The 72,089-nt window shown below is 40.8% G+C and overlaps 1 protein-coding gene, 1 non-coding gene and 1 pseudogene across 2 annotated transcripts; 2 read left to right on the top strand and 1 right to left on the bottom strand.

The window, feature by feature from the left end:
- Positions 1-12,961: 12,961 nt before the first annotated feature.
- Positions 12,962-42,082, bottom strand: LOC139155341 (uncharacterized; annotated as a pseudogene).
- An 849-nt stretch (positions 42,083-42,931) lies between these two features.
- COX7C (cytochrome c oxidase subunit 7C) lies at positions 42,932-46,203 on the top strand. The gene is made up of 3 exons (XM_070730479.1): positions 42,932-43,113; positions 44,365-44,495; positions 46,129-46,203. Exons 1-2 carry the CDS (start codon positions 43,039-43,041, stop codon positions 44,479-44,481), a joined length of 192 nt encoding a protein of 63 aa, XP_070586580.1. The 5' UTR covers positions 42,932-43,038; the 3' UTR covers positions 44,482-44,495; positions 46,129-46,203.
- LOC139155345 (small nucleolar RNA Z39) lies at positions 43,838-43,899 on the top strand. The gene has a single exon (XR_011557062.1). It is a non-coding gene; the product is annotated as a small nucleolar RNA Z39 (small nucleolar RNA).
- Positions 46,204-72,089: the final 25,886 nt, after the last annotated feature.

Here is a 72,089-nt window from a genome sequence, read left to right as displayed (position 1 = left end):
TTGTGTTCACTTTCCTATTAAAAACACTTCCCTCCTGGACCTTATTTAACCTTTTGACATATTTAATAGCTAAATCTAGTCTTGATATTTTTCTTCTCTGGTCTTATAATAAATAACCAGCTTCCGTCAAAGCAGCTGGGAATTTTACAGTCCTAAAATATTTGGAAGGAGATAGAGAATGGAGAATATACAGTGGTACCTCAAGATACGAACCCCTCGTCTTACGAACAACTCGTGATACGAACCCGGGGTTCAGAAAAAAATTGCCTCTTCTTAGAAACGTTTTTCGAGGTACGAACGCCAAACCCGAACTTCCGGGTTCGGCGTTCGGAGGCTCCTGGGAAGCCGCCCGGCTGTTTTTAAAGGTGACCGCCAGGCTGGGGGGCTTCCCAGCACCCCCCCCGAACCCGGAAGTTCGGCAAAAGTTTGGGGTTCGGGGGGGTGCTGGGAAGCCCCCCAGCCCGGCGGTCACCTTTTAAAATAGCCATGCGGCTTTCTAGGAGCCTCCCGAAGCCGAACCCCAAACCCCGAACTTCCGCGTTTGGCGTTTGGAGGCTCCTGGGAAGCCGCGCGGCTATTTTAAAAGGTGACAGCACCCCCCCCCCGAATCCCGAACCCGGAAGTTCGGCAAAGGTTCGGGGTTTGAGAGGTTGCTGGGAAGCCCCCCAACCCGGCTGTCACCTTTTTAAATAGCCACGCGTCCGAACGCCGAAGTTCGGGTTTGGCGTTTGGCTGCGGGAGGCTCCTGGAAAGCCGTCCGGCTGTTTTAAAAGATGACAGCCAGGCTGGGGGGCTTCCCAGCAACCTCCCTGCTGCAGCTTATCCTCCTCTTCCTCCTCCTGCAGCCGCTTTCCCCAAAGATCTTCCCATCTGCAGAGGAGGCAGGGAGAACTTTGTGCCACTTCGGAGCCCATTTATCTCCTTGAAGGTTTTCCCGACAAAGCGCTGCGCTGGGCTCCGAAGTGGCACAAAGTTCTCCCTGCCTCCTCTGCGGTTGGGAGGCTCCTTGGGGAAGGTGGCCTCAGAGGAGGCAGGGAGAACTTTGCGCCAGTTTGGAGCCCAGCGCAGCGCTTCGTCGGGAAAACTTTCAAGGAGATAGTGACAGCAGGAAAGAAACGGGCTCCGAAGCGGCGCAAAGTTATCCTGCCTCTCCAGCTCCTCCCCCTGCGGCCGCCTTCCCAAAGGAGCCTTCTTGCTGGCCAGGGGGCGGGGTTACCTTTGTGCTGGCGGGGCGGGGGCTGCTGCAGCTTATCCTCCTATTCCTCCTCCTGCAGCCGCCTTCCCCAAAGATCTTCCCGTCCGCAGAGGAGGCAGGGAGAACTTTGTGCCACTTCGGAGCTCGTTTATCTCCTTGAAGGTTTTCCCGACAAAGCGCTGCGCTGGGCTCCGAAGTGGCGCAAAGTTCTCCCTGCCTCCTCTGCGGTTGGGAGGCTCCTTGGGGAAGGTGGCCGCATAGGAGGCAGGGAGAACTTTGCGCCAGTTTGGAGCCCAGCGCAGCGCTTTGTCGGGAAAACCTTCAAGGAGAGTAGTGGCAGCAGGAAAGAAACGGGCTCCACCTCCTCGCCCGGCCTTTTTTCCTGGGAGGGAAAGTGAAATGCCGCTCGAAGCAGCTGCTAGAGCCGCTGGCATTTCACCTTCCCTCCCAGGCAAAAAGAAGCCATGGAGAGGGGCACGCCTTCCGCTGGGGAAGTCCAGCCCCATCATCCCAGAATGCCGGCCTTTTTGCAAGGGAGGGAAAGTGAAATGCTGCTCGTAGCAGCTGCTAGAGCCGCCGGCATTTCACCTTCCCTCCCAGGCAAAAAGAAGCCGCGCTGCTGCTCCAGTCGCCCGGTCCTCTCCTGCCTCCCGCGCCAATGTTCCCCACTGTGTTGGGGGCCGCCAGCCCTGAAGAGGATGCACCCTCGCCCCTACCACTGCTGCCGCACCCACTGCCCGCCCCATCCTTGCTGGAGGTCTAGCCGGAGCCGGAGACAGGTCCGCTCGACCGCGCCTCCTCGCCCGCCGCCCAGCCGCCCAGGATGCTGACCTGCTACCTCGCAGCGCGCCCGCCGCCGGCCCGATCCTGCGCCTCCTGCTTCCCCCCCAGCCAAAAATACAAAGGCAGTCTGCCGCTCCCGCGGAGCAATGGGAAGCTGAAGCCGCCGGCGGTTTCAGCCTCCCTTTGCTCCACGCTGCTCCGCCCTGCCTGTCATCCTGGCTCAAGCGGGTGTTTTTGGCTGGGGGGGGGAAGCAGGAGGACCTTCCTGACTCCCTCCCCCCAGCACTTCACCCAGGACAACAGGCAGGGCAAAGCAGCGTGGGGCAAAGGGAGGCTCAAGCCTCCTTCGGTGGTGGCGGCCGGCTTCCGGGTTTCTGAGTTTTGGGCTTGCACGCATTAATTGCTTTTCCATTGATTCCTATGGGAAACAATGTTTCGTCTTACGAACTTTTCACCTTACGAACCTCCTCCCGTCACCAATTAAGTTCGTATCTTGAGGTACCACTGTACAGTATTTTAAGGGAGAATAGGAAATTGCTGCTTTAAGAAGCCATATATAGTTTTAGTGAATTACAGCACAAGATGATGCTACTTGCAGGAGTTTGCATCTTTCATCAGAATAACAAAAGCAGCCTTATATCACGACACTGCAAGCGCCTCACAAGTCACATTCAAACAAAATGGGATTTGCCATAAAATAGCATAATGTTTATTTCATCATTCCCCCCACACCACCCAGCAAAGGGCTACCAAAATTTTTACTATCACACTGTGGGCGTGGCTTATGCAGGATGCCCTGCATTTTCTTTCAACATTTTTCCGTGCAAATTGGGAGCTCTGGGGTGGAGTTCCATTTTTGCTACCCCACTGCATTGTCCCCCATCCGGGCGGTAGCCCACCCCTGCCCCACCCTATCCCCACCAGCATTGTTAATACATACTCATTGGCTCCCTTATGGATGCTATTGTTTCTGGGATGGTAAAAGTCTATAGCTCATATCAGGTGTGGGTTCCACTTATCTTCGCCACTGGTTTGCATGATGACGTTTCATATGCTCATGCTCTCTCTGCTCATGCAGGGGTCCCTTCATGCGATTTTACTTCCATGCATGCTCAGACAGTGGATGCAGCCCAAAACACAGCTGAGGAGCTGATCAGCTGTGCTTCAGGTGAAAAAATAAAGGCCAGTATTAACCCGGAGGTGGGACTTTTTTTAAAAGCACAGAACAAGGAGAAACCATCAAAACACAGGAAAATCAGGTGAAAATACAGGAAAAAAGATGGCAATGAGCATGAACTAACAGAACCAGATCCATGATGCCAAAATTACATCACTAGCAGGTCACTAACTGTTCAGGCTATCTGGTCCGAACTAGGAGGAACCCACTCCTGGCTCAGATGAGGCATAGTTACCTGTTTTATAAAGTCTGCAACATTTTGATTTTATAGCTCTGGTTTGATGCAAGGAAATCTGGACATAAGATATGGCATTCCTATTTCATTTATTTTAAAGTCATGCAATTTTTATCATTTGGATAATGACATCATCAAGAATTATAGATTCTCCTATTAAACAAATGGTTGGGATTAACAGACTCCATCTAATCTCAACTGATCTGTTAACTAAGGTTTCACTGGAGTCCCATATTGAATTCAAGGAGACTGTAACAATGGCTGGGGAAATCCATATAGCAATTTTACTATATTTTATAAACTGTCAAGTAAAATAAATATGACTGATTATATGGATATAGTTTAATGTTTCTTATTTTAAATACAACAGTATGCTTGATTTCTTTTTTGAAAGAAATCCAACTTCTACATCTATCCTTTCTCTATTACAATCCTATATTAAATGATTTGATTCAGCTTCTCCTCAGTGAAATAATCACCAAGAAGAGTAAAATCAAACTGTGAAGCAAAGGTAGCATGGGGATGCAAGAATATCTCACTATCAAATATTCTTAACCATTGAGAAGCAGACAACAACAGTTTTCAATGAATTAAGAAAGTCCAGTATCTTTTACCAGTTGACTAGGAATCTTTCCATTAACATTTCTAGCAGAATTGATAAACACTGAAACAATTGCTTCAACAAATGTCTATGGAGGTTCTCAGTCATCCATGTGATGGTTGTCTCAAAGGCACTTTTTCAAGAGGCAACTAGACTTTCTAGTTTTGCTTTGAAGGTGTTTCATGAGGAATGGAAGGATTTATACTCCTTGCATACAGCTGGTTATCTGCATTATTTTAGAGTCATTAGCAAAGTCCACATTTTGGACAAAGAGGACCACTGGTTTTAAATAGGGGTCAAAGAGGCCATCTCTGTCAAAATTGAACAGCCTTCTCTCAACAGAAGGGGAGGGATGCAACATACAGTGATAGGCTCCTACAGGTACAGTCAGGTACACAGAACCGGTAGAAAAATTTTGATTTTTTTTTCTTTTTTTCCCTTCTGGGTCTGGATATGTTTTTCCTATCACAGTAAATGAGGTTGAATGTGTATAATTTTAGAAGAGCTCTCTCTCTCTCTGTGTGTGTACATATAGTTTATGTAGTAGATAATGTATATTTTTGTGTGTCTGTGTGTATTATGTATGTACACATATGGCATATATACATAGAATTAAATAGTATAGTTTGGATGTTCAGCACCGGACCAGATTACCTCAGGGACTGCCTTCTGCTGCACGAATCCCAGCGACCAGTTAGGTCCCACAGAGTGGATCTTCTCCGGGTCCCGTCAACTAAGCAATGTCGCCTGGCGGGACCCAGGGGAAGAGCCTTCTCTGTGGCAGCCGCGGCCCTCTGGAACCAACTCCCCCCAGAGATTAGAACTGCCCCCACCCTCCTTGCCTTTCGTAAAAAACTTAAAACCCACCTCTGCCGCCAGGCATGGGGGAATTGAGATCCTCTTTCCCCCTAGGCCTTTACAATTCTATGCATGGTATGTATATATGTATGTTTGGTTTTTATATTAATGGATTTTTAATCATTTCTAATACCAAATTACTATTGTACACTGTTTTATTGTCGCTGTTAGCCGCCCCGAGTCTCCAGAGAGGGGCGGCATACAAATCCAATAGATAGATAGATAGATAGATAGATAGATAGATAGATAGATAGATAGATAGATAGATAGATAGAGAAATTGTATCTCTTTGAGATGATGAGAGGCCAGGCACCCTAACCCTAATCCAAAACCTTGACGTGAGTGACATCAAGTTGGCCACTTTTAAGTCAGTCACACGACTTTTAAGCCACCTCTGGTCACATGATCATCAAGGCATTCCCTTCTGGTCACATGGCCAGCAAGCCACACCCACAAAATAAGCCATGCCAACAGTGTGGTAGTAAAAAAAAATTGCAGCCCTTCCCTATTAACATCATATATCTCCAATCTACAACACAGTCCTTTCAACAGTTCTAAGTAGGCTCCACACCCATTTGCATCACTCAGGTGACCCTGATGACACAGATAAACCACCACATGACTTAACAACTTTATAAAAGAATGCAAATGACCAGCTGTCTTTAAAGAATATAAATCCTTCCATTCCCCACCATCCAGTCAGAACTGAAGAAGCTTCTTGGATGAGAAGCAAAGCATCTTCAAAGAAGAACCAGAAAGTCCAATTGCCTCTTGAAATATCACCTTGGGGACAATTGCTTCAACAAGATTTTTAACCTTACTTTGCTAATTACCAAATGGGGTAGGCTTTCCACATTGTATTTGGGGATGGGGTGAAAACAGCCAAAGTGGCAGCTATAAGAATACAACTGAAGCTTTTGTTTGTTAAATTTTGTGACAATTTTAAAAAGATATATTAAAAAACATGCAAAAACATGTTTTAATGGAAAAAAGTAATAACCAACAAATTAATTAGCTATGCAATTGAATCACCCAAAATAAAGTAAAACAAACAAAAAAGAACATAAAGAATATTAATATAAATGAATTTCTGTCCTTCTTTACATGCACATACATAACATTGTGTACACATAAAGAAGTTGAGGAAATTGATGTACATGTAAATACACACATAAGGAGAGGAATTTGATTAGATTCTGCTTTTTGCCTTTCCCTTTACAGATTCCTGTGAAGAAGATGTCAAGACGAGCCGGGGTGGTGCAGCAGGTAGAGTGCTGTACTGCAGGCCACTGAAGCTGACTATAGATCTGAAGGTCAGCGGTTCAAATCTCATCACCGGCTCAAGGTTGACTCAGCCTTCCATCCTTCCGAGGTGGGTAAAATGAGGACCCAGATTGTGGGGGCAATATGCTGGCTCTGTTAAAAAGTGCTATTGCTAACATGTTGTAAGCCACCCTGAGTCTAAGGAGAAGGGCGGCATAAAAATCAAATAAATGAATGAATGAATGAATGAATGAATGAATGAATGAATAAGACAAAAGAGCATTGAGGGCACTCTTATTCCGCCTTTCCCTTTCCCACCATATTTATTCTTCTAATAGTCTTTCAGGTGTATGAGGAGGGTAATCTAATGGAAGGGGTGCCCATACCTTCCCTCCTGCCATTTCTGTACACATGAGAACAACCTGTGTTTGTGCAATTTCATGTGGTGCTGCTCTTATTCACACAAGGAACATTTCATTATTTCCCTTTTCTGCTCTCCAATCTTCAGGGGCAGACTGAAGGGAGAGGAAAATAAGAAAAACAATCAAGAGCCTGGAGAGGCCTGTCAAATTTCAGCTTTTTCATTCTTTTCCTGGAAATCCCCAGCAATGTTCCCTGACAGGTCCAAAAAGATTTCCTACTAAGTCTATCAGCAAGAAGAAGAGAAAGAAAGGGAAATAACAGACTATGTAATTTAACAACTCTAAATGAAATCGCCTGCAACCCATGTAAAATGTTATACTGAAAAAAAAATATTTCAGAGTTGTATACATGCAAGTACACACACACAGTATACACACACACACACACACTAAAGAAAATATAGCCAACATTTATGGAAAAATAATATCTGAGAAATGTTTGTCCCCAGTACTCTTTTGAATCAGTGGTGAGTTTATTTATTTTATTTATTTATTAGTCAAATTTGTATGCCGCCCCTCTCCATAGACTTGGGGCAGCTAACAACAATAATAATACCATGTAAACAAATCTAATATTTAAGTTAATTTAAAAAAAACCAATTTAAGAAACCAATCATACATACTGACATACCATGCATAAATTTTATATGCCTAGGATTCTGCCAGTTCAGAATCGGTAGCGGAAATTTGCTGCTGGTCGCTGAACTGACATCCTCCCAAACAGGTCCTCTGGCCACTGCAGCTTGCAAAAAAAATCCTTCTGCACATGCGCAAAAGCTTTCTGTGCATGCGCAGAGGGTTATTTCTGTGAAGTGACACAGGCAAAATGCACACTTCCATTTTGATGTGAACCGGTAGGGAAGGAAAGTGGAACCCACTTCTGTTTTGAATGAATAGTTTTTGAAATTAATCCACATAAGCAAATGTATAGTATTAGTCAAGTCTATTTCTTCCAACAGTATTCATAATATAAAATGGGTTTATTTTGAATCGCACTGAATTGTTCCCTGACTTGAAAAAGAGTTTACCAAAAAATGAGCAGTTTTGATCATTTGTTTATTTGTTTGTTTATTTGTTTGTTTGTTTATTTATTTATTGATTGATTGATTGATTGATTGATTGACTGACTGACTGACTGACTGACTGACTGACTTACTTACTTACTTACTTACTTACTTACTTACTTACTTACTTACTTACTTATTGGATTTGTATGCCACCCCTCTCCGCAGACTCTCATACTATCACAGTTGCCATCTTGACTTTTATCTTCCTGGTTTTGTGCAAACTAAATCTTTGTCCATTGTATCCTATATAAGAATTAGTCTCCAACAGTTAATGTTTCTTATATCTCTTGGGAAAGAGTTGATCTTCTTGAATATGACTAGATCTGAAAAACATAAAATTAAAACCAACTCTCTAAAAAGGAATCATTAAGGCACTTTATACATAATTATTTTATTTGTTTGTTTGTTTATTTATTTATTTATTTATTTGATTTGTATGCCGCCCCTCTCCGTAGGCTCGGGGCGGCTAACAACAGTAACAAAAAACAGCATGTAAATCCAATACTAAAACAACTAAAAACCCTTATTGTAAAACCAAACATCCATACGTACAAACATACCATACATGAATTGTAAAGGCCTAGGGGGAAAGAATATCTCAGTTCCCCCATGCCTGACGGCAGAGGTGGGTTTTAATAGGGATTCCAACCAAAGCTTTAAGGATTTATAAAGCTTCACAGCCCAAGCATCTCCAGGTACTCATGCAGGGAAATACAGTTAAGTGAATATTCAGAATAGTAAGAAAGATCAAAGGCTGATCTTTCGTCATAGAGCTCTTTTCTGTAATGAATAAATTCATGGAGGACTGGTATACATCAGTGACTACTTGTTATCCTAATCATCTGCAGATTCTACTTTTATCTTAACCTCAGGGCACTATTAGAAAAAATACCATTGATAGGTTAATAAATCAATGATTTATCAATTTTTTTGGTTTTAAGCCACCCAGAGTCCCTAGGGAATTGGGTGGCATAAAATCAAATAGATTAGATAGATAGATAGATAGATAGATAGATAGATAGATAGATAGATAGGTAGGTAGGTAGGTAGGTAGGTAGGTAGGTAGGTAGGTAGGTAGGTAGGTAGGTAGGTAGGTAGATTAGATAGATAGATAGATAGATAGATAGATAGATAGATAGATAGATAGATAGATAGATAGATAGATAGATAGATAGATAGATAGATAGATAGATAGATAGATGGATGATAGGTAGGTAGGTAGGCAGGCAGGCAGGCAGGCAGGCAGGCAGGCAGGCAAATAAAATTTTAAAAAACAGGAAATACGTGGAAGTTAACATCGTTTTTAATGGTATGTGGTATTACACCACTTCAGATAGGAAAGGACAGATATAAGCAAACTGGATTAAAAGAAAAGTTTCAATTGGCAGTACTAGCTGGATAGGAATAAAATTTTATATGGGCCATTTTGTTTAGATGAAAATGATATCTAAATTTCTTGGATCTTTTATGTTTGGATTGTATGAATTTCCCAATAGCAAGTGTAGGTAATACAACCCAATATTTACTTCAACTGAATCAAGTCTCCAAATCTGTTATTAATTGGTTATACAATTCATACAATTGTTCATCAGATTGTGTCATGCCATGGTACTGAAACTGGTAGGCAACAATAGAAGAATTTTCATAATTTTGTATTATCTCTCATGTATATCAACAATCAGAAAAGGAAGATATACTAAATGGAATTTTAGGCTAGTGGAAATGAGCTAACTCCAAGATGTCTATGGAGATTGTCAGTGGTCCGGGTCATAGTTGTCCTAAAGGTGCTTTTTCCAGAAAAGCTTCCTTGGTTTTTTCTTTCTTTCAAAATGTTACGCTTCTCATCCAAGAAGCTTTTTCAGCTGTGGCAGAAGAGTGAGGAATGGAAGAATTTCTATTCCTTGCAGACAACTGGTCATTTGCATTCTTTTGGAGAGTCTTTGAGGTCACTTCAGGGTTTGTCTGTGTTCTCAGGGTCACCTGAATAATGCCTTCTTGGAACTGCTGAAAGAACTGTGTTGTGAAGTTGTGCTTTCTGCAGGATGCTGTGTCCCTCTAGTTGAACACAGACATAGGCTGTCTATGTTGTATGCATCTCAAACTGAAGTGCAAATAGTCCTTTCACAAACAGAATAGAATAGAAGGGACCTTGGAGGTCTTCTAGTCCAACCCCCTGCTTAGGCAGGAAACCCTACACCCAGTGAAGGGCTACCAAATTTTTTACTACCACACTATAGGCGTGGCTTATACAGAACACCCTGCATTTTCTTTCAACATCTTTCAGTGCAAATTGGGTACTCTGGGGTGGAGCTCCATTTTTGCTACCCCACTGTGTTCCCCCCACATTTGGGCAGCAGCCTACCCCTGCCTACATCTCTTCAGAGAAAACAGATTAAATAAGTTATCACCCATATTCATTTTTCCCACAAGGTATCTGTTGCTTCTTTTTCTGCAGTGTAACACTAGAATTGTTTCTTTCAATTCTAGCACTTCCTTTCTTTCTAATTGGTATCAAAGCCAAGATCCTAACTGAAAGAATATCAACATTTTACATTTAGCCTGGCAGAGTGAAAACCCATGTACTGTCTTCCAAATGAAAAATGTAGAAGGTCCTCACAAGATAAACAGCATCAATCTGCTTTATTAATTCTTCTCATGCTGTTGAAAAAAATATGAATGTGCACTGAAATATTACTACAGTTATTTGAAAATGAAAAACCCTGATATAATTTTGGTTCTATTGTCTGCTGAATCAAACAAATTCTCGTTCCTACTCTTCCCAACATATTCTTTTGTTGTTATCCTAATGAGAACCTTGCTGGAGCCCATTCTGTTAACATAATGCCATTTCTTCTTAAGAAGGAATTTTCACTACCACTTAGAAATGGATAGATTAAATTTCCTCCTCAAAATTTGGAAATATTTGTACCCATTTGGGCCTTATGTCAGTTACTCCCAACTGCTAATTTGGTGTTAGTGACAGTGAATAGTTGGGTTCCTTAATTTATAAAGTGCATTTAACTGGATTTTGGTACAAAGCTGAACAACCATATTTCCTTTTCTTTTTTCAGGAAAAGAAGGAACAAGTCACCAGATGAATAAATAAGTTTATAATTCTAAATTAAATACAGACACGCTGTTTGCCAGGTTAATCTTGTATTGTCAGGAATGATGTACCTAGCAGGTATCTCAATTTCTCCAGTATTCTGAAACCTATAATTAATTTTTGTTTTCAAAGAAAATTATGCATTCCTATTAATAATGAGTGTTATTCACATTGATTGTAGGAAATTAGTTTGACAGGAGAAAAGGCATACTAAATGGAGATGAATAATTGATCTTACAACTGAAGATACGATTGTGATTAAATGAAGATCAAGTTCACCTTACAGGAATTTATAATCCCAGCAGTTATTTTGTTGTTGTTAGTTGCAAAGTCATGTTCAATCAATCACGACCCCATGGACAAGGTTCCTCCAGGCCTTCCTGTTCTCTAACATCCTCTGGAGTCTATTTAAGCTTATATCTACTGCTTCAGTGACTCCATCCAGCTACCTCATTCTCTGTCTAAAGAGCAGTCAGGGGTGATCTCCTCTAGGACTGACTGATTTGATTGCCTTGCAGTCCAAGGAACTCACAGGAGTCTTCCCCAGCACATAGTTCAAAGGCCTCAATTTTTTTCAGCTCGCAGCCTTTCTTATGGTCCACTTTCACAGTTATACAGTGATCCCTCAATTTTCGCGATCTCGATCTTCGCGAAACGCTATATCACGATTTTTCCCACCCGATGACGTCACTCTCTTCCTTCCTTTCTCATCTTTCTTTCTTTCTCTCTTTCTCTATCTTGCTTCTTCCTCTCTCACACTCTCCTCCTCCCTCTCTCATCTCTTTCTTTCCTTCTCTTTCTTTCTCTATCTCTCCCCCTCTTGCTGGCGGGCGGCGGGCGGCGGGCGGGTGGGCGAGCGGGGGCATCAGCGAGGAGCCGGGGTTTCCCCTTTGTGTGGGCGGCGGGGAAACCCCGATCTTCGTCTGCTTGCTGCTGCTGCCGCCGAGCAGATCAGCTGCTGGGCGGCCGCAGCAGCAGCGAGCAAACGAAGATCGGGGTTTCCCCGCCGCCCACGTAAACTCCACCATCTGCGCATGCGCGGCCATGGAAAAAGGGCGCGCATGCGCAGATGGTGTTTTTACTTCCGCAACCCTACATCGCGAAAAATCGATTATCGCGAGGGGTCTTGGAACGGAACCCTCGCGATAATCGAGGGATCACTGTACATTGCAACTGGGAAAACCATAGCCTTGGCTATCTGCATTTTTGTTGGGAGGGTGATGTCTCTGCTTTTTCAGATGCTGTCTAGATTTTTTCATAGCTTTCCTCCCCAGGAACAAGCTTCTTTTAATTTATTGGCTGCAGTCTCTGTGGTGATCTTGAAGCCCAGGAAAATAAAATCTGTCACCACCTCCATTTCTTCCTCATGTATTTGCCAGGAATTGAAAGGGCTGGATGCCATGACCTTAGTTAATGTTGAGTTTCAAATCAACTTTTGCACTCTCCTTCTTCACCCACAACAACAACAACAACAACAACAATAATAATAATAATAATTTATTAGATTTGAATGCCGCCCCTCTCTGAAGACTCGGGGCGGCTCACAACAACGATAAAAACAATATTATAATGGCACAAATCTAATATTAAAAAACTAAAAACCCTATCATAATTAAAAACCAAACAGCACATACATACCAAACATAAATTATAATAAGCCTGGGGGAAAGATGTCTCAAATCCCCCATACCTGGCAGTATAGGTGGATCTTAAGTAGTTTACGGAAGACAAGGAGGGTGGGAGCAGTTCTAATCTCCGGGGGGAGTTGATTCCAGAGGGCAGGGGCTGCCACAGAGAAGGCTCTTCCCCTGGGGCCTGCCAGATGACATTGTTTAGTCGATGGGACCCGGAGAAGGCCAACTCTGTAGGACCTTATCGGGCGCTGCGATTCGTGCGGTAGCTGGGACCTGTGGGACCTTATCTGTGGGACCTTATCGGCGCTGGGATTAACAAGAGGCTCTTTAGTTCCTCTTTGCTTTCTGCCATTACATTAGTATCATTTGCATATCTGGGGTTGTTGATATTTCTCCCAGGAATCTTCATTCCAACTTTTTATTCATTTAGACCCGTGTTTCACATGATGTCTGCATATATGCAATATACAGGCAACAGTATACAGCCTTGCCATACAGGCAACAGCTACAGCCTTGCCAAACTCCTTTCCCAATTTTGAACCAATCAGTGGTTCCATGTCCAGTTCTCACAGTTGATTCTTGACCCTCATATAGGTTTCTCAAGAGACAAATAAGATGGTCTAGAGATGGTCTCCCATCTCTTCAAGAACCTGCCACAATTTGTTGTGATTCACATAATCAAGGGTTTTAGCATAGTCAAGGAAGCAGAGGTAGATATTTTTCTGAAACTTCCTAGCTTTCTCCATGATCCAGCCAGTGGTGGGCTATGAGCCAGAACACTAAATTGCGCTCGCTGCCGTGGCTCGTAGGTTCTTGCAGGACCAGCACGATTTTGCTGTTGCACCTATGGAAGTAGCAAAATTGCACCCAAGTTTCGGCAAGGTTTTACTCGCGTCCCCATGTGCGATTTTGCTACCTCTACAGGTGTAACAGCAAAATCGCGTTGGTCCCACAAGAACTTACGAGCCGTGGTGGCAAACACAATTTAGCATTCCAGCTCATAGCCCACCACTGGATCCAGCATATATTGGCAATTTGATCTCTAGTTTTCTGCCTCTTTGAAATCCTGCCTGTACTTCTGGTTGCCTCTTCGAAATCATGCCAGTACTTCTGATTATAATTTATCCCAGCATCTTGGAATCAGCTGAGAAGAAAGTGTTACCTAGAGGTGCTTGTTGTGCAGAATTAATTTTAACAATGTTTACTTACAGTGGATTCCTAATTCCAAGAGGACCTGAAAGAAATTCAAAAGAAACCAAAGTGCCTCTCTACAGATGGCAAAAAACCCAAACCCCTCAGGAAATGGGTGGATATGCCTGCTCCAAATACCTAGGTTATATTACAGAAATGTTTCATCAATTACTCAGAGAGCTCTGGTGGCTAAGGGTGAAAGAAGGAGTCACGCACAGCTGTCATCCTGTCATATCTGTTGCTAGGCCACAGCTTTTCCTGCTAAACTGTCTGATTTACTTCATCCCATCATCCCCTCCCATCCTGAACCATGAGACACAGTCTCTATGAATCTATTAGCAATCTCCTGGTGACTCAGGAGATCACGTAACTCTTTAATGATCACCTTTTAGGTATAGGAGCTAAATCACTCATAAGTTCTCATATCACATCTTTAAATTACTTGCACATTTAAAAAGGTATTTCACAAATTATTTAACATTCAGATTCATTTGTCACCATTTCCACACTACAATTAATCATTGAAGAATATTAAATCAGTTGTTAGTTGCCTTGCTATTTACCAGGACAACTCAACAGAGCTGTTGCCTTTTGCAGAATTTGCCTGTAAGAAGTTTCCTCATAGGCTTACCTCCCTTTAATTAACATCCCTTCATTCTTCCTACAAAACTTTGGTCTCTGCGGTTCATTGTGCCTCTGGCTTTCTCCAGCAAAAACAAGCTATTTGGATTCTCTTAAAAAGAACAGTGAGATTAGTCAGGCAACATCTAAGCAACTGGAGATCCCTTGGTTGCATATTTTCCAACCTAACAAAGGACACGTGCTTTGTGTGTGTGTTTGTGTGCTCACCTGTTCTGGTTTTTGGTAGAACTTTAGCTATTACAAATAACTCTTGCTAAATGCAATATTTCATAAACAAAGAAACTCCATCTTCATTCTCTTCCCTTCCATATTCAAAATACAGTTCATACTAGCACATTCTTCTTCCTCCCGTTATCTTTCTTAATTGCATTCCTCATGCATTCCTCCCAGTCTCCTCCATTTAACAAGATTTATGTACTCACAGCATGATTCAAAACCAGCAGAAATGACTGTAAAATAACACAGAATGCATTTGCTTGCTTGGGAGCTGAACTGAAATACCTTTCATTTTAGCCCTACAACATTGAAACTCCACCCTTCTTCCCCACTGACCCCCTGACCTACCAAATACATCACTCCGGTATTTAACCCATTCCTTCCCTTAATATCTTCTTCCAAACACCTGTTCCTTACGTTTTTGGACCCTTCTGAATTTAAGATTGACCCAGCGAACATCTGATTCTTCCTCGCTACATTCTGGATTCATAGCAACATCCTGTGGCTGGCCTCCCACCTGTTCTACTGCCTGTAACTCCGGGCCCACCACTAATTCATAAACACTATCTGTATCGGAGTCCTCAAGTTCTTCATCATCCTCCAACTGACCAGGAATATGTACAACACCTGCCTCTCTTTGCATGTCCATATCCAGCCTTGTTATTCAGCAAATAATTGTAAGGTTCTATATATCTTATTAAATCTCACTGAATACCATAAATGTACCATAATGGACTCAATCATTATTTTGCACATTGATTTGATTGTTCATATCTTAGTCCCACTTTGCATAATCCAAGAATCTAAAAAGAAGAGAAGTATTACAATGCATCCAAACCTGAAAACTTATTTCTTCCAGCAGCATGAAAAAACATTGCTTGCGCAATGACCTGAGTGCAAGGCAGATAGGATGTCAGCTTGCATGCTCTGCTTGTAGTCCACTTGTAGGCTCTGCTTCCCAAACAATTCATTTCATGCTTTAGAGATTTCCAAAATAGATTTCTTTATTACAACCTATGAAGACAGACTATGAGAGAGTCATGAGAAAAATGGAAATTCCCAATATAGCTCTTCAGACAAGAAATGAAAACTAAGACATGAAGATAATAGCATAGAAGGATTGTGCTTCAATTAGGAAGACAGAATGAAACAGGGAGGAATGTAGACAATCCAGGAAAAATGTATTTATCCAAGCTGCATGATTCTAATTTGTCCTAATTTGAAAACTGCTACAAATCTCCAACTCTGATTTGTCGTTTTTCAGATGCACTCCAAGACCAGAGAGGTAATAATACCACTCTATAAGGCCCTGGTCAGACCGCACCTGGAGTATTGCATCCAGTTCTGGTCACCACACTTCAAAAAAGATATAGAGACTCTAGAGAGGGTCCAGAAAAGAGAAACTAAAATGATAAGGGGACTAGAGACCAGGCCATACGAGGAAAGGTTGCTGGAACTGGGCATGGATAGTCTAGTAAAAAGAAGGGCTAGGGGGGACATGATAGCTGTATACAGGTACTTCAGGGGTTGCCACAGAGAGGAGGGGGACACACTGTTTTCCAGGGCACCAGAGGGCCGGACGAGGAACAACGGTTGGAAACTGACCAAGGAAAGATTCAACCTGGAGATAAGAAAGAATTTCCTGACAATGAGAGCGATCAACCAGTGGAACGGCCTGCCATCGGAGGTTGTGGACTCCCCAACTTTGGACACTTTCAAAAGGAGATTGGACTGCCATTTGGCTGGGGTGATGTAGGATTTCCTGCTCAGGCAGGGGGTTGAACTTGATGACCTGTAAGGTCCCTTTCAACTCAAATAAATAAATAGATAGATAGATAGATAGATAGATAGATAGATAGATAGATAGATAGATAGATAGACAGACAGACAGACAGACAGACAGACAGACAGACAAACAATAAATAAATAAATAAATAAATAAATAAATAAATAAATGTAACATTTTGTCAATTATCATTTTTTTGCTGCAAATAATGACACGACAGTCTTTTAAAAGGGGATGGTGTTAAAATGATTGATGCTTACATTTCTCACAAAATTGTGCATTGTTGGAGAAGGAAGAGGGTGGGTTAGAAAGAGAATGTATTGGATTTGTTCATCAATATATCTGTCCTCGATTCAATAACTTTCATAATCAGATCATTGGCATTAGCTCCAACTGTAGTCTTCAGGATTCTGTCAGGATCATGAAATGCAGTCTCTCAGGGATTGAGTATGTCATAAAAATACATTTTGAGCACAAAACATTACTGGGAGTTTGAGAATGCTGCAGAAATAACCTCTATGAACTTCTTGCTATAGTCAGCAAAGAAAGTACCAACAATATAAGATACATATGATGGGAGGCCTTTGGCCAAAATGAAGAAGTGCTAAAACGTCAGTGTTTTCCTTTACTTCTAGAAACTGATGAAAAATATACTTGTACTGCTCATTAAAAATTGTTGGTAAGTAGAAATGCTAATTAAATCTTCTACCAAGTTGTGGATCAGGGGAGGTAAGATGTCTCACAGGCATGCAAAACAAATCTCTCCCACCCACTCCACCTTAGCTCTTACACCATCTCAGCTCGAGATAGAAAAATCCATACCAGATGCTGTTAATGATCCAATTATTTATGTTGCTGAGAGCTCAGTTCCAAGAAAAGAGGCAATTCCTTCACTTGATAGACCGATTAAATGCATGCATGGGGGAACTCACATTTTGGGGGGCAGGAAATGTACTGGAGGAAGATTTGTTGTTTTTTTCCCTTTTTCCCAGTTATTTGATGAGAAATAGATTTTCTTCTAGTGTTTGGATTTTGAAAACATTTTCACATTCTTATCTTATATACTGTGGTACCCCTACCTACAAATGCCTCTACTTAGGAACTTTTCCAGATAAGAACCAGGTGTTCAAGATTATTTCTGCCTCTTCTCAAGAACCATTTTCCACTTACAAACTTGAGCCTCCAAAACTGTAACTAGAAAAGGCAGGGAGAAGCTTCCATGGGACGTCTCTAGGAATCTTCTGGGAGGAAACAGGGCCTCCACCCTCCCTGTGGTTTCCCCAATTGCATGCATTATTTGCTTTTACATTGATTCCTATGGGAAAAATTGCTTCTTCTTACAAACTTTTCTGTTTAAGAACTTGGTCACAGAACAAATTAAGTTCGTAAGTAGAGGTACCACTGTAGTTGTATGTTTTGACATTTTAAATTACTTATTTTAAATTACTTATTCATCACTGAGATGCAATAGCAAGATGGAGATGCCATCTAAATTATTTAAATAAATAAGATTTTTTTAAAAAAAATGTTTTATGCATAAGGATAAGTTTCTTTTTTTCTCTTTTTAGGACGTTGACTTGGGATTGTCTTTCCAATATAAAATTACAGTATTTTAATTTTTGTTTAAAGTCATGGTTGTTCTTCGCATCATAAAACAATAAGGTTTAGGTTATGTATCCAACAAAAGAATTTTTTTTAAAATAAACTGAATGCAATTAAGACTGAAGTATATCCCTCTCCCTGGATTTCTATAACTGCTATAATTATATAATTGTCAGCTTTTTGAAGCAGTCAAAGAAACAAAAGCAGCAGGAATGGGTTTTCATTGTTGTAGTGTACCATAATAGTATCTTGAAAGCAATTTTTCTCTGTTACATCTTGTAGCACACAAAAGCAAAGTAGGCATTATTTTACATTTCTTTCTAACACTTTCCATTTTATCAAGGCTAAATGGTCATTTCTCCTTCCTTAACGTATATTGTTTCCTTTCCAAGACCACATCTACATTCTTTCCCAGTAATACAGATTAATACTGATAAAAACTGTTAAAAAAAACCTTCAGGCCTATGAGGAAAGGAATAAACGTTGTAAAACAACTATAAATTCCATAACCAGTATATACAATATTTATTTATTTATTTATTTATTTATTTGTTTATTTATTTAATTGGATTTGTATGCCGCCCTTCTCCAAGGACTCGGGGCGGCTCACAGCAAGTACAAAAAACGGAACAATAATATGAATCCAATTAATTAATAATACATTATTATACATTTTTAAGGTTTAGAGAGGTGGGGGGGTTGTGTGTGTGTGTTTATGTACGTCAACGTAATGGCTTCGTCTTCATTTTAGACGCTAGGGAAAGACCTGAGGGGAAAAAATAAAACTAAAAAATGATTCGAATGTTACTTAATATATATTTAAGAAAAATGTCTATGTTAATTTAACTTAGATATTTTAGATACACTGACAATTTAATGATCATTTTTTAAAGAACTTGTCAGGCTCCGAGGTTCCTTCTATCAAAGTTATGACTCCCATATGAACATTGGAGTTTTAATTTTCCTGACTTTCCGTTGTATCATGTTATTAACCTTCTTTTATTGCAGTGAAAATGAAACCGAGTATGTTTCACTATGGGCTCAATTAGAGAGCTATTATTTGTAACCTTTGAAATCCTGGCAAATACATTTTTTTCAATGATAGTCAGATTTTATTTCCAGCATTTTTTTGATGGTTTAGTGAAAAGAAGGACCAGGGTAGATATTATTATTATTATTATTATTATTATTATTATTATTATTATTATTATTATTATTTATTAGATTTGTATGCCGCCCCTTTCTGTAGACTTGGGGGGGCTCACAACATAATAAAACAGTTCATGAAAAATCTAATAATTTACAATTTAAAATTTAAAATAGTTAAGAAACCCCATTTTTAAGCAGACATACCTACAATCGTACCATACATAAATTATATAGGCCCGGGGGAGATATCTCAATTCCCCCATGCCTGACGACAAAGGTGGGTTTTGAGGAGTTTACGAAAGGCAAGGAGGGTAGGGGCAGTTCTAATCTCTGGGGGGAGCTGGTTCCAGAGAGTTGGGGCCACCACAGAGAAGGCTCTTCCCCTGCGGCCCACCAACCGACATTGTTTAGTTGACGGGACCCGGAGAAGGCCGACTCTGTGGGACCTAATCGGTCGCTGGGATTCATATTCCAATATTTGTGGGACCGCAACAGAAAGGAAGAAATTAAGCTATTTTCCAACACACCTGAAGGCCAGACAAGGAATAATGGATGGATACTGAATCAAGGAAAGATTCAACCTAAAAATAAAGAGAAATTTTCTGACAGTGAGAACAATCAACCAATGGAACAGCTTGCCTTCAGAAGTTATTGGAGTTTAATCACTGGAGGCTTTCGAGAAGAGATTGATTGGCCATTTTTCACAAATGGTGTAGGGTCTACTGCTTGGGTGGGGGATTGGACTAAATAACTTACAACGTCGCTTCCAACTCTGTTAATCTGTTAAAGCCATCTCAATGGGAAAATAAAAGGAATACAGAGTACAATGGATATTCACCACCTTGAATTACTTATACAGTAGTACCTCGTGATACGAACTTTCCGAAATACGAACCCGGGGTTCAGAAAAATTTTGCCTCTTCTTACGAACTTTTTTCGCCTTACGAACCCACCGCCCGAATGCCGAACCTGGAAGTTTGGCAAAAGTTCGGGTTCATCGTTCAGGTTCGGGAGGACACCGAGAAGCCCTGCTGCCCGGCTGTCAGCTTTGTAAAAGAGCCACGGAGCTGTCGGCCGGTCGGGAGGCTCAAACGGAGGTGGGGAATCCCAATAGGGAATTCCATGGGCGGAGCTTTGACGTCAGGGAGACGTCCTTCCTGGCTGGCTGAAACGTGGACTACTTCAAAGAAAAAATAAACCTAAAGTCAGCTTAAGTGCGTTCTCTCCTCTTATGGGACAAGGACAGAAGACTTGTAACAATTTAACTTCTTTTTCCTCAGCAGAACTCCATAGCCCATCATTCCTTCAGCACTTTATCAACACATAAGGGACAGCTCAACTTACCAGCACAGGAAAGAAATGCAGAATTGCATCCAGCCAATGTTGGCAATCCTTCAAACAGCCTTTTCCAAGCGATTTATGGCTTTAAAGCTCAAATTAAACCTCACTTAAATCCCAGAGAGAATCTTAGAAAATTTATGTGGCCTTGTTTGGTTTCAAGTATTTCTGATTTTGTAATTTGATGATCACCCTATGGCAGTTATGGCTTGGATGCCAAAAGGGTGCCCAAATGCTCGATAGTGTGGGGTCATGTACCCACATCCATAATACAATGCACTGCATAATACAATGTACATGTGCAGGCCTTACTTAAGCCTCCAGAATTCCAGTTCGCCTGTAGATTATTCTTCACAGTCTCCAGGGTTCAAGAGACTTTCCTGAAGCCTGGAGAGAGCAAAAATGGCCGAAAAGAAGGCTGAAAATCAGCTGGCCAGTGCAGGCATGCATGCTGGAGTTCATAGGGCAATGCCTCATGTGCCCTCGGATATGGCTCCATGTGCCACTTGTGGCAGTCATGCAATAGGTTCGCCATCACTGCCCTATGGCAAGCATTTGACAGAACATGTATGAAAACTTCAGATGTGAGCACTAACCCCCCAAAAGGTTACACCATGCATTAGATGGCGATTGTTTTCCGGTTGTTTGGTTCAGTGAATTTTGTTCTGAAGAGTTCAAGTTTCTAAACTGTTGTTAAAGTAATCCCACATAGAAGCCATCACAAAATATCTGTCAATTGGGACACATATATGTTTTCTGTACTATAAAAGCAGCCCACATACTCAAACAAAACAGTCGAATTGGCATTTAATCTCCATCATGCACACTCAGTAAAGTTTAGGCTTCCAGAAATAGAGTAAACAATGAATGCACAGCAGTTTATTTTTATGAATGTCAAGGATGCTGAGGCACTTGAATTTTACATCTATTTCAAATTATATTTCAGTTGGATGCTTCATCCTAATAGACCTGTTAAATCTTTTCTCGTATCTTCATTCTGTGTTTATAAAATAATATATTGGTTTTGGGATTTTCAAAGCAAGACTATAACTATAAATCTTGTAAATTAGCAGGGGAAATGTCAACAAGACACTCTTTTAATATTAATCTGAATTGCTACTGGAATATTGAGTTGTGGTGGCACAGTGGTTAGAATGGAGTACTGCAGCTACTCCTGCTGACTGCCAGCTTCAAGCAGTTTGGTAGTTGAAATCTCACTGGCTCAACATTGACTCAGCTTTCTTTCCTTCCGAGGTTGGTAAAATGAGGAGTCAGATTGCTGTAGGCAATATGCTGACACTGTAAACAGCTTAGAGAGGGCTGTAAAGCACTGTGAGGTGGTATATAACTCAAAGTGCTATTACTTTTTATTAATGAATAAAATACTGTATTTTTCAGTGTATAAGATGCACTGGTATATAAGACACACCTAGATTTTAGAGGAGGGAAACAAATGGTATAGTATTATAATATGGAATTTGAGAGAGAAAATTCGCAACAGCTGTGGGGAGGGTAAAAGCCAGTTCATAACCTCACTTCCTCTTCAGGTTTCAATTTTCGGTAGTTATAAAATGGAAAATGAAATTTATCCCCCCCCCCCAAAAGGCCTCCTCTGCCACCTGAAAAAAGTGACTTGGGCAAATGGCTGTGGCAGGCGCCGGGCTGATGCTACCTCTTCCCGGCTGAGGCAGCTTTGCTCGGAGCGCCCTTTGCCATCCACTGCATCCTCCCAAAGGCACCCCCAAAAATAGGAGGTTGGTGTGGGGGCTGATGGAGCTGAGCCCCCTCCCGCTGGATGATCAGGGCCACCCCGCAGGCGTCCTCTGCTGGCTGGATGTGCAGAGTGCCGAGGGGATGCCCAGCCACTTCTCTGCAGCTGCCACCGCACACCCCGCCTCGCTTGCCCAGTGGCGGGCATTCCTCGTGGGGTCCCTGCCGACATCTGAACTGGGGACAGTACCAGTAGGGACCCCACGAGGAACACCCGCCACCAGGAAGGTTGACAAACTCTCATGAGCGCAAGCAAGATTTTGGCTATTGTGCATATGTGCTGTTGTGGTTGGCTCTGGCCCAGCTCCTGCCCCAGGGAATGGGGAGGTGGATGCAGGGGAAAATTCAACAGGTCACATGCCTGTGTTATTGCCGACAGAATCAGATCAGAGTTTAGGTGGGAGTGACTCAGCAGAGGAGGGCTTGGCACATAGCCAAGGCAGTCAATCTTCCTTATCTTCTATAGCTTCAGATGATGACATGTTGGACCCATGCAAGCCCAGAATTATGCGTAGAAGAGACCAAGTAAGAACATATTACAGGAAATAAGGAAGGCCACCTGTGTTTGGGTGGGGTTCCAGTAATTAGGGCTGCTGCTATAAATAGCAGCATGTGGGTTTGGCCATTATGGAAGAATATCTGTTGCAGTTTCATCAGGAATTTGTGTGCTGGACTTTGTTGCTTTTTCACGCCTTTGAAACCAAAGCAGAGCAGCGTGTGTGTGTGTCTCCCTTCGTTGGAAGAAAAAGGGGTGTGAGGTTTCTCCACAGCTGCTCGCTAAGTACTTAATGACTGCTTAAGGGAAATTGTACAGACTACCTGGTTGTTTTGGGAAGAGTGCTCTTTGCAATACAAAAAGAGTGCTTAGTTTATTTTGAATTTTGTGATAAAGAACATTGTTTTGAATTTTCCAACATGTGTGTGTCTGAAATTTGTACCCTTGAATTTTCGGGAGGCTTCTATCAGACAAGTTTCAGACAAATATTTGTCCAATCTCTTCTTTAAAACTTCCATTGTTGCAGCACCTACAACTTTTAGAGGCAAGTCATTCCACTGACTATTGCTCTAACTGTCAGGAATTTTCTACTTAGTTCTAGCTTGGTTCTTTCCTTGATTAGTTTCCATCCATTGCTTCTTGTCCTACCTTCAGGTTCTTTGTGGCAGTCCCTTAAATATTGAAACATTACTATGTCCTTCATAAAAGAAAATAAAAATTAAACCTAATCCATGGGGTGTAGGAAGAGAAGTAGAACAGGAGAAAGTAACACAAGTTCTTAACAGATAACATCCATGTAATTGTATATTCAGCGAGAAAGAAGTGAAGATGGGTGTTATCTTACAGGACATTATGTTCTTGTTCATATCAAATCTGTTACAATAAAGAACAGGCTTGCATCCACACATCCTCAACCATTTCTAGAATTCCAATGGTCTTGTCAACAATACCTACCTATGATTATTATTATTATTTATTGGATTTGTATGCTGCCCCTCTCCGGACACTCGGGGTGGCTAACAGCAATAATAAGACAGCATATAATAATAATCCAATACTAAAAACAATTAAAAACCCATTATTATAAAAACCAAACATACATACAGACATACCATGCATAAAATTGTAAAGGCCTAGGGGGAAAGGGAATCTTAATTCCCCCATGCCTGGCGGCGGAGGTGGGTTTTAAGTAGCTTATGAAAGGCAAGGAGGGCGGGGGAAATTCTAATATCTGGGGGGAGTTCGTTCCAGATGGCCGGGGCCACCACAGAGAAGGCTCTTCCCCTGGGTCCCGCCAAGCGGCATTGTTTAGTTGACGGGACCCGGAGAAGACCCACTCTGTGGGACCTAACTGCTCGCTGGGATTCGTGCAGCAGAAGGCAGTCCCTGAGATAATCTGGTCCGGTGCCATGTAGGGCTTTATAGGTCATAACCAACACTTTGAATTATGACCGGAAACTGATTGGCAACTGATTCCTTGTCTGGACTTGGAAACACCAACCAGGGAATGAAAATAAAAGTAAGGAAGTGTCTATTTTTTTTAATATGACTGCTGGAGTTTTTGCAGGTAAAATTGTAGGCTATAACAACACAGAAGATATTAAATAAACAGTTGAATGGCTTTCTTTATAAGAATTTAGGACCTGCCCTTTAGAGAACTAGAAAATCTCTCAATCCTAATGTATAGATACATGAATGTTAAGAATATTTTTACAATACTACTATTATCAATTGCCCAAAACCAAATTACTGCCAAGCTAGTGCAAATTAAAGATTTTTATTTTAACCTGTGTACCACATAGAAGTAGGACAAGAACTATTTATTTTATTATTTTATTACATTATTATAAGTATTTTGTATTACTCTCCTATTATGTTGTCAGAACAGTAAAATAATTAAAATGTAAGAACAAAGGTTAAAATAAGCTATGATAAATAATACTATAAAAGCTGAAGACAACAACCAGTAAGATTCACTGAAGCAACCTTTGAGAAAATAAAAAAGATATTTGCATTTGAATGAAAGAACAATATAAGGATGAACTACTTACTAATAACACCAACACCTATGCATGATTTATTTATTTATTTATTATTTTATTTATTCTTTGTCCAATATACAATACATATGAGAGAGAATAGACATTAGGTAATATATATAAGGATAGGAAGTAAAAAGAAGAGAAGTGGATAGGAAGAGAATATATAGAGAGGAGAGAATATATAAGATAAAAGGGGTAAGGAAAGAGAATTGGACAGGGGACGATAGGCACATCAGTGCACTTATGTACGCCCCTTACTGGCCTCTGAGGAATCTGGAGAGGTCAATCGTGGAGAGTTTAATGGAGAAGTGTATGGGATTGGGGGTTGACACTATTGAGTCCGGTAATGAGTTCCACGCTTCGACAACTCGATTGTTAAAGTCATATTTTTTACAGTCAAGTTTGGAGCGATTAATATTAAGTTTAAATCTGTTGTGTGCTCTTGTGTTGTTGCTGTTGAAGCTGAAGTAGTCGTTGACTGGGAGGACGTTGCAGCGTATGATCTTGTGGGCAATGCTCAAATCGTGTTTTAGGCGCCGTAGTTCTAGGCTTTCATGATAAAGCATTCTATTAACTTTTCTATGTTATAAACAGGCTGAATAAAATCTATCAGCAATAGAACTGTTGTAAAATAAATATTCAAAAATAATAATTAAACTAAGAACTATTCACAAAAAGAGCTAGTCCTCACAAGTTACTAAAAACATAGTCATACTTAAAGTCTATGGAGATTCTCAGTCATCTTGGTCATGATTATTTCAAAGATGCTTTTTCAGGAGGCAACTGGACTTTCTTTTTTTTTCCTTTTGAAGACATTTTGTTTCTCATACAAGAAACTTTTTTAGCTCTGACTGGATGGTGGGATATTCTGTCCCAATGACAAGCCCCCCAAGAAATAGGCCCCCACACACTGATTTTACAAGATTTAAGCATTTAATTGTAATATTTTAGGAGCAGTGAGGTTTGGATTTAAAAATCCAGCAAAAAGCAGAAATAAATATTTTTGGTGCCAGCTGCTAATTAGAGTTCCCACAATGGGTCAGAATCCAAACAGGAACCAAAATAAAAAAGATACCTTCTTTGCTCATGCAGATCTCATTCTCTCTGAGTTCGCAGGAAGCCCAGAGATAATGAATCCATGTCACCAGATTGTAATTTATAATTGAAATAATAATATCCAAAAGAGAAATCCAAGAAGACATCTGGAACATAATGAAAGTTGACTTTCACACTGAAGTGTCACATGGCTAAGCCTTAAATATCCTAAGAGCATGGCCAATTGTTCTACAGATCTATTCATGCGGAGACCTCTTCTTGCTTAGCCACTCCTGTCTTCTGGCAGCTCAGTGTATCCTGACATTGAGAAGAGGTTCCTCCTTTTCTCCTGAGTCTCTCAAGTGCATCTTGGGAGGTGCAGAAAGCCCTGGTTAGCTTTCAGCCTCTGACACCACATCCTCTGTAATCTCCTCGCTATCAGACTTGGGTGCTGTTCTGTTGAGCTCTCTGGTAGAATCCTCCCAAAAATGCACAGATACAATTTCAGACACACACGTTTGAAAATTCAAAACAATGTTCTTTATACCGAAAAATGCAAATAAACGAAGCACTCTTTTTTTTATAGCAAAGAGCACTTGTCTCCAAACAAATTGGTAATTTGTACACGTCCCTTATCAGTTCTGTGATACTTAGCTTGCAGCTGTGAGGCAATTCACAGTCCTTTTTCTTTCACAAAGTGAAACACACTTTGCCCTGGTTTAGTTTCAAGGCGGGGGAAAATCAGCACACAAAGATCCAAGTCAGCAAAGCAGGCATGAAACACAACAATCAGATAATCCTCCACAACGGCCAAACCCACAGGCTGCTATTTATAGCAGCCTCACTAATTACCACAGCCCCACCTAACTACAGGTGGCCTCATTTTCTTTGATAATAATCTCTCAGTTGTTGCTGCCTATGCATCGCTCTCCGCATGCATGGCTGTATCATTATGTCTCCCCCACATCCACAGTCCTTGGGGCAGGAGCTGGGCCAGAGCCAACCACAACAGGTGCCAGGTACTACAACCGTCTCTCAATCTTCTGGATCCTTGACCAGCTGTGTGGGACACAGATGGGCTACAACAGTGAGGAATGGAAGGATTTATTTTCCTTGCAGACATCTGGTCATTTGCATTCTTTTAGAGAGTCATTGAGGCCACTTGGAGGTTCCTCTGTGTGCTCAGGGTCAGCTGAGTAGTACAAATGGGTGTAGAGCCTTCTTGGCTGCCAGATGCTTTATGCCTGATGTCCCTTCACTGTTGAAGACAGTGCCGGCTGTTGGAGATGACTCTATGTTGTCTGCATCTCAAACTGAAGTGTATATGGTCCTGCAGACTGCAATTTTTCATAGGACATACTAGATTTTTTTTCAAGAGCTTTTTCTAAGATACAAATTCTTTAAACCCAACCAATTGTTAAGTACATATTACATTTAAATCAATTCATTTTCCACACTGAAAGATCCTTATTAACCCATTTTTTTTAAAAAAAATAGTTGTACAACGTTGACTTCATCCCAATCATTCTTCTCATTCAGAACACTGTAATGTTACAATTAGTTAAAAAAATTAAAACAAAATTTATTTGCAATTGTTTTCATTTAACTGAGTTTTTTTTAAAAAATATCTCAATTTTCTTTAAAAAAAAAACCCACCCCTTTCTCTGTAAAAGATTATTCTTTTACTTTTGCACAGTCGGCCAGATGTTTGGTATTGTTTTTTTAATAAATTTTATTTCAAATATATACATTTAAAAAGACATTTTCTTGATCATTGCATCTTTACATTCATCATCAAAATAGGCAAGAAAGAGTAAGTGAAAGAGAAAATCATAGACAAGGCAAAGACAAACTGTACATAACCCACCCTACCCCTGCTGTCTCATTGACAACTTAGTTTAAACTTATCAGTTTATCACACAGTGAATACTACCAGCAGATACTATTCAGACATAAGTATAACCAGATGTTTGGTATTTTTATCTACCTATCAAATTCTTTCCAAGAACCTGTGATAGCAATTGTTGTTTGATGGTATCAATGCTATTATGGCAGGACGAATGCTATTTCAAATAAACTAGATGTTGTATCCTGTAATGGCTACCTTGTAACTCTGTAAATAGTTTGTTCCTCTTTCAGCGCTGTCTGAGCCCAAGCAGGAAGTCGCTCCTGATTGGCTCAGACGCGGCCGGCTCTAGCTTTGGCGGGAACCGCAAATATATAAAAGGAGCGGTTTCTCCAGGCAGAGTCAGTCGGTACTCGCTGAATTGTCACTTTACCTTGCTGAGCTGTCACTTGTTCTCTGAGCTGAATAAAAGTACCGATTGCTCAAAACCCTGTCTCTGGGTCTACTTCACTGGCGACGAACGGACGGAAGAAACTTCGCGTGCAACATGGACAAAATCCAGATCGGCCAGGCTCCGGAACTCTTCGATCCCGAGAAATCGACATGGGACGAGTACATGGCCACCTTCGAGATCTTCCTCGAGGCGGCGGGAATGCAGGACGCCGAAGCCGATCGCAAACGGGCTATTTTCCTTAACTACTGCGGCGCAGAAATCCGTAGACTTGCCCAAACTCTCACCGAACCGGAACAAGCAAGAGCCACAGCGTGGGACGTCCTACAACAAAAACTGGCGAGCCATTTCAAGCCGACCAAACCAGCCATGGTTTTTCGGCACCAATTCCACATGATGGCTCAGAGAGAAACCGAGTCAATCAGCCAGTTTACAACGCGGCTTCGAACGGTACTTGCCCAATGCAAGTTTAAAGACCCGGAAGCTCGCCTCACTGACGCCTTGGTTTTCGGCATGAAAAACAGCACGGTGAGAAATAAACTCCTCACCGAAGAAGAGCTGAGCCTACAAACCGTGATTAAACTGGCGCAAACCGCAGAAGCGGCCGACGCAGCGGCGAGAGAATTGAAAGAGCACGGAAGGCGAGAACTCATTGCAAAAATCGACTCCGCGTCTCCCAGCGCCGTGGAAACAGACAACAGCCAACAAATTCCCAGCGGAGACAACTGCCTCCTGGTGCAAGACCAGCCGAGACACCTGAGAGCTACTCACCCAGCCCCCTGCGCGGGCTGCCGGGGAAATCACCAGCGCCATCGATGCCCCTTCCGAGACGCTACATGCCGCCGTTGCAACCGGAGAGGCCACATCGCCATCGCATGCAGAGCAACAGCGCCAGAGGAAACATTTGCCACACCGCAATACCAGCGACCTCAAAACCAGACCCCCCAAGCGCGAGAAAGGAGACCATTCCGCAACGCGGGTCAAAGAAACTACTCAACCGCTAACCGCGACTACTATAGAGGTAACTCTCAATTTTCCGTGAATAACACGGCAACCAAAAAAGGGGCTAAAATTGTTATATCACTGTTACTCAATAACCAACCTTGCTCAATGGAGCTGGACACGGGCTCTAGATATACCATCATGCCCTGGGAAAAATTTAAACTGTATATGCCTAATGTATCTAAGGCTGACCTAAATCAAACCTCTTTGGTGATTAGAGACTTTCAGGGGGGAGTAATCTCGGTCCTGGGAACAGCAAATGTACCTATCGCATTCAAGAATGTTAAATGTACCCTTCCCATGCTTATTGTAACAGGGGCCAAACACTCTCTTCTGGGTTTAGCATGGATGGAACCACTGGGGATCGAGATTTCGGGTGTGTGTAATGTAAACTGTTATGATATGCCTAACTTTGTGAAAGAGTTCCCTGAGGTGTTCAGCCCCACACTGGGATTGTATAAGGGGCCCCCTATATCTTTCTCTATTGACCCCAAGGTCCCACCGATCAGACTAAAACCTCGCAGGGTCCCCCTGCCACTCCTCCCCAAACTAGATATACAGCTGGACAAACTCATTAGCCAAGGTATTTTGGTCCCTGTGGAGCAGGGGCCATGGGAAACTCCCATAGTTACCCCTCTGAAGCCAGATGGCTCCCTAAGAGTTTGCGCTGATTACAAATCGACCCTAAACAAGGCGCTCCAACACCACCCCTACCCCATCCCGGTCGTGCAACAACTGTTACATTCCCTGGGGGAGGGGAAAAGGTTCGCAAAGATCGACCTGGCGCAAGCTTACCAGCAACTTCCGGTCGATGAACAAACAGCAAACGCTCAAACAATTGTAACGCACAGGGGGGCTTTCAAATGCACGAGGTTACAGTTTGGGGTAAGCATAGCCCCAGGAATATTCCAGAGCATTATGGAACGCCTATTGTCAGGGGTAAATGGGGCCATTCCATACTTTGATGACATCTTAATTGCAGGGGAGAACCAGGAACAAGTAAACAAAAGAATAAGGGAAGTACTTAAGAGGTTACAGGACAAAGGTTTAAGAATCAAGCCTGATAAATGTGTCTGGGGAACCAACAGTATAGAATTCCTAGGATATAAAATAGATAAGGAAGGAATCCACCCCACAACAGAGAAGTTGAGAGCAATTAGAGAAGCCCCAGAGCCACGAGATAAGAATGAGTTGCAGGCATTTTTGGGCCTCCTTAATTTTTATTCCGTTTTTTTAAAGCAGAAGGCAACAGTAGCAGAGCCTCTCCATCGTTTACTCCAGAAGGAAGCCCGCTGGACATGGGGGAAAACTGAACGTGAAGCTTTTTCTCAAATAAAAACTTTATTAACTTCTAAAAGTGTAGTAGTCCAATATAGTGCTTCACTACCCATTAGGCTCACGTGCGACGCTTCGCCGTACGGCATAGGAGGAGTCCTAGCTCACGTCCTACCTAATAAGACAGAGGCCCCAATAGCATTTTTTTCAAGAACCATGACCAGCACAGAAAGGAATTATAGCCAGTTAGACAAGGAGGCTCTAGCATTAGTGGCAGGGGTAAAGAAGTTTCACAATTACATTTTTGGAAGAAGCTTTGAGCTAGTCACTGACCACAAACCTCTACTAGGCCTGCTAGCCCCCAACAAGCCCACTCCACCTTTTATGTCTCCAAGACTAATCAGATGGGCCCTTTTCCTCTCAGGGTATCAGTATGAGCTCACCCACAAGGGGGGGAAGGAAATCAATCATGCAGACGGTCTCAGCAGATGCCCCATAACAGACTTAGTGGAAGACCCTGTTCCTTCCACAGATGTGCTAATGATAGAACTCGAGGAAAACCCACTAACCACAGCAAAAGAGGTAGCTGCACACACGCAGCAAGATCAAATCCTTAAACAAGTGGTGAACTGTGTTCTAAAGGGATGGCAAAATGATGTTGTGAAACCTGAATTGTGTGATTTTAAAAACAAGAGACTTGAGTTATCGTATGTAAAAGGTTGTTTGCTGTGGGGGGATAGAGTGATCATCCCCAAAAGCCTAAGGGGAAAGGTACTCAAAATGCTACATGTGGGTCATCCTGGGATTGTCAGGATGAAGAGCCTAGCAAGGGGGCATTTATGGTGGCCAGGGCTGGATGCTGATATTGAAAGCTGGGTTTCAAAGTGTGATCCGCGCCAAGAGTCACGGCCCAGTCCCCCCAAAACAACTCCGGCTGAGTGGGAACAGCCTGCTGGTCCTTGGTCTAGAATCCACATTGATTTTGCTGGCCCAGTGGGGTCTCAGTATTTTTTAATAGTGGTTGATGCCTTCTCCAAATGGTTGGAAATAATAGCAATGAACAACATAACCACAAGTGCCACTATCAAGGTATTGAGCAGACTGTTTGCATCCCATGGTTGCCCAGATCTCTTAGTGTCTGACAATGGGCCACAGCTAACAGCCAGGCAATTCGAATTGTTCCTAGATGGCCTAGGGGTCAGGCATGCCCTCATCTCGCCTTATTCGCCCTGGGCTAACGGATTGGCAGAACGTTACGTACGGGTGGCAAAGGAGGCATTGCGCAGGTCAGGCCCTGGGGATGTGCAACAGAACTTGGACCAATTCTTACTCACCCAACACATCACCCCTAACTCGCACACACATGTAAGCCCTGCAGAGTTATTGATGGGAAGGAAGTTGAGGTCACCACTAGACAGGTTAAACCCAAGGTTCTGTGTTAATAATAACCAAATGTGTACCAAACCTGAAAGAGAAATGTTTTTGGGACAAAATGTATATGTAAAAAGTTTTGATGGAAATGTAAACTGGATGAAGGGAATCATTGTTAAGCAAAATGCACCTAAGACCTATGTTGTTAAACTAGAGGATGGTCGTTTGTGGAAACGACACATAGACCACATTCGGAAGCGAACAGAAAATCAATTGCCACAAACCGCTGACATGGACTCTCCCCCTTCAACAGACTTTAGTACATTGCCCGAAATAAGAGACACGCAAAGAGACTTATCGGGCCAGGGGGAACCATCCAGCGACGCCGAACCATCCTCGTCCTCCGAAGTTTTCGTTGGGCCGCCAGGCCAAGTCCGCCACACCGGGAGAACAGCGGCGAGCCATCCTCCACAGTCGGTGGCGAAGGAGAAATTGAACTGCGCAGGTCAGCGCGAGCTACTCAGAGGCCCCACCGATTGGACGACTTTGTCACATGGCTTTCTTGATGGATGTGTCCAACTATGAGGGGAGGGGTGTTGTATCCTGTAATGGCTACCTTGTAACTCTGTAAATAGTTTGTTCCTCTTTCAGCGCTGTCTGAGCCCAAGCAGGAAGTCGCTCCTGATTGGCTCAGACGCGGCCGGCTCTAGCTTTGGCGGGAACCGCAAATATATAAAAGGAGCGGTTTCTCCAGGCAGAGTCAGTCGGTACTCGCTGAATTGTCACTTTACCTTGCTGAGCTGTCACTTGTTCTCTGAGCTGAATAAAAGTACCGATTGCTCAAAACCCTGTCTCTGGGTCTACTTCACTAGACTTCTGCAACTGATTTATGGTGTTTTTGTCAATGTTAATGATGTTCAGATGGTGCTCCGGATATTTTGAAATTTCACCTAAGGCACCTATCTTGGTACTATCTTTGCTTTCATTTGCTACAGCCATTCTACTTCTATTTGAAGATTTTGTTATTTTCTCCAGTTCTTTCTCTTCTATACTGCCACCTCCAAGTGCACTTTCTGTATTTTGTCCTTCTTATCAACATCTGTTCAGTCTCCAACTCATTGCATATGCCATCTATGAATATATCACCAATATCTTTCTGGTCTGAAAAAATTAAAAAGCAGTTATTTTTTTACCAAAAAAGAATGATAGGGAAAAGGGCCAAAAATATATTCATCACTGATTTTTGCCTTTTCAATTATCTTGGAAATTGAGTCTTTTTACCTGTATCTTACATTCCACTGATCAATGTAAAATGTAATACATAAAAATACAGTGGTACCTCTACTTAAGAATGCCTCTACTTAAGAACTTTTCTAGATAAGAACTGGATGTTCAAGATTTTTTTGCCTCTTCTTAAGAACCATTTTCTACTTAAGAACCATTTTCTACTTAAGAACCCAAGCCCGAAAAAAATTCCCAGGAAATTTGAAAGCAGCACGAAGGCCCGCCCAGTTTCCTGCAATTCCCTTTGGGTTTCTCTCTCTGGCACAGTGTATGGGAGGCAGCCTTGCACCGGGTGTATGGAAGGCATGTGCTCCTCCTTGCCGCCTCAGAGTCCCTCTTTTTTTTAAAAGCCTTAAAGTTTTGGATTTTTTTGATTCACCTCACCTCACCTTCTTCCTTCGGCAACGACTGTCCTCCTCCTCTTCTTCCACCTCCTCCTCCCACCAAATTCCGAGCTTTTATTTCTTTCCTAATGGTTTTGCATGCATTATTTGCTTTTACAATGATTCCTATGGGAAAAATTGCTTCTTCTTAAGAAAGTTTCTACTTAAAAACCTGATCACAGAATGAATTAAGTTCTTAAGTAGAGGTACCACTGTATATGTGTTCATTCATAAAGCCTGTCTTTCAACTTAATGCCAATAATCAAGCAACAGATCAATGAGTACCTAGAAGCAAACAAAGTAATAGCCAAAAGCCAACATGGGTTTATAAAAAACAGATCATGTCAGACTAATCTTATTGCATCTTATTGCACCACCAGATGGATTCAGAACTGGCTAACCAACCTTACTCAACGTGTAGTGCTCAATGGAATTGCATCTAGATGGAGGGAAGTATGCAGTGGACTACACCAAGACTTGGTACTCTTCAACATCTTCATCAATGACTTGGACAAGAGGTTAGATGGGAAACTCATAAAATTTGCAGATGACACCAAAGTGGCAGGAATAGCCAACTCTCCAGAAGATAGGCTCAAGATACAGAAGGATCTTGAACATTGGGCACTATCAAACGAAATGAAATTCAATGGTGAAAAAAAATAAGGTTCTACATTTAGGCAAGAAAAACAAAATGCACAGGTACAGTACATGTGGTACATTGCTCAACAGTAGTAACTGGGAAAGGGATCTTAGAGTCCTAATGGACAACCTTTTAAATGTGAGCCGGCAGTTTGCAGAAGCTGCCAAAAAAGCCAACACAGTTTATTTATTTATTTATTTATTTATTTATTTATTTATTTATTTATTTATTTATTTATTTATTTATTTATTTATTTATTTATTTATTTATTTATTTATTTATTTATTTATTTATTAGTTGGACTTGTATGCCGCCCCTCTCCGAAGACTCGGGGCGGCTCACAACAAGTAAAAACAGTCACAACAATCCAATTAATTAAAATATTTAACGATTTAAGAAAAACCCCATGTAATAGCAAACACACACACAAGCATACCATGTATAAATTAACATGCCCAGGGGAGATGTTTAGTTTCCCCATGCCTGACAGCAAAAGTTCTTGGCTGCATTAACAGAGAGATAGAATCAAGATCACACAAAGTGTTAATACCATTTTATAATGCCTTGGTAAGGCCACACTTGGAGTATGGTATTCAGTTTTGGTCGCTACAATGTAAAAAGGATGTTGAGACACTACAAAAAGTATTGAGAAGAGCAACAAAATGATTAGGGGACTGGAGGCTAACATATGAAGAACAGTTGCAGGAACTGGGTATGTCTAGTTTAATGAAAAGAAGGACCAGGGAAGACATGATAGCAGTGTTCCAATATTTCAGGGGCCACAAAGAAGAGGGAGTCAAATTATTCTCCAAAGCACCTGAGAATAGGCAGGCAGGCAGACAGATATAGACATAGACATAGACATGGACATGGACATGGACATGGACATGGACATGGACATAGACTATATATAGATATAGATATATAGAGATAGATATATAAATTTGTGTGAGAGAAAGAGAGAGAGTGTGTGTATGTGTGTGTGCTATAAAATAAAATGTTTTGTAAGGCCAGTGGAATTGTTAAATGGTATCCACACAGAAAATGTTAAGTGGCATGCACTACAAAAAGTAAAACGAAAGTTTAACAGAAATGAAAAAGCTGCACAGTTTGGGATCATTTATGTAACCTTGGTCTAATATTCCAATATCTTTATTTTGCCTGTGTTTATGGGAAAGAAGAAATCAGAAACTACATTATAATACAAATGTAACAGCACACAAAATTGATGATTATAAATTAATGGCTTGAAACAAGAATAACAAAATTGCAAAACACTGTTGCCTTATCTGTAGGTAGGCAGAGCTAGACAGCATGCAATCACTTTTGTAATATTGCTATCATTATTTCAACCCATTAAATTACAAACTGAAGTACTGAATAACTTTCCAAAAAACACAAGCAAGCCTGCTATTTTCAGTAATCGGAATCATCATCGTCAAATTCTTTGAATCAAAATACTGGCAAATTATATATGATGTTCACAGTGTTCCCACCAACTGAATGAACATTCAGCTTTTTACGAGGAAAAATGTTTTAATGAGCATAAATCTGTATTTTGGTAAATACATCATTACTATAATCATATATATCGGTAGTGCAGCTGTCACCTAATTTATTACCAAGGACACAATGTTAGTCAAATGCTCCAATAAAAAGATTTGGTATGTGCAGCAAAATATTTGTGTTTCCCCAGATCCATTTAACTTAGTAGGAAGCAGAAAAATAAATGCATATGGCGCAGGAATTAAATACAAACTGAAAGTCCTATTATCTTGTCAGTTCTTGTCAGTATAATGCACCAACACCCATGGACCTGCAAAAGTTCTGTTTTATTTCTCTGATCTCTCCAGAGAATGTTAAATGCATCTTCCGCTTTTTAATTATCTGAAGGAGTGTTATCAAACATTTTTTCCTCCTCAGAATCATCTTAATGCTATTCCTCAACAGAACTTTAAGCCTAGATCTAAGGTCAAACTGTATTTTAAAGTTACATAAGTGACCTAAATTCACATGCTCATTCCATTTCTCCTCTGTCATTTTCAATTATTTGATCTAAGAGTCTTAGACTAAGACTCTTCCGGTAAATATTGCCAGAAGCCACTGTTCACATTGGGTGGCCATAAAAATCTCTTCAATTCATTAATAATATTTCTAAATGTGAAAAAAAAGAATATTTATTGGGTTCCTGATTTCCTAATATTTACACAGAAGCTCCAATATCTATATTCAGTAGATTGCACAAAATTCACAAAGCATCTAATTATTAAAATTATACCACAACTATTCTTCAAGAATTTCCCAATTATATTGTGTGTATATATATGTATATGTATATTGTGAAGACATCTTGGCTAAAATATTGAACAGATCAAGAAGAATTTCATATTACTATTAAGCAGTTTGCCTAATGATGTTTGAACTCAGAATTAGAAACCATGGTCGAAATGAAAGTTTGTACTTTTAAAATGTCTACACTTTAATTCATTTCCCTGGTCTTCAACTCTCATGGTCATTATAGGCATTAATACAAGTTTCTATTAACATCCTCGTAACACAAACAAAAGGATACTGTAATGTAAACCTGGGAAGCTAAGTATCTTACATAGGTATATTTATATATACCCCCCAAAATGAAAGGTGACTCATGGAATAAAGGTCAAAGAGATTTTGTTCAGAGTTCTGGTCCTAGAGCAATGATTGCCAAATGTTTTGGCCGTGTCCCATCTAAGCATCTCTAAAATCCTGGTGCCTCCACCCCCGGTAACATATAATTCTTACTATTCAAAAAGTGAAGTCCTACTCACACGGAGGAAGTCTAAAAGGCCATTACCTTGATTTAAACAAGGTTTTAATTGGCCTCATTAAAAATCAATTTGTCCCCCCTTTGGGGTGTGGGCCTCATATTGGGAACTACTAACCTATAGTAATGAACTTGATGCTTGGTGAACTTCACCAGCAAAACATAAGTTTACCCTGTCATTCAAATTCTTCAGCAACGATTTATTTACCAAAACCATTCCCACCAAAACTGACAGAGTAAGCCACTTGAAAGCAAATCCCATTCCCTTCTAGCACTGATGAGGTTATCTAGTTTGGTAGTGAAACATCTACAAGAAAATCACCAAGGTCAGAGAGCACCATGGACTCCGTAGTTTCTGTTTCATTTCTTCCTTTCTTCCTTTGTCAATGTTATTTATTTGATTTTTATCCAACCCTTTTTATTTCATAAGTGACTCAGGGCACTGAACATATCTAAGACTCCTTCCTCCTTCTGTTTTCCGCACAATTACAACTGCAGGGGATGAATTGGACTGAGAGTTAGTGATTGAAGTCACCAGTTGGCTTCCACACTCCATAATTCAATTCTACCAGATATTCATCTTTTATATTACATGCTTTCCCAGGCCAAACTCCATTTTGATGTCATCACTAAAGATTCATACTTCATTTAAAAGCCATTTCTATTTTTTATTGCATATAAAACCTTTATAATTTTATTAATTCAAAAAATGTCTAAAAATTTTACTCCAGCTACACAATAGTGAATCTAATACATTTTTGTAATTAATCCAATTAATGTGGGTTACGTCTTTCTGAGGGTTGGGGCTTTATTTGATGAAATATTGTTTCATCAAAGTTGATCTTTTGTATCCTATAGGACTTTTGAATTCCCCTTCTAATTTGAGATTGGAAGGTTTGTTAGACATTACTGGCAATGTTTCCTATAAAAAACCCTGAATGCTTCAGGCATCCAATTATTGGGTATTGTTTCTTTTGCTTTTCCTGATTACTAACTTACATAAGCCAACCATTGATCATTGCTGCAATATTTGATTGGAATTAAATGTAAAACAAGAATGCAAAATACATAGACATTGTCCAGGTTCCAATTAACAATACCAAGCAAATCAGAACTCTGTGACCAGACATTTTGTCAAAGAACTTCTTTATTGGGTAAATCATATTGACACTTGGTTGAAAACCAACTCTGAATCTTTAATTAATAACCAGTAATCACCCTTTCACTGGTCAATTGGTTTAATTGGCAAGTTCCTCCAGCACTCTTCTCCTTTTCCCTCCATCACCTAGGACAGTGATGGTGAACCTATGGCACAGCTGCCAAAGGTGGCACGTGGAGCAATATCTGCTGGCACACGAGCTGTTGCCCTAGATCAGCTCCAACGTGCATGTGTGTGCCGGCCAGCTGATTTTTGGCTTGAACAGAGGCTCTGGGAGGGTGTTTTTGGGTTCCAGAGACCCTCTGGGGTGATGGAGCCAGGGTGGCGCAGCAGGTAGAGTGCTGTACTGCAGTCCACTGAAGCTGACTGAAGATCTGTAGGTCAGCGATTTAAATCTCATCACCAGCTCAAGGTTGACTCAGCCGTCCATCCTTCCGAGATGGGTAAAATGAGGACCCGGATTGTGGGGGCAATATGCCGGCTCTGTTAAAAAGTGCTATTGCTAACATGTTGTAAGCCGCCCTGAGTCTAAAGAGAAGGGTGGCATAAAAATTGAATAAATAAATAAATAAATTTTACTGTACCCCAGTTCCAGGTAATTGTTTGGAGCCTGGGGAGGGCAAAAAATGAGCCTACTGGGCCCACCAGAAGTTGGGAAACAGGCCATTTCATCTTCCCCAGGCATTGAATTATGGGTGTGGGCACTCACATATGCACGATAGTGCGTCCCATGCTCTTTTGGCACCCGAGGAAAAAAGGTTCACTATCACTGACCTAGGAGATGACCTTGGTTCTCAAAAGAAAGTTCAGTATTGTGTCTAGCACTTCATTCCAACCTCCTCCTGCCTCCCATAGAGTGTGGCAATGATGGACCAGGAAAATGGCTTCTAGCAGCTTCAGTCAGCATTGGCAGACACTGGAACCCCAAATCCATAGTGTTTGTCTTTTCATGGTTTGTTTTAATTTTTTACCTTTTTACCTCATCCCTTTACAATTACTGCCATTGCTACATTTTTTTCCATTTGCTCATGTTATGCTTTTTTCTCTCTCCCTATGTTAGATATCTTGGGGAAATTTCATTGTGGGAAAATTTCATTGTGGGTTTTTTTGTTTTGTTTTCGTTATTTTAATGTTTCTTCATTATTTGGGGGGATTCATTGGTTTTTTTCATTTTTTGCTGTTGTTAGCTGCAAAATCGTGTCCAAACCATTGTAAACCCATGGACAATGTTCCTCCAGGCCTTCTTGTTCTCTACCACCTTCTGCAATCCATTTAAGCTCACACCTCCTGCTTCAGTGACTTCATCCAGCCTCCTGTGATCCCTTTCTTCTTTTGCCCTCAATCTTTCCCAACATAAGGCTCCTTTCTAGTGAGTACTTCCTTGTCATTAAGTGGCCAAAGTATTTGAGTTTCATCTTCAGGATCTAGCCTTCTAAAGAGCAGTCAGGGTTGATCCATAGTTCAACATAGTTTAAAGGCTTCAGTCCTTTGGCACTCAGCCTTTCTTAAAGTCCAACTTTCACAGCAATACATTGCAACTGGGAAAACCATATGTTTGACTATATGCACTTTTGTTGGCAGGGTTATGACTCTGCTTTTTATTATACTTTTTTAATTATATTTTTTATTTTGTTTGTCCAATACACAATAATATACAATGAAGCTTATAGAGATATAGTGGAGAAGATATATGAGATATAGGAGAGACTATAGGACAGGGGACGGAAGGCACTCTAGTGCTCTTATGTATGTTTCCCTCCCTAGGAGCAAACGGCTTTTAATTTCTTGGCTGTAGTCCCCAAGTGGGCTGATCTTAGAGCCCAAGAAAATACATTTTTCACTACCTCCATTTCTTTCCCATCTATTTACCAGGAAATGAGAGGGCTGGATGCCATGATCTTAGTTTTCTTAATGTTGAGTTTCATGCCAACTTTTGTACTCTCCTTCTTCACCCACATCAAGAGACTCTTCCGTTCCTCTTTGCTTTCTGCCATTACATCTGCATATCTGGGGTTGTTGATATTTCTCCCAGGAATCTTAATTCCAACTTGTGATTTATCTACCCCACCTTTCTCATGTTCTGTTCTGTAGAAAAGTTAAACAGTATATAGCCTTGCTAAACTCCTTTCCCAATTTTGAACCAATCCATAGTTCCATGTCCAGTTCTCACTGTTGCTCCTTGACCTGCATATAGGTTTCTCAAGAGAGAAATAAGATGGTATGGTAATCCCATCTCTTTAAGAACTTGCCACAATTGTGATTCACACAATCAAACATTTAGCATAGTCAGTGAAGCAGTAGTAATTTTTTTCTGGAACCCCCTAGCTTTCTCCATTATCCAGCATATGCTGACAATTTGATCTCTAGTTCCTCTGCCTCTTTGAAATCCTGCCTGTCCTTCTGGTTGCCTCTTCAGAATCCTGCTTGTACTTCTGGTAGTTCTCAATCCACATACTGCTTGAGCCTAGCTTGTAGGATTTTGAGCATGAGTGCAATGGTTCCGTAGTTTGAACATTCTTTGGCATTGCCTTTCTTTGGAATTGTAATGTAAACTGGCCATTTCCAATCCAGTGGCCACTGTTGAGTTTTCCAAATTTGCTGGAAAATTGAGTGTAGCACTTTTACTGCATTGTCTTTTAAGATTTTGAATAGCTCAGCTGGAATACTATCACCTTCACTGGCTTTGTTGATGCTCAGATTTCCCATTTGACTTCACATTCCAGGATGTCTGGCTCGAGGTCAGTAACCACCACATCGTGGTTTTCATTTTTACTTTAGCTTTAAAAAGTATTGCTGAGCTGTTCTAGCCTCTTTTGCTGGAAACACTTTATCCTATATCCACGTTGTTCACTTTTCTTATAAGTCACCACCAATCTTAAATTAAATTGTTACACGATTCCTAAAATCATTTTCTATCAAGATTGTATCTTTTCCAAGGTTGTTTTTTTATTTTTCAGTTTGTGTTATTTTACACTACGTAGGTTGTTAACTTCTTTATAAAGTTGATTTATATTTTCCAATCTACAGTATTTTTTCACATTGTCACTGAGTTTTTGTTTAACAGCTTGCTTTCAATTTATAACCCAGTTCTGTTATTACTTTTCTAAGGCTGAGCTGATTAGTCTCTTTTATCATTTATGTCATAATAGATTAGGCAACCATATTTGCATCATGCACAATATCATGTAAATGCTTTCTTTCAATGGATTTCAAAGGCAGTAATCTTTGCCTTGCTTTATCTTTCTTACATCTTATCTTTTTTTAATTTACTCTGAAAGCATATGCCCCAAGAAAAATTCTTTGTGTGTCCAATCACACTTGGCTAATAAAAATTCTATTCTATTCTATTCTATTCCATTCCATTCTACATTTACAAACTTTTTCTTTAAGCTGTTGTCTATATTCAGACAAGTTCAGTTCTGTTTCATTATTTTGAATTGCTGGTTTAAATTGTTTATTCATTCATTCAAATGAATGTCTATGTTGACTTTTACAGCCCATTTTTGTTTTGCCCTTTCAAAACATTTGCTTGTCCTCACATACATGGTGCAAATTTTCCTTTCATGACAGATGTCTTCTTTGATTTTGTAACAATGAAAAGCCTTTGATTCACTCTTTACTCAGCATCCTTATCCTGCAAGATTCTCAAGAATGCCAATAGTGTATTTATAGCAATAGCACTTACACTTATTTTTTTTATTTATTTATTTCAAGTACGTATTGGTAATATACAAAGATATAACATTATCCATAAGATGGGTATTGATAGGAGGCAACATTAGGACAGGGACGGTAGCCACACTGCTACACTTTTGCATGCCCTTTACTTACCTCTTAGGAATTGGGTGAGGCCTACCAGTGCTGTAAAATGGGAATAAAGTGGACCAAATGGTTGGTTTGATTGCATTGCTGCTGCCATAGGAAGTGGCGAGTGGAGTTTTATAGTTTCTATGATTTTAATGCTGTAAGCCACCCAGAATCACCTGGGAGTGAGTTGAAGTACCATTGCAAATTTGTTAAGTAAATAAAGTCTTTGGATTTTTAGATATTACTTCTAAAGCTCCAGGTTATACTCATATAGTAGTTTTATTAATTTATTGACTCCAGCAGTACTTAAGGGAGTATAGGGTGCACATACACACACCTTTGCATATAAAAGTTTTTACTGGTTTCTTTTGCAGGGAAAACTGCATTCCATTTCTTTTTATTGCATTTATCTCTCACCACTATCGGTTTCATCTTACATACATCTGATTTCATTATTGCCAGTATTGAGCCAAGCTTTCTCTCGTTGCCTCTCTTTACTTTTATGCAGTTAGGTATTTGTTTAATTGCAACGAAGCACTTTTATGATATTTGATTATGCTTACTTCTTTTTTTCCCCAGCTTTAGCAAGGGATGGAGGAGTCGGGATGGGGGAGAGGAATATGCATGTTTTATGCATGGTTTGTATGAGATGTATGATTGCTTTTATATTCAGGGTTTAAATTTTTTTAACTATTGGATTTGTACTGTTTTTATTGTTGTGAGCCGCCAAGAGTCTTCGGAGAGGAGCGGCATACAAATCTAATTAATAATAATAATAATAATAATAATAATAATAATAATAATAATAATAATTAATAATAATAATCGCTTTCTGCATTGCATTTATTTGCTAGAATTAAGAGTTTAACATAAACAAATCAATAAATGCCTATTTACAGAAGAGTGAGGTGTTGTTGTTATTATTATTATTACAATAAAAAATAATAATAATCGCTTTCTGCATTGCATTTATTTGCTAGAATTAAGAGTTTAACATAAACAAATCAATAAATGCCTATTTACAGAAGAGTGAGGTGTTGTTGTTATTGTTGTTGTTATTATTATCATTATCATTATTATTATACCACCCGCGAAACTCTCCGCAATGACGCTAGAACAGGGGGTCTCCACTCTCCAACCTCGGCAACTTTAAGACTTGTGGACTTCAACTCCCAGAGTTCCTCAGCCAACAAAGCAAACCCTGCCGCTAGGAAACAGATACTTATGAAAGAAACGTTCATTTCCGCAAGCCACGGCCTCTTGCTGCCCTAAAACTACGATTCCCGTGTTGCGTTTCGGCGACGGTCTTTTTCTCCCATAACGCCTGAGTCACGCGGTTCTAGATTAACTGAAGGTCGTGAGGGAGAAGTAACTTGTGTTTTGTCGCCGAGGGTCTCATTCCGGCCGCTATGTTGGCTAACAGTGTCCGTCGGTTCGGCACCTCCGCCCTTCGGCGGATGCATTACGAGGAGGGGCCCGGAAAGGTAAGATGGAAGCGGAGGGAAGGCTTACGAATTCAGGGCCTCCGTTCCTTCTGCCCTTCGAGCGGCGCCATGGCCAAAGTCGGTTTCCTGCGCAAGTAGGGCTAGGCCTGCTTTCGTTTGATGCGGGAGGAAGAGGAAGCTTTCGTTTGATGCGGGAGGAAGCTTTCGTTTGATGCGGGAGGAAGACCCGGCTGTCGTTCGTTTGATGCGGGAGGAAGACACCGGAGAGAGGCTCCTTTGCTTCTCTGGGCCCTTCGCCTTTCGAAGTCCGTGAGGGAAAAATAATAATAAAGCTCTTACTTTTCAATCTCTCCCCCCCCCCCCGTCTCTATTTTACGGCACTGGTAGGCCGGGGCCAAATTGTTTGACTTTTCGAAGGAGAGAATAAGGATCCGTGATTTACTTATTTATTATATATATATTTGTAATATCAAATATTCGCATTTTGGATTCCCCGTAGCATGAAACACCTAGGCTGAGCTCAAGATGCGGGATGGGGCAGCATTACTTATGTTTTTAAATCTCCCACTATGGAATCAAGTTTTAGAAATGCCATTTTTCTCTGGCTGTAGCTTAATAAGGCACCGGCCGAAAGCCCTGCTCAGTATAAATGGTGGTGTTGGGTTTATTTTACTATTTTAATATGGTTTTTTTAATATTAATAATCAGTTTCCTGTTTCTGCAGGGGCCTTTAGTATATATCTTATTTTTCTTAATTCTACCGGTACAGGTGATGATAGCATAACAGCATGAATAAGGATGATACTGTAAACGCTTTCTGATGTACCTATTTTGAAATAGTGTTCAGATAACAATTTAATTTCAGGTCATACTCCTATTCAAGATGGCCTCTAAAGGACATGCCTCGTGAAATAAAAATAGGGTGAATTGAAGGATGTTGATATTAAGCTATTGATACCCGACTGACCCACTTTTTAGAAAAGTAGGAATTTTCGAAAATTAGGAATTTTTAATAATTAGGAATAAATTGTTATTCGGAACCTTTCTCTTTACCATAACTAGCATTGGTGGTCGCTGTTTTATTGTAAGGCATCAACGACTTAAGCAGTGAATATGTTATAACAGTTAATTCCTATTTGTGCTCCTGTACCTAAATGATGAACAAACATTTAGTACTTGGTTGCTATCCATGGGATTTAGGCCAAGTCATGTTATATGTTATATACGTTAACTTTGCTTAATAACTGAGTACCTTGCTAAAACAAAATTTCAACATTCTTATCTTTTCAGAATCTCCCATTCTCTGTTAACAACAAATGGAAATTGTTATTCGGAACTTTTATCTTTACCATAACTGGTATGGGCGGTCCCTGTTTTATTGTAAGGCATCAACTACTTAAGCAGTGAATATGTTATAACAGGTAATTCCTATTTGTTTTCTTTTCATTCTCTAGAAGTATTTTATAAGCTATTTGGGTTGCTTCTTGGAAACTATAAAAGCCATTTCTGGTTTAATTTCAATAAAATTCAATTGATGGTAAGTTAATGAACTGTATAGTGATATTTTGCTAAATTTCTTAATAGGTAAACTGTGCACATAAAAACGATAACAATGCCTTCTAATGAAGTTCTGTGCTTTGTTATGCATCCATATAATGTAATGGAAATGATTTCCCATTGCTTTTATTCTGGGAAAAGTGTCTACCTAGATTCAAATTAATGTATTTGAATCCATAGTAGGATCCATAGTTTTCCTCAAATACTGCAGTATCTTTTTTTTCCCCAATAGCAGTATAAATCATCATTCAGTAACATTTAGAAAATTATATATAATACAACGGGTCTATTCCTAATCACATTTTATGTAGTGAGTTTTCAAAGTCTTAAATACATCACAACTTGGCTATTGATATGGTTAACTGTAACCTTATTATAGATACAGTTTCTGTGAAGAGTATTGGGAATTCCAGTTAGTCCTATCACCGCAACCTATGTTCCCTCTAAGGTGCGTGCCTGTGTGGGCACGCACAAAAAAATACCACCACCACCACCCCGCGCAGCCTTTTCCAAGGCTGCCCAGCTGAGCTGGGAGTTGGGGGCAGGGAGCAACAAGGTTTTCTTCATTTGAAAAACCGCGCGCTCCCCATTCCATTTTGCCCCCACCAGTTCAGGGAAAGATGGTGGCGCCCATCAGGCACTTCCGCCCTTTCCCTGACTAATTGAGGCTCGGCCTGCGCTGGGATGGAAGGGGGGAGGCGGCGGCAGCAGCTCTGCGGGGCTTTGAGCTGACGTTTCCTACATGTTCCGTCTTGATGCGGGCTGCCACCATCTTGTACTGGGATTGGGTGGCGGAGGGGACCCGGCGGCGGCGGGCAGCCCCCAGCACGGCGGCGGAAGAGGAGGTGAATCTTGTGCTTCTGCCACACCTGGGCCGAGGCCGGGCCCATCACCTCCGGCTCCAGGGGGCAGCCCCAGCGCGGCAGCATGGGAGGAGGATGCGAAGCCGGCTCCTGGGGAAATGGCGCGTTTGAAAAGCAGCGCGTTTTTCAAATGTGCCACTTCCCCGGTAGCTGGCTGCCCGCCACCGCCAGGTCCCCTCTGTCACCCAATCCCAGTACAAGATGGTGGCAGCCCGCATCAAGATGGAGTCGGCCACCGTTAAACAGGTAGGAAGAGGGGCCCATCGCCCTGGCTTCAGCAGGCAGCCGGCTTCACCTCCTCCTCCCGCTGCCGCGCTGGGGCTGCCCCCTGAAGCCGGGGGCAATGAGCCACTCAGCCCCAGTGTGGCTGAAGCACAAGCTTCGCCTCCTCTTCTGTAATAGGCAGCATGTGGTTTCTGTGAGCTGTTATCCATTAAGCATAAAAGATTCCCAATTAGAAAGACACCTTTAGCTATATAGAAAAGCCTTCATAGATTGTTCCCCATCTATGTTTTAAAATATCCTGTTTAATGTGAGTTTCATCTGCAAAATAAGATTTTGATAATCTGAAAGAAATGAATTGTAGGATATATTATATATTTTAAGGATATTTATGTTTCCTTTTTTCTTTCAGATTGAGACGAACAGAAGGAAATTTAAAACTAAGCACTCTACATACATATATAAATAAAAACTATCTGAAACTACAGTAGATTCTGTTTCTGTTTGGTCTAAATATAGATTGACAAATTATATAGAAAAAATACAGGTATAAACAAACATGTTTAGATTTATGTTAGGTGTGGCAAACAAGTTCAGTAGGCAAAATGTATGTGTACATATGTATAAAAGCAAGGTGGAACATGCAAGATGCAGAACTATAATTATTCCTAAAGCTCAAGATTAATGAGGGGAAAACCACAAAAATGAGAGAGCATAGAATGTAAATATTCAATGAAATAATTGTAATACAGAAATTAAAATTGCACCCATTTTAAATTTATTTCAACCATTCAAATGTATAATAATAAAATCTAATATTAATCCATATTAACTGCCTAAGTCAAAAATAGATTAGGGGACAGTTTAAGTAGTCAGATAGAAGCCACCAAAAGTTAAGGCATAGAACAAGTAAAACAAAAAATATGTCGGAAGTTTTGAGAGAAAATGCTCACAGTGAGATAAGGGAGTAAAATTAGGAAATATAATTTTAAAAATGCAGGGTGCTTCAATCACCTAGTTGATAAACGATGGAGGAACAAAAAAATTCTCACACAGATTTGAAGGTTAGAAAATTATTAATAAAACATTCTGGAATCATAAATATGTCAGACACAGGGATGAACAAAATTCATTTATTTTTTACATTGTGTTTATTCAACACAATTTACGTGACTAGATTTTCCCTCCCATCTCAGTCAGATTATGTGGGCAAGAATCCTGTATGGTATAGTGCTCAGCTGTTTCATATTATATAGATTCACCAATTCCAGCTGAGCCCATTTGGATATATTCCACAGATGCACAAGTTGGTTAATATGTAATCTCTCTCACACATACGCATGTATGTATGTATGTATCTGGTGAAATCCAATTTTTTTTACTACCAGTTTTGTGGGTGTAATAGAGGAAGGATATTGCAAAATCTACATTCTCACTCCACACTCAGGCCAGCCAGAAGTGGTATTGCCGCTTCTCCGAACTACTCAAAATTTTCACTAACCAGTTCTCCAGAACCTGGGGTGAAATTCAGCAGGTTCTGGAGAACTGGTTAGGTGGGGGGGGGTGTGTGTGTTAGGGCAGGAATAGGCAAAGTAGGCTCTTCTATGACATGTGAACTTCAACTGAGCTAGCATGATTGGGTCAGGAATTCTGGGAGCTAAAGTCCACAAGTCATAGAAGAGCCAACTGCCTATCCCTGGGTTAGGGGAAGGGCTGCAGCCAAATTGCTTTAGGAAGTTGAAACTCTTAATATTGTTGGAACTAAATATTTGTTAGAAGAAACCAGAGGGGGTGGAAACTCCCCTGGACCTTTATCATGCCTCCCTGATAACGAATGAAGTGAATGTGGTTTCCCCAGGAACGTCATTGCAAAGCGAGACAGCTGTTCAGTGAGCTTTCACTGACTTTACGCCCAATCTTACCATCTTTGTTAAGTAGTTGCAACTCAGAAGTGAATCTAGTTTTCCCGAATCTCCGTTGCAAAGGGAGACAGCTGTTCAGTGAGCTTTTCCCCAATTTATGGCCACTTTATGACTTTGCAACAAAGTCCACAGGGAAGCCAGATTCACTTAGCAACTGTGTGTGACTTAGAAACCATTCAAGTTACAACAGCACTAGAAAAAGGGACTTATGACTGTTTTCACACTTAACAACTGTTACAACATCCCCAGGTGTTCAGGTACTCCAAATTCAGATGCTTGGCAACTGACTCTTAGTCTCAGTGTACCAGAGTCACACGATCCCCTTTTGCAACCTGACTAACAAAGTCCATGGGGAAACCGAATTCACTTAACAACTTTGTGACTTAATTAAGTGCTGTAGCCATTTGTTTATCAACGGAGGCAAAACCGGTCATAAAGTAGGTGAAACAGCTGTCTTACTTTGCAACAGAGATTCCAGGCTCAATACAGTTAGTCAAGGGGTACCTTTACCCTTCCCTTACTTGTGTGTCAATCACCAGTAATCTGGCAGGCCTTTGCTCTCAAATTCTCAATCTGTTGGAGGATAGGTTAAGACGCCTCAAAACAACGCTCTTGCTTAGCAACCAAAATTTTGGGCTAAATTGTTGTAAATCAAGGACTATTTCTGCCTTCATCTATATGGTAGCCTTGCCTGGTAAACGCGCGTTTCTGGGAATTTCTCCTGTTAGAGATGATATAAACCCAGATGATATAAGATCTACTGGAGCAGCAGGTTGCATTGGAATCTCTCCCTTCCTGATAGATTCACTTAGATTGTTATCAGGGAGGTATAATAAGGTACAGGGGAGTTTCCACCCCCTCCCATTCCTAACAAGTGTTCGTTCCCCTAACAATACTGAGTCTCAACTTTTTAGTCATTTGGATGCCACGACGTCAGGAAAGGCTCCTCCCAACCTGCCTCCCGGTGTGCCACCATTGTTGCCGAACCCGTACATCATGGCGCCTGGCCTGCTGCACGCCTACCCGGTGAGTCAGGGCCCCGCCAGGCCTTCTTCCACACCACCCAACCCCACGCCAGTAGATCCTGCTCCACTCTTAACCAGTAGCGGAGCAGGAGGGACAGCGCGTGGGAGAACAACCCCGAGCAGTACCGGATGTGGTTGACGCAGCCCCTCAAATACTGCCTGAACTCACAACAACTGTCTCGGACACCCTAGCAAGAAAATATATATATATATATACCAGTGTGTGTGTGTGTGTATGTGTATATATATATATATACAGTGATCCCCCGCTCGTTGCGAGGGTTCCGTTCCAGGACCCCCCGCAACGAGCGGGTTTTCGCGAAGTAGCGCTGCGGAAGTAAAAACACCATCTGCGCATGTGCAGATGGTGTTTTTACTCCCACAGCGCTAGCGAGGAGCCGAAGATTGGGGGCGGCGCGGCTGTTTGCCGCCGGCATGGAGGGCTTCCTAGCAGCCCCCCAAACCCGGGTTGGGGGTCCGGGGGGCGCTGGCTCTCGGCGCTTTCGAGCTGAGTCCGGGAGCGAATTCGCTTCCGGACTCAGCTGAAAAGCGCCGATAGCCAGCGCCAAGGAACGGCTTGTCCACGCTGGCTCTCGGCGCTTTCGAGCTGAGTCCTGGAGCGAATTCGCTTCAGGACTCAGCTCGAAAGCGGCGAGAATGAACGGCGTGGGCGGGCGAAGGGCGGGCGGCAGCGAGGAGTTTGCGTGGGCGGTGGGGAAACTCCTCGCTGACGCCAGCAAGAGGGGGAAGACCCAGGGAAGCCGCCCAGCAGCTGATCTCCCGGTTGCCATCTACGCATGCGTGCCCATAGAAAAAACGGGCACGCATGCGTAGATGGTATTTTGACTTCCGGGTTGAAAAATCGCGAAGTACCCTGTTCGCAATGGTTGGGGACGCAATAAACGGGGGATCACTGTATTCCATTTTACAACAGCACGAAGCTTGGAACTTCAGACTGATGATGGTGAATGTGATTTCACCGAAACGTCGCATAGACATGCAAAATATTACACAGGGCAAAACCCGAACTCACAACAATCTACATACATATACCCGTGAAAATTTACGAAAACAAATATATATATACAGTATATATACACATACACACACACACACAGTGGTACCTCTAGCTAAGAACGCCTCTACTTACGAACTTTTCTAGATAAGAACCAGGTATTCAAGATTTTTTTGCCTCTTCTCAAGAACCATTTTGCACTTAAAAAACCCTGAGCCTCTGAAACTGAAACCAGGAAAGGTGGGGAGAAGCCTCCGTGGGGCCTCTCTAGGAATCTCCTGGGAGGAAACAGGGCCTCCACCCTCCCTGTGGTTTCCCCAATCGCACACATTATTTGCTTTTACATTGATTCTTATGGGAAAATTTCTTCTTACAAACTTTTCTACTTAAGAATCTGGTCACGGAACAAATTAAATTTGTAAATAGAGGTACCACTGTATTTGCAAACAATGGGGGTGGGATCCTCTCTGTCACCGGGGAGAGAAAAGTTAGTTTGTTCCTCAACCCATCTATATAAGTCGGATAATATTCTCACCGTTAACACAGGACACCAGTTAAAGTAAAGCTGTTTTCCCCGGGATTTTAGGAAGGAGTGCATATCCAGGGTAAACATTTATCCTAAAATATCTTGATTCCCACCCACCCACTTGAATAAACTGAAGGAAGTTCTCTAGGTTCCTGGCCTGATTATAGATTCCCGCTGCTTAACCTGTAAACAACCTATAACACCAAGAATGTTACTTTATTTAAGAGTTCAGCGGTGTTATTCTGCAGTTAAATAAAATTAACCTTCTGGCCATACCAGAGAGCATGTCCCCCTAAAAATGTTCACACAGGCATGTCCCTCGCCTTGGGGCTGCTTCGGTTGCCAATAATGTGAATGGGAAAAAAGTTGCGAAATGAAATTATTTCTGTTTTTCACTTGTGCATTTGCCTGTGGAATTTACACAATTTTTGTATTGTATTGAGTATTGTATTGGCAGTTCTGTGTTAGCAAAAACTTCAGAAGAGAAGGATTTAGAGGTAGTGATTTCCGACAGTCTCAAAATGGGTGAACAGTGCAGTCAGGCAGTAAGGAAAGCAAGTAGAATGCTTGGCTGCATAGCTAGAGGTATAACAAGCAGGAAGACGGAGATTGTGATCCCGCTGTATAGAGTGCTGGTAAGACCCCGTTTGGAATAATCCTGTGTCCAGTTCTGGAGACCTTACCTACAAAAAGAGATTGATCAAATTGAATGGGTCCAAAAACAGGCTATAAAAATGGTAGAAGGTCTTCAGCATAAAACTTATCAGGAAAGACTTCATGAACTCCATCTGTATAGTCTGGAGGACAGAAGGGAAAAGGGGGGACACAATCAAAACTTAAATAAGTTAAAGGATTAAAAATAAGGTTCAGGAGGGAAGTGTTTTTAACAGGAAAGTGAACACCAAAACAAGGGGGCACAATGTGAGGGCAGTTGGTGGAAAGATCAGAAGCAATGTGAGAAAATATTTTACTGAAAGAGTAGTAGATGCTTGGAACAAACTTCCAGCAGTCGTGATTGGTAAATCCACAATAACTGAATTTAAACATGCCTGGGATAAACAAATCTATTCTAAAATTAAATACAGGAAATAGTATAAGGGCAGACTACATGGACCATGAGGTCTTTTTCTGCCATCAATCTTCTATGTTTCTATGCAGCCCTTCCTCCAGCCAACCCACCCACCTACCTCTTGTGATCGATCGCATGGTAGCTTCTGGCTGCCTTGGTAGCTAGCCGATTGGCTGGCTGATAACTGACTTGTGGGGGGAGGAGACCCAAGAGCAACCCCTTCCATGTGGGACAGAAGGTCTGTGGTCCGTTGCCCAGGCCAAACAGCTAGGGGCATGTCAGCCAAGGAGAAAATTTAGTGGTGAATGACTATAGGTGGAACTCTGGCAGTGAAATAGGCATGGCCAAGGGTGGGAGGTTAAAAGTCCTAAACCCACTTCAGAGGTAGCAGTTTCCACATAACCCACTGTAAATGAAACAATTAGTATAGTTGGTCACAAAATTAATATGTTTATACTCTATTTGGCATTTTTATCTATCCTAACAGCAGATGTTTTAGTTGTTTGATAGTCATGGCCTGACTTGTTCAGTATACCCTCATCACCTCGAGGCTCGACTACTGTAATGCTCTCTACATGGGGCTACCTTCGAAAAGTGTTCGGAAACTTCAGATCGTGCAGAATGCAGCTGCGAGAGCAATCCTGGACTTTCCCAAAAATGCCCATCAAACACCAACACTCCGCAGTCTGCATTGGTTGCCGATCAGTTTCCGGTCACAATTCAAAGTGTTGGTTATCACCTATAAAGCCCTTCATGGCACCGGACCAGGGTATCTACGAGACCGCCTTCTGCCGCACGAATCCCAGCGACTGGTTAGGTCCCACAGAGTGGGCCTTCTCCAGGTCCCGTCAACAAAACAATGTCGTCTGGCGGGGCCCAGGGGAAGAGCCTTCTCTGTGGCGGCCCCGGCCCTCTGGAACCAACTCCCCCTGGAGATTAGAATTGCCCCCACCCTCCTTGCCTTTCGTAAACTCCTTAAAACCCACCTCTATCGTCAAGCGTGGGGCAACTGAGACATCTCCCCCTGCCTATGTAGTTCTAGTGCATGATATGACTACGTATGTTTTTTATATTGGGGTTCCTTGCTTTTAGAGTTTTAAATGTATAATTGTTATCTTAGATTTTAATTATTAGATTTGTCAATATATATTGTTTTTGTCACTGTTGTGAGCCACCCCGAGTCTGCGGAGAGGGGCGGCATACAAATCTAATAAATAATAATAATCATTCATAGAGAAATCAGTCCCATAATGCACAGTAATGACAATAGCTAGTCTCTATTAAAGATTCCTCTCTTGAATTAACTTCTCCCATTCTATCATCATTGACCAGCAAGTGTGTCTTCTGTTGCACCTTTCATCTTTGAATAAGTTCTACCTACTATTTATTTCTAGGAACTTTATTAGCCACTCGTGGGGTTTCAAATAGCTTCTGAATGATTGTATTGGTCTGGGGAAAAAGGTTTGTCCTATGCACCTGGAGAAGTTTGGAAATAATGGTTGTGCCAACCTCACAATCTCATCCATTCCACTTCCTCACAGCATTCTGCTAGAAAGTTTCTTATTTTTATGACTTACACCGGTTCAATTATCCTGATGGAAATGTGACATCCACACAAGTTAGAAAAGAACAACCTTTTCCCAGAACAGCATTTCTGCTCATGGTTCCCAAAATATTGATAAATATATGTGAGAAGAAACCTGAACAGTCAGATTCATCATGCTGAAATAATGGCTAATGTACATTGCAAGGTAGCTGCTTTACTACTGGCAAATGTGCTATGTTGGTAATTATTATTTGTGCAGCTCTGCAAATGCCATGGAAATCAAACACCTGTCGTGACAGATGAGAGAACTTGTTTACGATGCTTAACACACCACTCAGCCTTGAAAAGGTTACTTGTACTGGAACAGGATGCACATGGTTAACCAGCATATAATAAATAACAGTTTATAACTCCAAAAGGACATATACTGAACTGGTTCTTGTAGATACAGTCCTTGGTTACCTTTAGAAATCATATTTTGCTGACTTTTTAAAAAAAATTAATACAATATTAAGATAACTTTAGGAGACAGCTTACACCTGGAAAACTAAAGCTGTATAAAGCTGCGGAGGAGGGTATCTATAATTTGAAAGCGATTGTGAACACATGGCATTTTGTACCTGTAGATTTTTCTTTTTTGAGTATAGTAAGGGAAAGGTTTCTAGGCCTATTAAACAATTTCAGCAGCAAAATTATTTAATTGGGTTCCGCACACTAATAACCATAAAAAAGAGTGTGGCAGGGGGCAAAGCAGAATCACTTTCACTGAACATTCCTAAAAGGGTGGGGTAGAACATTCAAATGACACAAAAATACTGTCTCATTACAAAATGGAGTCAGCATAGATAGAAATGATGTAATGCATCAGTTGGGTAAATGAAGGTACTTGGCCAAGAGATTCCCTAGCCTTCGAGTTCTTGGAGAAGAATTTCCTGCCAACTATAAATACAGGTACAGTGATCCCTCGATTATCGCGGGGGTTACGTTCCAAGACCTCCCGCGATAATTGATTTTCCGCGGTATAGTGGTGCGGAAGTAAAAACACCATCTGCGCATGCGCGCCCTCGCCGCTCGCCCGTTTGCTCGCCGCTCGCCCGCCCGCCCGCCGCTCGCCCGAAAGAGTGAGAGAAAGAAAACAAGAGAGGGAAAGTGAGAAAAGAGAGAGAGCAAGAGGGGGAGAGATAGAGAAAGAGAGAGAATGACAGGAGAGAAAGAGACAGAAGTGATTCTTGGTGATGACGTATGACGCCATCGGGTGGGAAAAACCGTGGAATAGAAAAAAAACCGTGGAGTATTTTTAAATTACTATTTTTTGAAAAACCGTGGTATAGCATTTCGCGAAAATCGAGACCGCGAAAATCGAGGGATCACTGTAGTCCAATTGAGCCCAATATTTCTGTTGAAAGAGATTTATTAACTGAGTTTTTCCCCATTTTATGACATTTCTTGCCACAGTTCTTAAGAGAATCTAGCTTCCCTATTGGTTTTGCGAGTCAGAAGGTTGCGAAAGGTGATCACGCAACCGCTGCAATGGTCATAAGTATGAACCCAGTTACCAAGCATCTGAATGTTCATCATATGATCATGGGAATACTACAAAGTTGTAACTAAAAAGCGGCCATAAGTCCCCTTTTTTCAGTGCTGTAACTTTGAATGGTCACTAAATGAACTATTGTAAGTCAAGGACTGCCTGTATAAATTACAGTTACCCAATTTGCTGTGTGCACAGAACAGCAGCCACTGTTCTGGCATGTGCAAAAATGATGCCTGCTTATTTTGCACCACAAATGCCAAAGCAATTCTGCAGATTCCCCAATTCCCATTTCTCTGATAGAAATTAAAGAGTTTTGGGGATGCTCATTTTTTCTGAGCTGAGTGTCCTTCGAAACACTCCAGAAAGATATCCAGGCAGAATTATCATCTCCTAGCAAAACCTCAAATGAGCAGTCATTATGACCAATTAACCATCATTCAACCTAGCAAAAGGAATCACTAGCCAGCAGCCATAATTGTAGCTTTTGCTAAATCTGAGCTTAAATTTCTAGACCATTAATGGCAGGTTTTCTCCTTTATGCCACCCCAAATGCATAATTTCAACTGTTGGCCTACTTTGAAGGAGTTATTTAAAAGGTTTTTTTCCCTAAAGTAATAGTGATACCTGTAATAAGACTGTCATTTTAGGACAATTTTCTCCCTCGTATTTTATAACTTAGCATTCTGTAAAAAAAAATTCATCTTTTGATATTTCTCTGAAATATGCTGTATACTAAACTGTTCTACAATTACAAAGAAGAATAATTATACCTGATTTTACAGACCATTAATTTCATCCCTACAATTTTCCAAAGGTTTTTTCTTTTTTTACAAGACTGAATTTGATTTACTCATAAGCAGGACCCATTGTGCACAGTCTTAAACTTCATTTAAACATTTGGAAATTTATCTACTAACTTCCAGGAAGCTCTACTAATTGGGAATAGAACTGGAACTAAACAAAATTGATCTCGCCCCTTCCCCCAGAAATCATTTGCTATAGATATCTGGCTGTACTTAAGAGCAGTTGGGAATTGAGTGGTAGTTTTTAAAACGAAGCAAGAGCTTTAAATCCTTGGTCACACTGAAAGGTGGATCCAATCAATTCAATAGGGATCATTTTGAACCCAGAATTAACCAGGCACCTAATGAATTGTTATCAGTTAACTGTACCAAAAATCCAGACATGTACCACCAATCATCTATTGGATTTGAAGAATGAAGTCAATCATATATTTTACCTATTTAAGGAAATATGCAAAAGCATCAATTTGCGTCCTATACACTTCTGTGCCATTTACAGATGAAAGATTATGAAATTGTTTCTCTCTGAGTTACATTCTTTTTCTATATTTCCATATAGCTCAGTCTGCAGATTTATGCAAAGCACAGAGCATTTATTTCGTTGATTTATCTTTTCTTTTCTTTTTACAAAAAATACTTTGGATGATCTTTAGGGAGTTACCCATCCTGCAATCTCCAGTAGGAAGCAAAATCAGGACTTCTCTGAGCCATCAGCCTGCCATCTGTGGCTGGTGGGATTTTTTTTGTACAGGTAGCTGCAGGTCTGATGTGAAGGTTTTTCCTTCTTGTTTGAGACGATTTGGTGATAATGGCCTGCTCTTTTTACTTTACTGTTTTTCCTTGTCTTTTCAGGTTTCCTCATAGTGGGGATGTTAACTAGCTGTGTACAAAGTTCTTTGCAACTCTCCCAAATTGCTCCAATGAGTGAAGCATAAAAGGATCTAACAGCCAAGATGGTGCTCAGCTGGTGATGGCATCATAGCTCTAGAAATGTCTCGCCGTGATGTTGCAGAAAGAAACACTGAAAAGAAAAGCATTACTGTGATGCAGCAGGAATGCATGTGCCAGTTATTAAATGAAAGGCATAAGATGTGTTACAACCTCCCAGAATTTTCTCCAACCCAGAAGAAACACAATTGCTGAGACAGCTGGCAGCTGCAATATCAAGAGATAATAGAGGCCTTACTGCAGCTAACACTGAATAATAAATTCTAGCACACATCGCTTCTCTTAGCCTAAAGGGGGGGTGGGGGGATTGGAGTGTATAGCTGAATTCTGTAAGTGAATTATTGCCTCCCCCCCATTTATGAACTGTCCACCCATTCTTTCCCAAACATGTTACACCTTTCCCATCTCTGTTGTCTTAAGAAGTTCTCTGTTTCATATTTTTCCTTATCTGTGAATAAATTAAAAATTTACTCATTCAAAAGCCCATTAAACCAGTACATTCCATAGTAGATTGTCCTGTAATTAAATCCTTCTTTGTATGTACAGTAGTTGTTTAATCACCCAAACCTCCAAAATGGAAGAGAGAATTACTATGGCTTACCACTACATACCAACTTATTTGCTTCTGATCTCACTTGCAACACAGTGGTTTTTGTCACTCTCTATATCAGTGGTCTCAAACTCGTGGCCCTCTGGGCAATAGTTTGGGCCCCCCACCTCATTATCAAAGTTTAATGTTAGTGTGGCCCGAGTTTGATATGAATGGCACTTTTCAGTGTTGTGTGCAGAGCTGAATGAACCTACCAATCATGGTGGGGTATATTGCTCTCGGAGATGGGACATCAGCCAGGCATATTGCAAACTTGTGCCATTACCCTGGGCTCAGAAGTAGATGCAGAAATTGCTACTCAGCGGGACAGACGCATTGGCTAAAGTTTAGCCACTAAACACTGAAACAGTGACATCAAGTGGAATTATATATTACAGAGCCCCAAACATGTCTTTTTCAAAGCCATTAGTGAAGAGAAAGGTTGGTGATGAGCACAGACAATTTCAGGAAAAGTGGGAAGTGCAATATTTCTTTGTTGAGCACAAGGCATCCCGACATGTCTTATTTGCACAGAGAAAGTTGAGTTGCACAAAGAATACAATTTGAAACATCATTACACAACTAGACATGCTGAGGAGTATGCAAAATACCAGGGAGATGAGATAGCAAACTGGGTTGCTAATCTTAAAACATATCTACTGAGGCAACAAGATTTCTTTAAGAAAGCAACCAAAGAGAATGATGTAGCAGTCGAAGCTAGCTACGTGGTTAGTGAGATGATTGCTAAAGCAAGAAAGCCATTCAAAGAAGGTGAATTTGTAAAAAGAAGTGCATATTACAGGCTGCAAGTATTGTCTGTCCAGAAAAGAAAGGTCAGTTTAGCAACATCAGCCTTTCTGCCAACACCGCATTTCTGACCTGTCAAGTGACATTTATGATCAATTGTGTGAGAAAGCAAAATGTTTCAGTGTATACTCAGTCACTCTTAATGAGACCACAGACATCACCGACACTGCCCAGCTCACAATCTATGTCCATTAAATGTTAAAGAACTGTTAATACAGACATTATTATTACAGAATCTGAATAATAATAATCGCATTTCTCTAGTCAGCAACTATATGTGTTTTTTTCAGTCTTCTATATCTGCTGTATTAGTAGTAGTAGTAGTATTGTATTATTATTATTATTATTATCATTTTCATTTTATTTATTTATTACTGATTTATTTATTTATTTTCTTATGAATTTTTCTTATGAATTATTTTTTAACACAAAATAATCTGAAAAAATAAAGACATTTGATAACATTGGAATGTTTTTGTAAGAGCCTTTCTTGTGGAAAACCTGATGTGGCCCAGCCTCACCCAGACTCTACCTCCAGCAGCCCCCAGGTAAATTGAGTTTGAGACCTCTACTCTATATGTATGTGTAGATAGATGCATCAGTGTGTGTGTGTGTGTGTGTGTGTGTGTGTATGTATGCGCACATGTGCTCACACACACACATTAATGCACACTTTGTCCCAATCAATTGAATATTTTCCAAATTAACTGAATTTTTTAACTTGACAGCCTTCACAAAAGTTTCTGGGAGGTTTAGCCATACTGCAAGATTCCTTATTGCCTGCTGAATTTTGGTTTAAGGTTCTGCCCAATCTTATCTTGCAGGAATAAAGAATATATACCTACGTCAATATAACTGGCTTTCTTTTCCATGGAAAAATAATAAGTCGCTTTTGAGCCCATTGCCTGCCAAGAAGATATAAAGAGGAATACTGTCACGAGAGTTGTGTGCTTGATGTTTGCATCTTAGTCACTTTGTGTTAGTGCCCAGATGCCACATCTATTCCGAGCAATTCCTATATAACAACATGAAGTTCACCGTCAACAAGAGCAAAGTCCTTCACCTTGGTAAAAAAAAACCTAGACACACATACAACCTGGGAGAAACCCCTCTTAGGAGCAGTAACTGTGAAAGAGATCTTGGAATCTTGGTGGATAATCAACTAAACATGAGCCAGCAATGTGCAGCAGCGGCCAAAAAAGCCAACACCATCCTAAGCTGCATCAACAGAGGGATACACTCCAAGACCAGGGAAGTATTAATACCACTCTACTACGCCCTGGTCAGACCACATCTGGAGTACTGCATCCAGTTCTGATCACCACACTTCAAAAGAGACATTGAAACTCTGGAGAAGGTGCAGAAAAGAGCAACCAAAATGATTAGGGGACTTTAAACCAAGACTTATGAAGAGAGATTGCGGTAACTGGGCATGGATAGCCTTGAGAAAAGGAGGGCCAGAGGGGACATGATAGCTGTATACAGGTATATGAGGGGTTGCCACAGAGAGGAGAGGGTCACTCTATTCTCCAGAGCACCAGAGGGCCGAACGAGGAACAATGGCTGGAAGCTGACCAAGGAGAGATTCAACCTAGAAGTAAGGAAGAACTTCCTGATGGTCAGAGTGATCAACCACTGGAACAATCTGCCTGCAGAGGTTGTGAACTCCCCAACTCTGGACACTTTCAAGAGGAGATTGGACTGCCACCTGGCTGGGGTGCTTTAGGATTCCTGCTCAGGCAGGGGGTTGGACTTGAAGACCTGCATGGTCCCTTCCAAATCTAACAATAAATAGATAGATAGATAGATAGATAGATAGATAGATAGATAGATAGATAGATAGATAGATAGATAGATAGATAGATAGATAGATAAGCCATTTTTTAAAATACTGTAATGGGGGGGGGGTTTCTATAGCAAAAGATATTGCGGGCTCTTCATAGTGATCTAGGATTTCATTTCTAGTTCTCACTGATTACTACCGCGTTTCCCCAAACATAAGACATGTCCTAATAATAAGGCCAACAGGGCTTTTCAGAACATGCGTTGAAATAACCCACCCACAAATTGCTCCCCACCTAAGAAGTTTGATTGAACTTGTGAGACGTTTTCTTGTACAATCTGTTTATCTGGACACAATGACGAGGAACATGATGGAGCTACAAGTGTCAGGTAGGACACTTATCTCATGGCCCAACATGTCCGTTCTGCCAGAAATGAGTCTCCGCGAGACTTGTCACACCACCGCCACTGCCTTGTGGAGCAGGACTCTTGCCGTTGCATGCACAAGAGGCAGCAGAACCCCAATTTGTGCATACAACGGCACAACAAACCTTGCAAAGTCCTGCTCCATGAGCTAGTGGCAGCGAGCCAGCTGCTTAGCCAGCACCAAGAACAGGGAAGGGAGATAGTGGTGATGGGACATCCATTTCCATGCTCACCGCCTACTGCACTCCCAAAATAATAAGTCCCCCCTCATCACCTCGAGGCTCGACTACTGTAATGCTCTCTACATGGGGCAGCCTTTGAAAAGTGTTCGGAAACTTCAGATCGTGCAGAATGCAGCTGCGAGAGCAATCATGGGCTTCCCCAAATATGCCCATGCCTCACCAACACTCCGCAGTCTGCATTGGTTGCTGATCAGTTTCCGGTCACAATTCAGAGTGTTGGTTATGACCTATAAAGCCCTTCATGGCACCAGACCAGATTATCTCAGGGAACCGCCTTCTGCCACACGAATCCCAGCGACCAGTTAGGTCCCACAGAGTGGGCCTTCTCCGGGTCCCGTCAACTAAACAATGTCATTTGGCGGGACCCAGGGGAAGAGCCTTCTCTGTGGCGGCCCCGGCCCTCTGGAACCAACTCCCCCCAGAGATTAGAATTGCCCCCACCCTCCTCGCCTTTCGTAAGCTTCTTAAAACCCACCTCTGCTGTCAGGCATGGGGGAATTGAGATTCTTTCCCCCTTAGGCCTGTACAATTTATGCATGATATGTTTTGTTTGTATGTTTCGTTTTATAATAAGGGTTTTTAATTGTTTTACTATTGGATTGTCACTTGTTGTTTTATCACTGTTGTTAGTTTCCCTGAGTCCACGGAGAGGGGCGGCAAACAAATCAAATCAAATCAAATCAAATCAAATCAAATCAAATCAAATAAATAAATAAATAAATAAATAAAGCAAGCCAAGGCCGTATTTCGGGGTTAAAAAAATATAACACTCTGTCTTATTTTCAGGAAAACACGGTATGTTGCCAGACTCTGATAGATGGCTTTAACATTATAGTTTTAAGAATTAGTCTTTTCAACACATGAGAAAGTCATAATCCTGAAAAGCAACTATCTGTGTAAAAGGGACATATTTGCCTGCAAATAAAAGTCATTGGCATTTTCAGGCATTTGCCTAAAAATTCAAGCCTGTAATCTTACAAAATCACTCCCCATGTTCCTAACTGTAGGCTAAATAACTAATGATTTGATTCACTGTATTGTGTGAATCAATGTGTGTTTTTAAAAAATGCTTTCCAATAGCAACTTCTATAAATACAAAGTATTTTTCAAATACACTGCTCAAAAAAATAAAGGAAACACTTAAACAACACAATATAATTCCAAGTAAATCAAATTTCTGTGAAATCAAATTGTCCACTTAGGAAGCAACACTAATTGACAATCAATTTCACATGCTGTTGTGCACATTCAACTTTGTAAAGAACAAAGTATTCAGTGAGAATATTTCATTCATTCAGATCTAGAATGTGTTATTTGAGTGTGCCCTTTATTTTTTGAGCAGTATATAAACAATATTATTTTCAGTCTCCCTCTTTTTCTCATGTACATCATCATCTCTCTCTCTCTTTATCATCTATCATCCATTTATCTTATCTATCCATCATCTACTCATCTGCCTGCATATCTATCTACTTTCATAGATAGATAGATAGATAGATAGATAGATAGATAGATAGATAGATAGATAGATAGATAGATAGATAGATAGATAGATAGATAATGTTCTGGTTTCTGGTAGAAATTCAGCAAGTACAAATGATTTCTGACAGTCTCAAAATGGGTGAACAGTGCAGTCAGGCAGTAGGGAAAGCAAGTAGGATGCTTGGCTGCATAGCTAGAGGTATAACAAGCAGGAAGAGGAAGATTATGATCCCGCTATATAGAATGCTGGTGAGACCACATTTGGAATACTGTGTTCAGTTCTGGAGACCTCACCTACAAAAAGATATTGACAAAATTGAACGGGTCCAAAGACGGGCTACAAGAATGGTGGAAGGTCTTAAGCATAAAACGTATCAGGAAAGACTTAATGAACTCAATCTGTATAGTCTGGAGGACAGAAGGAAAAGGGGGGACATGATCGAAACATTTAAATATATTAAAGGGTTAAATAAGGTCCAGGAGGGAAGTGTTTTTAATAGGAAAGTGAACACAAGAACAAGGGGACACAATCTGAAGTTAGTTGGGGGTAAGATCAAAAGCAACATGAGAAAATATTATTTTACTGAAAGAGTAGTAGATCCTTGGAACAAACTTCCAGCAGACGTGGTAGATAAATCCACAGTAACTGAATTTAAACATGCCTGGGATAAACATATATCCATCCTAAGATAAAATACAGAAAATAGTATAAGGGCAGACTAGATGGACCATGAGGTCTTTTTCTGCCGTCAGACTTCTATGTTTCTATGTTTCTATGTTTCAAATAACTTTTATCAAATACATTATTTCATAAACAAAGAAACTCAATTTTATTCTCTTCTCTTCAGGCTATACACACACTTCATACTGGCGTATCTCTCCTGGCTCCGTTATCTTTCTTAATTGCATTCCTTACATTCCTTCTGCTCTGCTAGACAAGATTTATTTCGTAAAAGCATGATCACTAAAAAACAGCAGACGGACAGTTAATCACACAGAATACTTGGCTTACTTGGAGAGCGGCATAAAAAATCAACATCTTTTTGTTCGGCCACGTTGAAACTGCACCCTTCTTCTTCACTAGTCCCATGACGTGCCAATTACCTTACTCAATTATTTAACCCATTCATCTCCTTAATATACTTCTTCCAGACCTTTGCTCTCTACGTTTCTGAATTCTTCAGAATTTAGGATTAACCCAGCATGCCTCTAATTCTCCCTCACTAGATCCTGAACTCATAGCCCCATCCTGTGGCTGGCCTCCCACCTGTTCTACTACCTGTAACCTCGGGGGCCCCACTACTTCATAAACACTATCTGAATCTGAGTCCTCAATATCTTCATCATCCTCCAACTGATCAAGAGTATGTACAACAGACAGACAGACAGACAGACAGACAGACAGACAGACAGACAGATAGATAGATAGATAGATCTATGTATCTATCTATTTATCTATCTATGAAAGTGTTATCTTTAATTATATTGTTTCTTCATTAGTACCTTATTTTAGAGACTATAAAATAAAATACATTGGAGGAATTGTTACTAACTTGTTTCTATTTGTTTCATCTGTCTTCACATTTTTGTACCTATCTGTGATAAAATAAACTAGACTGCATGGGTCATTTATGATGTGATTTCATAAGCTATTTTATACATATATTCCACAGAAAGATGTATAGCTCATTTTTCTTAATTCTTTATTTTAATTCAGGGGATTCTGTGTAAGAAGCAATTTAGAACAATACTAAATAACATGCTGTTATTAAAGAATCTACCCAACTCAACAGTATAAAATCTCAGAAGAAAATTACAAGCATGTGACAAAATTAGAGAGGTCATAAATGAAAGCTTAACTAGTTCCTAATTTGCAATAAAAATACCATTCAAATTGGTCCATGATTCCACCCTTCCCCATTTTTAAAATCATATGTGTTTATTGCTCTGCAGCAAAAGCTATGAACATAGAAAGTGTCATAAATCTTAGATAACATTGTAAGAGTCTTCTAGAATCTGATTTGCAACTAGGACTTTATGCAAATTGTTTTCTAGGTTTTCTTCTATCATACTCTAATAATAATAATAATAATTATTATTATTATTATTATTATTAATAATTATTATTATTACTACTACTACTACTACTACTACTACTACTACTACTACTACTGTGGGTCTTCTGACTTCCGACTGACCGAATTCTGAAGCATAACACACCAGACATCCTGATTGTGGAGAAAAAGAAAGTATGGATCATCGACATCACAATCCCAGGGGACAGCAGAATTGAGGAGGAACAGCTAGAGAAATTAGTGAAATAAGAAGATCTAAAAATCGAGCTGCAATGACTCTGGCATAAGCCAGTGAAAGTGGTCCCAGTGGTACTTGGCACACTGGGTGCAGTGCCAAAGGATCTCAGCAGACATTTGAAAACCATCAGAATTGACAAAATCTCCATCTGTCAATTGCAAAAGGCCGCTTTACTGGGATCGGCAAACATAATTCCCCGCTACATCACACAGTCCTAGGTGCTTGGGAAGCGCCCGACTGGTGATGAAATACGAAATCCAGCATAGTGATCTCGTTTGCTGAGTTGTATTGACATAATAATAATAATAATAATAATAATAATAATAATAATAATAATAATAATAATAATTTATTAGATTTGTATGCCGCCCCTCTCCGAAGACTTGGGGCGGCTCACAACAATAATCTTAACTTAATAGTAAACAGGACACTGCTACATTTCAGATTATACTTGTACAGATGCTGTTAAAATTGATGTGGCTTTCTTGAAGTATACATTATTCTCTTCTATTTAAAAGAAGATGCAATAGCACTGGGCTTCAGATCAACCATTTATTTTAATAAGCTTCTTCATTTTGTTAAGTTGTCTAGAACAGTGTTTTTCAACCAGTGTGCCGTGGCACACTAGTGTGCCGTGAGACATGGTCAGGTGTGCCGTGAAGCTCAGAGAGAGAAAGAAAGCAAGAGAGAAAGAAAGCAAGAGAGAGAAAGAGAACAAGAGAGAGAAGGAAAGCAAGAGAGAGAAAGAGCAAGAGAGAGAAAGAGAACAAGAGAGAGAGTGAAAGCAAGAGAGAAAGAGAACAAGAGAAAGAAAGCAAGAGAGAGAGAAAGAGAGAAAGAAAGCAATAGAGAAAGAGAAAGAGAGGGAGGGAAGGAGAGAGAGAGAAAGACATAGAGGGAGGTAGAGAGGGAGAAAGAGAGCAAAAAGGAAGGAAGGAAGAGAAAGAAAGAGGGATGGAGAGAGAAAGAAGGAAGGGAGAGAAAGAGGGAGGGAGAGAGAAATAGAGCGAAAGGGAGGAAGAGAGAGAGAGAATTTTTTTGTCCAAACTTTTTTTAACCACCACCCTCCCCCCACTCAATGTGCCCCAGGGTTTCGTAAATGTAAAAAATGTGCCGCAGCTCAAAAAAGGTTGAAAATCACTGGTCTAGAACAATAATAAAGCAGCCTTTAAAAAATAAATCTAATAATTTGAACATTCTATAGACCCATGATGGTATGCGTGCCACAGGTAGCCACAGGTAGCACATGGAGCCATATAGAAGGGCATGCAAGACATTGCCCTATGTCAGCTCCAGCGCACATGCAGCACATCTGCAAACTGGAAGTGGGGTTTTCCGAATTTTTGGTTTGTCCATTGGGTGATTTTTTTTTCACCTTCAGAAAGGCCTGTGTGAATGCATTGGGGGGTGCATACAGGGAGAAGGAAAGGGATGTGAGCGTTTGCACGCATGGTAGTATACCCACATGCCCCCTTTTTGCACATGAACCAAGATTCACCATCACTGCTGTAGACATTTAGTCATTGACTTACCTCCTTGCATCCAGTTTCAGGAACTGACTAGCACAAGAAAATAAAATTCTGCCTCTGTCTATTCCTCCCAGCAATTTGCCACCTTGCAGTTTTAGTTCCATGTTCCTTTTAGCACATGGACCTTCCTGCACCCTCAATCAGCAGTTGGTTAGGAGCCGATAATCAGTTGCTTGTGCTAATCAGCTGCTGTTTGTTGCAAGGAGGTAAATTGTTGGGAGGCAGAAGCCAAAGAGTGGGAGTGGCTGGGTGGGGCTACATTTAGTGTATAAGATGCCCCAAGTTTTCACCCTCTTTTTTGGGTGTGTGTGTAAAAAGGTGCATTTTATACTATGAAAAATATGGGTATTCTTCTCTCAAAACTTGTATTGCATAAATGTGTATTCACTTTGATGGATCAGTACATTGTTTTCAAAGTGCTTTTAGATCTACCATGGTTGTTTGTTTGAAACATTTCTACCCTTTTCCATTAAAAAAACCCAAAAAAACCCTTTTCTCTAGATTTTTTAAAAACCTACCCAGACTTTAATATTAATCTGTGAATGACCTGTATGCAACCCCAAAGGTAATTGCAATGCAGTTGGGGAAAGGAGTAAAAATGGTACAAACTGATAGAGGTTTCAAACAAAAAAAAACAAAAAAACCCACAACTTGGGTTCTAGAAATTTGGAAGACTTTGTAATTATTGAGTTGCAGGGAAGAGGATGTAAACATAAAAGGGAGAAATACAGTAATTAGATCAAAAGATAACCTTCTTAGAAAACATGGTGGATCTTGCAAGGAAAGAATTGGGGCCCAATAGTTCCAGTTGCACACTGCTATTGTTTCATCTTCATTAGTCAGGTTGTAGTTAGTTTTTAATAAAAAGAGTAAAGGAGAAGTATTCAGTTTGAGGGTGCTAATAATATCATAAAGTAGTTTATTCTTAACCATAAGTGTATCCTGTGGCCTTTTTTTAGAGACCGGAAACCTTTTGTGGTTATATGGTATTTTATCCAGTCCCCAGGATTTATCATAGATAATAAATCATAGATCATAGATAATGGACCTTCATGCACACATCATCAAAATGTTTCTTCAGTACCATGCAGTGGCCATGGATATTTTGACTTCGTAAATATTCCCTGACTATATATCTATACAGCATGAACTGAAGGCATCAATCAATTCTTTACCATTACCAGGTAAAGTGAATGTCCATTTTTCAGAGAAGATTGAGTTGAGTTGCTGAGCCTTTTCTTGCTAATATATTATCTTTTTGCCTTTTTCACTGATCTACTATATAGTTTGTTTGAGCCTAGCTAAATAACGCTTTGTATTTTTCTGTATCCATCATTAACCATAGATTACGCTGCATTTTAGTTTTTCTGCTATCATGTCTTCAAATCTAGATTACTTTTCTATCATTTTCATCATAGCCTTTTGGAGGGAGGGCTATAATAAATATAATAAATCATCATGATCATCATCATTTGGACCAAAAAGCTGCTAAGTCATTTTCCTGCCCTTCGCTGTGCTTCCAAAAGAACTGTATATATAGATTGCTGCTTTTAACAGCTTTTTAAATGCCTTGTAGTCAGAAGTGAATAATGAACTTTTCAATTTTACAGATAAAAGTTATACAGGGGATTATAGCAAAATGCCCCTGAAGAATATTTGCATAGTAAGTCCATTATTATGTAAAATATATTTAAATGCAAATAAGTACAAAAATGCATTCTGAGAATTTTTTTAAAAAAAATCACAATCCATCAAGAAAGGAACAATTTAGTACAATCATTTATTACAGATCTTATTTGTCAAAATTCCCTTTGGAGATAACGTTTACTATTTTCCACTTCTTGGTTCTATATTGATTATTTTAATTGTTCCTTCAGTTCATTTAATTAAAAATATCCAGGATGTTTTCTCTTAATTTAGAACACTATGCTAGGAAAAGGACAAAGTTTGGATTGCTTGAAAGGATTTGGAATAAGAGAATCAGAGTTGTAAAATGGTATTGTTATTTTTGCTTTCAGGTATGAAAGCTCTCAGTGAACTACAATGTTGTACATGTGAGGAAATGTGATTGTGTTGTTTCTCCACTGCTAAATTGGAAACCAGATTTCAGAGTAAGCACCCATGTTTAGGGCTCCGCACCAAGTTGTAAACTGTACAAAGGCCGGTGAAGCCAATGGATGAAAGCATCAGGTCAGCTAAAATGGTGAATCAGAATATCAAGCAAACGTTCATTTATTTCAGTAATGTAACTTAAAAGGTAAAACTTAATATATGAGAGATACTCTTTGGCTTGCATTGGCTGCCAATCAGTTTCCGGTCACAATTCAAAGTGTTGGTTATGACCTTTAAAGCCCTACATGGCATTGGACCAGAGTACCCCTGGAACCGCCTGCTACCGCACGAATCCCAGTGACCGATAAGGTCCCACAGAGTTGGCCTTCTCCGGGTCCCGTCGTTTGGCAGGCCCCAGGGGAAGAGCTTTCTCTGTGGCAGCCCCGGCCCTCTGGAATCAACTCCCCCCAGAGATTAGAACTGCCCCCACCCTCTCTGTTTTTAATAAGCTACTCAAGACTCACTTATACCGCCAGCGCCAGGCATGGGGGAATTGAGACACCTTTCTCCCAGGCTATTTTTATATTTTGTTTTATGTTCAGTATAAATGTGTTGTTTGGTTTTTAAAATAATGATAGGGTTTTATATGTTTTTTTAATATTAGATTTGTTCTACTATAATATTGTTTTTATTATTGTTGTGAGCCACCCCGAGTCTTCGGAGAGGGGCGGCATACAAATCCAATAAATGATAATGATAATGATAATGATAATGATAATGATAATGATAATGATAATGATAATGATAATGATAATGATAATGATAATGATAATGATAATGATAATGATAATGATTATTATTACTCATAACATGGAGGGCAAGATAGTTCAAGCGGTGATTTGTCATAATTGTGATGATTATGGGGTGCTTCATTAAATCCAGGGTCAATGCAGCCATCAACCAGGAGATTTTGGAGCACTCCATGCTTCCATCTTTATGGAGATGGTGACTTAAATTTTCCAGCAGGACTTGGCACCTGCCCACACTGCCAAAAGCAGTGGGATTACTGTGCTTGATTGGCCAGCAAACTCATCTGACCTGAACCCCATAGAGAATCTATGGGGCATTGCCAAGAGGAAGATGAGAGACATGAGACCAAACAATGCTGAAGAGCTGAAGGCTGCTAGTGAAGCATCCTGGTCTTCCATAACACCTCAGGAGTGCCACAAACTGATAGGGCCCTTGCCATGCCACAATGAGGCAGTAATTGCTGCAAAAGGGGCCCAAATGAAGTCCTGAGTACATATACATGCTTTTTCAGAGGTCCTATATTGTTCTATGTACAATCCTTGTTTTATTGGTCACATGTAATATCTAATTTTCTGAGATGGTAGATTTGGGGTTTTCATGAGCTGTACCCCATAATCATCACAATTATGACAAATCATGGCTTGAACTCTTTCCCTGCATGTCTTGAGTATCTGTCATGTATTAAGTTTCACCTTTTAAGTTACATTGCTGAAATAAATGAACATTTGCACGATATTCTAATTTTTCAAGTTTCACCTGTAAGCCACTCAAAATTGATTTTGAGCGGAGCACTTTTCCTATCTGTGTAAATGTAAATTAAACATAACAATACATTAGCCCTGGAGGTTGGCATGATCAGAAAACAGGGATCATAGAATGTACTTTAATGTATTGTAATAGAATCTTAACAGCCTGTCTCTACTTCAACTTCTGTCTAATCTGATCAGGGCTGAGTTATCTCAAGTTTCTTTCTCTCATTTTCTACATTTCCAGAACTCGTATCATTTCTTTTTAATGGCTCAATCTTCCACTTCTCTGAGTGGTGCACACATTCTACCACACTATATGAATACTAAGGTTGGCCAAATCAATAAGAAAACAATATGCACCTATACACATACATAAAAACCAGGAATAGTACTTTCAATAGAACAGCAATTAAAACATGATTCCTTGTGCAACAGTGTCACATTCTAGTCCTTGTGTCTTAATGGATAATTCAATTCAATTCAATTTATTAGATTTGTATGCCGCCCCTTTCCGAAGACACACACACACACACACGCACACACACACGCACACACTGATGCATCTATCGACACATACATATAGAGTAGAGGTCTCAAACTCAATTTACCCGGGGGCCGCTGGAGGTAGAGGCTGGGTGAGGCTGGGCCACATCAGGTTTTCCACAAGAAAAGCTCTTACAAAAACATTCCAATGTTATCAAATGTCTTTATTTTTTCAGATTATTTTGTGTTAAAAAATAATTCATAAGAAAAATTCATAAGAAAATAAATAAATAAATCAGTAATAAATAAATAAAATGACAATGATAATAATAATAATACAATACTAATAATAATAATAATAATAATACAGCAGATATAGAAGACTGAAAAAACCACATATAGTTGCTGACTAGAGAAATGTAATTATTATTATTCCTTTCTGAAGCCAGAAGGAAAGGGGGCCAGTCTAAGGGTGAGGTTTCAGAGTAAGGTGACACAACTGAAAAAGCATTTATTCAAATCTCTGTGTGCAAAATTTACAGACTACATGCACAAATTATTTTCAGATGATAATTTTCAAGATCCAGGATCATCTAAGCAAAACCTATGTAAATAGTGTTGTCCAGAGGCTCTAAAAAGCACCCAAGATCAGAAATGTTAAAAGATTGGAAGGGACCTTGTAGATCATATAGTCCAAACCCCGACTCAATCAGGAGTCCCTATACCAATGATGGCGAACCTATGGCATGGGTGCCACAGGTGGTATGAGGAGCCATATCTGCTGGCACACAAGCTGTTCCCCTAGCTCAGCTCCAACATGTATGTGTGTGCAGGCAAGCTGATTTTTGGCTTGCACAGAGCCTCTGAGGGGGAGTTTTTGGCTTCCAGCAAATTTCTGGGGAGATGGGGGAAGACATTTTTATGCTCTCCCCCGGCTCCAGGGAAGCTTTTGGAGCCTGGGGCGGGAGAAACACAAGCGTACTGGGCTCAACAGAAGTTGGGAAACAGACCATTTCCAACCACTAGAGGGTCTCCAGGAGATGAGGGAAGCTGTTTTTGCCCTCCCCAGGCATTGAATGATGGGTGTGGGCACTCAAGCATGTATGATAGCATGCGCCCATGCTCTTTCAGCACCCAAGGAAAAAAAAGTTCGCCATCACTGCCCTACACCATTTCTGATAAACGGCAGCCCAATCTCTTCTTGAAAGTCTCAAGTGATAAAGCTCCCACAACTTGAAGGCAATCTATTCCTCTGGTTGCTTGTTCTCACTGTCAGAAAGTTCTCTCTTATTTATAGGTCCGCCCCGAGTCTCCGGAGAGGGGTGGCATACAAATCTAATAAATAATAATAATAATAATAATAATAATAATAATAATAATAATAATAATAATAAGTTGAATTTCTCCAGATCAGTTTTGCATCCATTATTCCTTATCTCTCCTTCAGTTGCTTAGGAGAATAGCTTGATCCCGTCCTCTCTGTGGCAGCCCCTCAAATATTGGAACACTGCTATCACGTTTCCTCTGGTCCTTCTCTTTGCTAGACTATTCATGCACATTTCCTGCAAGTGCTCTTCATATGTTTTAGTCTCCAGTCCCCTGATTATCCTGGTTGCTCTCCCCTGCATGGAGCAGGGTGACGCTGCGGGCAGCTCTATAGAGCCTCGAACTTCCGGGGTCCTGAAAACCAGGAAGTTCGGCTTTTGGCAGCGCGCCAGGTCAGCGCGCCACCTGCTGGTCGCAGGGGGAGGTTCTGGATCGCCCTATTTAAGGGCGATCCGAACAGGACCTCCTCCTTGCTTTATTGCTTTCTGAAGCGAACACCCGCCCACCCTCCGCTATTAACAGTGTGTCCTGAGGAGGTCGCCTCGGGGCCGAATAGGAATTTTTTGAGGCCTCTCCTTTAGAGGTGGCCGTTTTTTTGCCTATTCCATACTGACGGTGCGGACTGGATTGGTTAGGGGGTGCAGCACACCTAGATGTTAGATACGCCTCCCTTTGGTCACTGGGGTTTGGCAGTTTAGGGGCGGAAATGGGCAATTAGAAGCGACTGCGCATGCTCCTTTGGGCATCCTTTAAAGGGTGATGGACCGCCTCTCTCCAGGAATCAGAGGTTGGAACAACTTCGGGGATTGGAGAGAGGATGTCCAAGGGAATCACCGGATCCAATTTCCCACGGGGATTGGAGGGTGAACTCGTCCCACATGACGAAGGGGCGTGGCTTGGATCCAGGTGAAGGTGGCTACCTTCACCTGGTTCAGCAAGGAGTTTTTGCCCAATATTGCAAAGGAAGTTTCTGGTAGGAATTTCCGCCCCGTTAGTTTTGGCCTCTGCAGGTCCTTAGTTATGTTGAATTTAAATATTTAAATTTACGTATTTAAAGTTACGTTATTTAAATTTATGCTAATTTAATAAAATGACCCTTATTTAATCCACAATATGTCTCAGCGTCTTTACTCCGCTTCCGGGGACACTCTGCTTTCTTTCTGTTGCCTGTTTTCTTTCCTTGCCATTTTCTTTCTTTAGTATGAAGAGTATGAAAAGTAATCCAGCCATACTCCCTCCTTTTGCATGTTCCTGAATGCTTGAACAGTTTCAACAGACGAAGATAAAGTAAGATCTCTTTGTTGATAAACTCTTCATTATAGCTCATTTGTCAGAAAATGCCTAAGGTAGTATGGGTAATATCATTTGTTTGTGCATTTCGGCAAAGATCTCATC

The sequence above is a fragment of the Erythrolamprus reginae genome, unplaced genomic scaffold (assembly GCF_031021105.1).
Source record: "Erythrolamprus reginae isolate rEryReg1 unplaced genomic scaffold, rEryReg1.hap1 H_11, whole genome shotgun sequence".
In the NCBI taxonomy this organism is placed as follows: domain Eukaryota; kingdom Metazoa; phylum Chordata; class Lepidosauria; order Squamata; family Dipsadidae; genus Erythrolamprus; species Erythrolamprus reginae.
Note: the sequence above shows the minus strand (reverse complement) of the source record. Positions and strands in the feature narration are given on the sequence as shown.

Coding starts and splice junctions, on each gene's coding strand:
- COX7C (XM_070730479.1), top strand. CDS start 43,039: ATGTTGGCTAACAGTGTCCGTCGGTTCGGCACCTCCGCCCTTCGGCGG. Junction 43,114..44,364: donor ACGAGGAGGGGCCCGGAAAG/GTAAGATGGAAG, acceptor TTATCTTTTCAG/AATCTCCCATTCTCTGTTAA.